This window comes from Episyrphus balteatus, chromosome 2 (assembly GCF_945859705.1).
Source record: "Episyrphus balteatus chromosome 2, idEpiBalt1.1, whole genome shotgun sequence".
Taxonomy (NCBI): Eukaryota; Metazoa; Arthropoda; class Insecta; order Diptera; family Syrphidae; genus Episyrphus; species Episyrphus balteatus.
In genome coordinates, this window is record NC_079135.1 from 129,501,944 (window position 1) to 129,574,032 (window position 72,089).

Consider the following 72,089-nt stretch of genomic DNA (forward strand, 5'->3'; position numbering starts at 1 on the left):
ATTTCCGAAAGGCAGAATTGTACGTTTAATTCTAATTTTTAAATCAATATATTTCAACCGATTGTTTTTGAAATAATCGATTTCAAAGTTGAAAATAGGCGAGAAAAAATGTAAAAAAAACTCATTAGTTACTATTTATGTACAAACTGCGAATTTTAATATAAAATTGAAATAAATACCGTTTCGTTATCAGTGTGACTAGCTCTACAAAACGTGATAAGTATCCGCTCGCGTATATTTTGAGTATAACACAGTGTTATTAGAAAACGATAGGGACATATGCCGTAATTCGACCCTTGATTTAACACATGAAAAGCTTAAAATTTTTGTGATGCCAAAACTTAATTAGACTGCATTACAATTTAAAGCTTTATTATTTTATGGGTTGGGCTTATAATTGTCATGCTAAAATTCAGTTTTCATGTTCTCTGTATTTTACAGAAAACTTAATGATTCGGGATGATAATTTAATCTATTAGAATTTAGAACATACTATTCATAAATAAAGGTAACCGAATACACACAGCTAAGGTAATAGAATGTTACTCAAACTATCGATTTTATAAAAGACCACTGCAATTTCATTACCTCTCCCTATAGTAAAAGTTCATTCATGCACAAACAATATTTCATTCATTCAGACATAATAAAAAGCCAAAACATAAATTAATTTATACGCAAGTCAGCTATTTGATTATCTAAGCTGCAAGCCTGCAAACCAGCACAATGAATGAACATGGACCAAAAATTCCATGATTATCATCATATCCATTATATTTACCACATTAAATTTAAATAATTGGCTACTAACAAAGTGTATAGACTTTAAAACAAAGAATATGTACAAAATGCATACTAGATAAAAAAGGGTTATTTCTTTCAATGGAAGTTAGCAATATGGAATGAATTTAAACAAAGCAACACATAATAGACCAGTGCCAATAATTTTTGAAAATAAAAAAATTATTAGCAGCATATGGGTGGTGGGAAAATTTGGGATAAATGGTATATGAAAGGGGAAAAATAAATTGGCCACAAAAAAATTGGGGGAAAGGGGGTGGGTGGGCGAAAAAGTGGGGTGGGTGTCAAAAATCAAATTAAGAAGGTCAAAGGCCATTAGAAAAGTATAATTTGGTTTCTATGGAAAATTATTTCTCCCCAATATTACTGCCATTTACGGAAAAATCAATCTTAAAAATTGTTTTTTTTTTGTTTTTTTTTTCAATTTTTCTTAATATTTTCTGAAACAAAAGTATAGTTTTTCCACACAATCTTAAAAAAACGGTTTTAAGCTAAATAATTGCATTCCAATTTTTTCGGTAACTTTTTTGATTGAAAAATAGGTTATTTTTTCAAATTAAATTCGTCAAAAATCCAAAAATTAACTTTTTGCTCAAAAAACATTTTTTATAGATAGAAAACATAACAAAGTAATTTTTAACCAATTTTTGTTAAGGGGGGAAATCCCTCTGGAAAACAGCTTTTTCAATAATTTTTTTTGGAAAAGCAAAGCATTTATTGAAATTTGGTAAAGTATATGATATTATTGACAATATGAAGTATTGATACAATTTTTTTGAATTAAAATAAAAACAAAATGGGCACTCTACAGCTCTTTAAAGTTGGTGTCTACAGTTTGCGCCGTGCAATGCCCAAGTCCAGAAAATTATTTATAATCACAAAAGAAATTTTTTTCCAATAAAATATATTTATACGCATTACATGAACCTAAATTTAGTAAAAAAAAGTGTAAAATGAAAATTAGAGACAAAAAAAAAACGAAAAAACAATGTTTTTTTATAAAAAATATTTATTGTAAAAATTATATTGAACTTTTAGGTTCATGCTATGGCCAATAAGTTAACGAGTAATTTGCATTTTATTTCAAGTCGATAGCTTCATTAGTTTTTGAGTTACGTTACACGGCGGCGCGGAAAAAACGCGTTTCGAGAAAAATGCGTTTAAAGTTGTCGTTTTCGTACTGTGGTAGGTTTGGAGCGCGTAGGTTTCGGGACTATCTAGGGACTTTTGAGGCTTCATTTAAAGCTAAGACCACTGAAAATAGTTCTTCGGTTGATAAATGAATTTATTACGCAAAAAAAAAATAATGCAAAAATAAAAAATTCCAGAGGGATTTCCCCCCTTAAAATCCAACTATTTTTGTAAAAATCAAAAAATCGTATTTTTGCATTTTTTTCAATGTTTTTGAGGTTATAGACAAAAATTGTTTGAGTAAATGTTGTAGACATTTATACTACCTACACTTTTTGCATTTGATTTTTTTCGATAGGACGTCTAATTTTGACAGGAATCCTAAAAAACCATGATTTTTGACACCCACCCCACTTTTTCTTTCCCCCAATTTTTTTGTGGGCAATTTATTTTTCCCCTTTCATATACCATTTATTCTAAATTTTCCCACCACCCTTATGCTGCTAATAATTTGTTCAACTTTTGCCTTCTGAAAACCGGATTGGCACTGGTCTATAAATGTATTGAATTGAAACTATAGTAACGAAGGTTAAAATATTATGTTGATGCATTCATTGATTTTGTCATACACCGAAAAAAAAAACCAATATCAATTTAACATTTTTTAATTATCAAATTAACATTTTTTAAATATCAGCCAAAAATGCTATATAAAATGTGTTTTATGATATTTAAAATGTTAAAACAACATTTTTATTATCAGGATGATATTTAAATGTCACATTTTGGAATTTTTTTTTGATATTTTATTATCATTTTTTCATATCAATTTCTCATTTCAAATTATTGAAAAATATTAAATAAAAAATTTTTAATGTGTACTAATTTAAAGGCGCTTTGTGTTTTTTCGAAGTAAAATGTATGATTTACTGAGAAAATTTGATCGGCACTAAGATTTTACTTCACATAGTTTGGGAGAAAATAACAAAACAATTATATCACCTATAAGAGAAAAAATAATATCACCATTATTTTGTAAAAAATATTCCATTTCAGTAATGTGTTGAAAAAAGAAAGAAAATTCTTAAAATAATAAAAATAATAAAAATGAAAAGGAAAGAAATAGGTTTCATTATAATAAACTAAAACGTAAAATCTAGTCAACATTGATATTTTAATTGTCAAAGTGAAATTTTCACTATCCACTTAAACTTAAAAAAATGTCAAAATGATATTTTAATTGTCAAAGTGAAATTTTCACTATCCCACCTGAAATTAAAAAATGTCAAAATGATATGATAAAATATCAAAATTGATATTTTAATTGTTGGACGACTTTTGTCACTGAAAAATGTTAATTTGATAGCTGTTATTATCAAATTTTTTTTTTCGGTGTACAGAAATAGATTTGGAGTTTTACAATTTATTTTAATAAAATTATGATAGATAGATGCATAGAGTACCTAATAGTAAAAGTTATATTAAAAGAAAATACTTTTGAAAAATCAAATAGATATGAGCTATATTTTCATGTTAAAGTACATCACAACAAAAACATTACTGTTAAAAAAAGAGCCAACTTCTCCTATGTTGAATTTATGCTGGCACAAAAAGTATTGAGATGTAAAAGTGTATCAAATTCTAAAGTTTGGGTTCAAATTCGTATCAATAAAATTTTGATTGTTCTCTTGACAATTTTTCTTAATTATCGATTTTTAAAGTTATTTCAAAAATTGCCAAGTAAACAATCAAAATTTTATTGATACGAATTTGAACCCAAACTTTAGAACTTGGTACACTTTTACATCTCAGTACTTTTTGTGCCAGCATAATTTCAACATAGGAGAACTTGGCTCTTTTTTTAACAGTAATGTTTTTGTTGTGATTTCACTTCTTTTTGCAAGGTATGGCTGTAGAATTGAAAATCTCTATATTTGATGAAAATTCAGTGAAAATGGGCGGTTGCCACGCCCCCTGGCTAAAATTCTCTCACTTTAATTTTTTTTCTATGTATTTACTACCTGCTCTACCATTCTACCAAATTTCAAGATTCTACGATAATCAGAAGAGCTGTAAAATAAATTATGTAAATTCAGCGGAAATGGGCGGTTGCCACGCCCCCCTGGCTAAAATTCTCAAATTTTAAATTTTTTTCTTTGTATAAACTACCAGCTCTACCATTCTACCAAATTTCAGGATTCTACGATAATCAGAAGTGCTCTATAATATTTAATGAAAATTCAGCGGAAATGGGCGGATGCCACGCCCCCTGAATTGAAAATCTCAAATTTTCGATTTTTTCCTTTGTATACACCACAAGTCCTATCACCGTGTAAAATTTCAAGTTTCTACGATATCGGGAAGTTCTATATAATTTTGATGATCTGTCAGTGAGTCAGTTACGGATTTTGCTATTTTTGAAGCCCTATATCTCAGAAACTACTCATCGTAAGAGGCTGAAATTTTGTGAGGAGTTTGGTTTTGACAAGCTCAACAAATGTAGCGAGTTTGAAATTTCTAGCATCTTTGGTGTGGAAGTTAGAGGGGGGTCGAAAATGGCCTGAGTTGTTTCCTGTAAATAAGGGTGTAGTGCCAAAGTTGCTAGAGAACTTGGCTGGGCACTACCGTGCCCCTTGATAGGAACGTCTGTTCTCAAGACTAGGTAAGTCAATTAATCTAAGTCTGTTCTCGTAAGGTGGGAGATCATAAGGATTGTTCCAACCTAGTCCTCTGAGTGCAAATCTAAGAAATCGCCTTTGTACCTGTTTAAGGCTATTTTTATGGCATTCATAGTGTGGTGACCAAACTTGACAGGCATATTCTAAAATGGGACGAACAAAAGCTATAAACAGCTGTTTTGTAACATAAGGGTCGGAAAATTGTTTTGACTCTCTCTTTATCCAACCGAGAATAGAATTGACTTTATTGGTAATGGAGTTGATATGCTGAATAAACTCGAGTTTACGATCAAATGTCACACCGAGAACAGATATATCATTTTTACGAGATATGAATGTATCGTTAAACATATCATTAAACGAAGTAAAAGACAACTTTCTTGTAAAACACATAGTTTTACATTTATCGACGTTAAGAAACAAACAATTACGTGTGCACCAGACAAAAAACGAATTAAGGTCGCATTGAAGTTCTTCACAATCACGAGAATTCGAAATAGTCACATCATCAGCGTAAATTAGACACTTGGAGTATTTTAAAACATTTGGTAGGTCGTTTATAAATAAAATGAAAAGAATGGGACCCAAATGACTACCCTGTGGAATTCCGGAATTGATCTTGAATTTGTTTGATTCGCAGCCATTAAACAATATAGAGTAGGATCTATCAAACAAATAAGATTGTATCCATCTCACAAAGCATTCACTAAATCCCAATTTTTTACTTGCTCTATAGGGCAAGTATTAGTTTCGTGTCGAAAAAAAAATTGAGGTTTTAATCAAAACCAACATTACGATGATGGAAAATTCCGAAAATGTTGGTCTCGCAATTCCGTCCGTCCGTCTGTGCGTCTGTGCGTCCATCTGTACACATTTCCACAGCCTAAACGGGTGGACGGGTTGTCTTCAAATTTGGTACAGATGATTTTTATGGAATTCTGAAAGTTGGTTTTTTTTTTGTTTTTTTTATATCTCGTATATACGTTCTAAGTATACCTCCCATACAAAAAAATACGATATTGCGAATTTCTCGAAAACGGCTCTAACGATTTTGATTAAACTTTGTATACAAAATATTTAAAGCAGTGGCAATAAAACTGCATTTTTATTTTTTCTCAAAAAAGTCAAACAACTAAAAAAAATTTTTTCATTTAACAAAATTTTGCCCTAAATGTCGGCTCTTCCCCACTATCAATTTTTTTTTTTTAAATTTAGAGCCAGCTTTTAAAATCTACAAGTAGACTAACATAAAAGTGTTTTGAACTGAAAGAGCAAGTACGTGCGACCCCAGTCGTGCATTTTATTTAATTTGAAAAGAAGAACACGGTGTGATTGCTTATCAAAAGCTTTACTGAAATCAGTAAACACACAATCTATTTGGTTTTTATTTTTAAAAGAGTCAATACAATTTTCAGCCAATTCTAATAAAAAAGTTACTGTTGAGCGACCTTTTGTAAAACCATGTTGCTGAGAAACAATAAAAGATTTAACATAAAAACATAATGATTCACAAATAATTGCCTCAAAAAGCTTAGGTATCACTGATAGTCTGGCAATAGGCCTATAATTTTTAACTTCATTTTTGTTACCTTTTTTATAAAGAGGGATAATAAAAGAATTTTTCCAAATACATGGAAATACACACGAAGACATTGAACAGTTAAAAAGAATAGATAAAGGCAATGACAATTGACGTACATAGTTTTTTAAAATAGTAGACGGTATACCATCAGGACCAGGTATACATCTAACGTCAAGGTTAGATATAAACTTTTCAATGTTGTCAATGTCAATATTGAATTTTATATCAGTCAAGTATGTAAAAGATTTTAAATGGTCAAAATTTTGAGCCATTTCGTCAAATATATCCCAGGTTGAGGAATCACAGTTTAAGGTATCACAGCTTAAAATATCACAGTTTAAAGTATCACAGTTGAAGGCGCTTTGAAAAAAGTTAGAAAACAGTTGTGTTACTACCCGGGGGTCATGACTTGAAATGTCATTTAACTTAAGAACAGACGGGTAAGGACAAGATTTCCTTTTGCTATTAAATTCCAAAAAAACTTTGGATTCATTTTAAGATCTCTTTGCACCTTCTGAATATAATTAAGATACTTTAAACTTGATATTCTATTGAAAATATCCCTTGACTCACAGTAAGTTTTGAAATTGATATCTGTTGGAGTTTGTTTAAAAATTGACCATAACTTGTTTCTTCGATTTTTTAAACTTTTGATTTTGCTGTCGTACCAATCTGGAACATAAGATCGTGTACAAATTTCAAGCCGATCGGTTCAGCCGTTTAGGAGAAATTTTGCTCACCGACTTTGAAAACAGCGTTTCGAGAAAAACGCTTTTAAAAATTGTGAGAACCATGTAAACTAAGTTAAAACGTATTCACAAATACGCTAATTTCTTCGTAACTAGTTGCCGTATCAATGTGAAATTTTTGGAAAATATTCTTAAATATATGTACATTCAAAATATGCAAAAAAAAAATATTTGATTTTTTTCAAAATTACAACTAGATATAACCCCTTAATAAGAAAATGAGTGATGCAAGCTGTTAATAGCCTGTTTTTACCAGAGCCCAAATGAGATAATATCACAAATTATCTCATTACGAATGTGAATTCGTATTGGAAATTATTTAATTTGAAATTCAAACTGACCTAAATTACGAAATCATTTCATTTAGGCTGTAGTGGAAACAGTCTATATCTAACTATAAAAAATTAGCAAATTTGAAAAATAACCAAAAAATTTAATTGATGTTTTAAATAATTTTAAAGCAAAACTAATGTTGAAAAACTGTCCCTTTATGTACAACAACTTCATCTTCTCGCTTATTATAGTAGATGATTTATACGAAAAAGCTTAATTCCGTTGAAAAAATCTACTCAAATAAGAGGAATTTCGCCATTTAAGCTAATAATGGTTTTTCGTCAACCACAAACATTTCCATTTTAAATTCACCCCTATTTTTAGAATTCTAGCAAACATTTTTGCGGCCAAAGTGCAACACTTAAATTACTGATGTAGATACTCGACTCTTACATATTTGCTATCCATTTCATAGCGTAAAAGGCTCCCCCTTTGGGTTTTTAGATTGTCCTCTTAAAAACCATAGAGACCGGAAGAGAGTACATCTTTTAATAGTACTAGGATGGTATAGGAAACATTGTAGCAACTTGTGACTAAATATTTTATGAACGTGTACAATGCCTTGAAAAGTCCTCCAAGCTCTAGAACAAAAAAATGGCAGCAACTTGTAGTAGGCACCGTCGACATGTTGCAAAAAAGTTGTTATTTTGTGTTGTTTTTTTTGTACCTATTTTTTTGCATACAAAACTGTCATTTGAGCCTTGGTATGGAATGCCTGCAATGTCATCATAGCTCACACCTTAATTAGTTTTTGTGATATACTTTCTGCGTTCCATCCTGGAAAAAAAAAAAACTATGCACAATGAACCATCGACACCAACGAGTCAACCCAGCTGCTACTGAGTACATAAATAAACCAACAAAATGATTCTATTCTTGCACTCCCGACCATTGTGTGCTATGGTGTCCTTTCACAGAGTAGATTCAAAGTAATTTTTTTTTAGGTATTTACATATCGAATAAGGCAATGGTGGATTGTGTCAAGTTTGTTTGACTTTTTTAACAATTCCCTTTGTGTTAACATATTTATCAGTTACAACAGGGTTGGCTGGAGGTGAATTGTATTTGTTGAGTTACCAGTAAGTTACTATTACAAAGAAGACTTTTCAAGCGAAAAAGGGTACAGACCCGTTTTTGATTAATTGAAACCCTTTGAGGAAACATATAATGCACCTTTGAGTTCAAGAGATTTTGTAAAGCTAGAAAGATTTTAATATTTTTTTGTTTATTTGTTTTATGACATCAATGCAAATGGGTTACGGTTTCCCTGTAGATAGGACAAAAATTTTTGAAAAAAATAACGAGCAAGATAAGGATAAATATGAATTTACGAAGAAGATTATCCTGATTTCCATAGAAATAACTATACAGCTCCTCGATAAAACCTAATTTCTAAGAACAATTACTCTACGATAGGAGAAAGCAAATAGGACAAGGAAGTTATTGCAGTGTAGGTAAAAGAAAAACAAATAAAAAACTTGAACAGCTTGAAATCGAAGAACTATAGAGATGCACTTTCATAAGAGTGAACAAATCAACAACAGGACTCATTACGATCCCTGGAATCTATAAGCAGAAAAAGAAAGGAATGAGCATCAAATTCATGTTAAACATCTGTTGAAACAATTTTAACGAGCTGAATAAGGCAGATATGCAGATACAGAAGATGCCTTCCGTTCAGCGAGTGGTTATTAATTTAGTGAATAATCTAGAATTTCAACTAACAAAGACTAATTAAATTTCAGCTTAAGTATGCTAAAAAAAATATTAAAGGCACGACTACCTGAGTTTTAAAAAGAAATTATGGTGAGCAAGATAGTTACCAGTACGGTTTCAGTTCTGGAAAGGCAATGAGTAAAAAGTTGGCTCAGATTGCTTCGTATTTATTCCTGAATTATTTTTATTTTAACAAAATAAAAGTAATACTTTTTCTAAAATAATAGAGTAATTTAGGTCAATGTGGTACACTTGGGTAATGTGGTATAGGCAGGTTTTGTTTTTTTTTTTTTTTTTCAGTTGAAAGGAAAGTGCTTTTCGGCGGGATTTTATTTTTTCAAATCAAAGTAGGTATTAAGTTATTTAAGTACAATAATTGTTAGATTTTTTTATAACTAAATAAGTTTATTTTTTATAAAATTTTTTGTTCAACTTTTAAGTTTTGGCTAATGAGGTATACTACTTGTCATGGGCTATTGTGATATAGTATACCACATTACCCTTATAGCAATTTTCTCCATTATTTATTATTCCATTTATATTTTATCTACTTTACTTATTTCAAATCAAAATTAATTTGAATATTTAATTTTTTTTCATTCAAAATAATTTAAAAACTATTTTATGGGTTAATTGGTATAGTATACCAAATTAGACGACAGGGTGTAAAACATAACGTACTAGTTTTCAATAACGCCAATTTGGGCGTCAATGTTTTTAATTTTTTGCTAATTAATTGTTAGGGTTAGCCGAGAGCCGAAAACAGAGATACACAGAAGGACGTCTGACGTCACTCTGGTTTGCCTACAAGCTCCGTCGGACATTTTAGGCTAAGTATGCGTGAAAAAACGGACGCTTTTGGCTAAGTATGCGTGAAAAATCGTATATTTTTGGCTAGGTGTGCGTAAAAACACCGTGGCTACACTATGTGTGTTTTTCACATTTATTCATGAATACAAAAGAGATTACAATAACACGAAATAAACAAATGGGTTTTGGGGGGTAAAATGTACGAAAGTTTCCCATCTCCTTTGGGTATCTCTGGCCGAAAAGTGGAAATTGATCACTTATACATCAACAAAATTCAGGAGCAAATTGTTCAATAAATTTCAAATGAGGTCAGCAAAACAAACATGTAGGTATACCACAATACCCCAACTTTCTCTACGGGTCGAATTCGTATTCGATCAAAATAAAAAATACAGGACGAGTTCGCTCGTCCATATAGTGAGTTCAAGTTGCTTAAATAAAAAAAAAAAAAATAAAAGTAAAAAGAAAAAGAAAAAGAAAACATTTCTGAGAGGGTAATATTTTTAAGGTTATGTGTTTAATTAATTTTTATATTAATTTTTTTTGTTTGATTTTTTTGTTTACGAGATATATTCTTCTTCTTCTTCCTTTTTTCTCGGCGCTGTTATGATCTCGATGTCGAGGGGATCATAACCTTCCCACGTTACTGCTTCACACCAGTGCTGCCATTTCGAAATTTAAAAAAACATGATAAAAAACATGATTTCACTTCAAAAAACATGATTTATAAAAAAAAACAAAATTTGAAAGAAAATGAACAACCTCTAGGTTGTTTTATTCCCACTAGGGGGGAATAAAACAAATTATTTCGAGTTCATTTTAAAAAATAGTATAAATAAAGTATCAAAGGTATAACTACACAGTGTACTTTTTGCAAAAATTCTTAAAGTGAAAATTTTCAAACTCATTTTTTAATGCAGAATTCATAAATCTTGACTTCAAAACGTTTATAGTTTTTTTTTCGGGAAAAATTGCCCTTTGCAGGAAAAAATAATTATTTGCTTTTGTAATTTTCCCACTTTTTTCAAAAGGTGGCCATTGTAGTTACAACTTAAATTACAAAAATGGCGGGAATAAAACTTGAAAACATAAATAAGTTTATAATTTTTGTACTCATTTAAGGTTAATTTCATATATACATACTTCATGTAGGTATTGAATAACTTTTTTAAAATAACAGTTCACCTAGTGAAAAAAATTGTTGGTTTACAAAAAGATTATAAAGATTTTTCTCTTTTATTGAAAAAAAAACATGATTTTGGGTACGAAAACATTAAAACATGATTTTAGTTCAAAAAACATGAAAATCATGCTAAATCATGATTTCTGGCAGCCCTGCTTCACACTAGTGATCCGCCTGTGGGGTTTACGAGATATATTGAAAAAAAAAAAAAAAAAAAACAGGGGTTTTGCACCCCAATCTTAAATATCCATTTTGAAGTGTTCAAAGAAGACCCAAACCAAATCAAATTGATGAGAAAAACATTTAAAAAAATTAAAAAAATTAAAAAATATTACACATACGCCCGAGTAACCAAAGTGTATTTTTTGGTTTAATTATTCTGAAATTAGCTAATTATTCTCGAACAATGATAAGGTTAACATAAACTTTAAACCTGTTTTTTTTGTATAATATTAAAACATGCTCTTAATTTAAAATTAATTAATTTATAAGCCTATGAGATTATAAAGAAATTACATTTTTAATAAACCAATACATTTTTTTAAACAACTGTACCTACCTAAATTTCAGGTTAAATAACAGTCTTTACTGTATTGGGTATAAAATATCTCGCAAAATGTATATAATGTATATATGGATGGACCAAATGATAACGTATCACGGCCTTGTATCTATATTTCGCATGTTAACGGCCCTGGGTGTTATCCTTAAAACTTTAGTTTGATTACATGATATGGTTATTTTTTTGTTGCTTTAAAAGCTTATAACTTCATGGTGTATCCCTATGGACTATAAAGTAGGTTGAAAAAATGGGTAGGTATCCATTCTTTTTTGTTGGATGAACAAATTAAATTTTCACACCGCCTATGGATGTATATAAAATTTAAATAAGTTCAAGCTTATGGCCTCCCACAGCAGAAATGTATTTTAGTTAAGATTAAAATAATTCAAAATTCTGACTTCATAAATATTTCTTTTTGAAAATATGACACTCAGGTGGAAGTTTTTAAATAAATTTGTTTCAAGAGTATTAAAGAACAACTTGTTTATATTATATTGAAATAATCAAGTACTGAACTTTAAATGTCAATTCATTCATGAACTTTAAATGTATGTACACTTGCAGGATTAATTATTATTATAGGCAAGAAGCACATTCAGATGATTTCACCGATTTCACTTTAGTTTAAAAAAAAAATATATATATAAAATTAAATAAAATCTTAATAAATTGAATTTTTTTTTCTTCATAAAGAAAATAAATTTAACTTCTCGAATTTCATCGCCTATTTTACATACAACTTAACACTTGTGTGCCATATAAATTGACATTAATTCAATGCAATTAAAATTTTCTCTCAGGTGACGGATAATATACACCAGATAATTCAATAAATTAAACGTATTATTAAATTGTATTGCCATACTCCTACTCATTCACTATACTCATACTCATGCTGGCGTAATTATTTTGCATTCAACATTTCATGCATTAAAATTTAATTCCTGTATATTTAATAAATTAAAATGGTATCTTCCAAAGGAGCACCTTTTTTGGGCAATATGTAATTAACATGAACTGAACTGGAGCAATTATTGTAAGCGTTATTGATTGTATGTTTGCAAAATTGAATGCGAACTTAAAAAAATATAAAACGGCTTATTTCAATTAAATATATTCATTATTCACTGCAAGTTTTTTTTTTTGTGTTAATTTTGAACTTAACTCAGCGAAAGAAGATAAAGTTGATTTATTTATTGAAGTAAAATTGAATGTTAAATCAAAATAAGAGCAATCCTCTTTATTAGTGTGTCCCGTATTTGGAATGTGTTGTTTAATTTTAATATGACCGCAAGTCCAAATAATGCGTTTAGCTCAGGCAAAACAGTTGGGCTATTCAGTAAAATACTTTTGTAGCCTTAAATTTTTTTTTGTAGGTATTAAGAACCAAAATATATAATATATTTATTTTTTAAAGTTTCTGAAATCGAATACGAAATCAGAAAAAATAAATTGCACGACTGGGGTCGCACGTACTTGCTCTTATGCTTAAAGTAACTATAATGTTAAAGCTTTTTATTCAAGAAATTTAAAATTCGATATTTTGAAGAAATTTCATAAGTAGTATAAAAAAATTAAATCTGTTTTTATAATTAATAAAACTCCGTTTTAAAATATCTTAAAAAAAAAAAAACAAATATGCCATTTTATTTCTTGTATAAAAAGGTATTTTTAGAAAAAAAATTTTGAAAATTGTAGGAGCCGTTTTTTAAAAAAATAATTTTTTATATATAAAATTTTTTTAACATTTTTCAAAAAAAAAGTTGGTATGCCATTTTGAAGAAATAATTAATTTACACATAAAAACTAAATTTCAAAATTTTTCATTGATCCGTTTTCAAAAAATTGATTTTTCAAAAAAAAATTTTGAAATATTTTTTAAAAAACCAAAAATGCGTTTTTTGAAAATTTTCTAAAATTTTAATATTATCTTTACTTACACACTTTTGTATAAAAATTTTCATTTAAATCGGGTTAATTTTGTACTAGATATTCAGAAACGAAAAAAACCGTTCTATGACAGGTACCGTTAATAACGGTACAAAAAATATTTTTTTTATTTAAAAAGTTGGCCCTTATGTGTAGTATTACACACAAAAATTTTAATCAAAATCGTTAGAGCCGTTTTTGAAAAAAATTAACTTTTCTATTTCCGTTATATGGCAGGTACCGTTAGTTTTGGTCATAAAAAAAAAATTTCAATTTCCCCTCTAGGGAATCACCAAAAACTGCTAACTACCAAGTTTGAAGAAAATCACTTCACTCGTTTAGGCTGCAGCTCCAGATAGAGACAGACAGACAGACAGACAGAATTGCCGGACCCACTTTTTTGGCATTCTCCATCATCGTAATGTCATGTAAAATTGTTATCTCGAGTTCGATTTTTTTTACGAATCCTAAACTTGCCCTATAGTACCTATATCGCAAGTAAAAATGTAGGTACCTATTATTTTTTTTTTTTTTTTTTGTAATATTACCGTTATAATCCAAAGTTAGAAATATTCTAGTAGCCTCCGTATTTTGAAATATTCCCCTTAGAAAATGCAAAAAATATATTTGACGTTCTCATTCAAGTTTTGCACCCAAACCTTTAGAAAAGTGTATTTTGGTTCTTAGTGCAAAAATCTTGTTGGCCAGTAACTTTAACTTTAGATTAAAGTAAGGCTTAAGCATATTACCTTTAACTTAAGATATCTTAGACAATAAAAGAGAGAGATTTCTTAAGGAAATAAATTCTTCTTTTTTTCGTGACCTTTCTTTATTAAAATAATTTGATCTATAGCCGACGAAGATCAAATGATTTTGAAAAGATTTAAACAGTTTTTGAAAGAAGAAAAACAGTTCTTATAGACAAATTATTTGGAAATAAATTATCGCACATTAAAGCTCAAAAACAGTCAAAATATCCTTTTTTTTGCATTTTCTAACAGGTAAAATTTCAAAAACGGAAACAATTAAGTTTTCTAACTTCAGATTCATGCGCAGCACCCTAAAAACCTTCTGAAAAGTATATTTTGGCTCTTGGTTAAAAAATCTTGAAGGCCAGTGAAACACAAGAAGTAGGTAGTTTAAATCTTATATGACCGTAAAAAATCACTAAAAGTGTAGGGGAGAGGTGCGGACAGTGAGACACCCTTTTTTAAATTGGTATATCTTAGAATGTTTTCAAGATAGCTTAACAAAACTTTGAAGACAGTTTAAGACACATTTTATCTTAATGTTGCAAAAAAAACTTGTAGTTAAAGAATGAATGAGAGCATCACATTGGACTTAAATGTAGAAAAAGTCAAAACGTCTCACTGTTTGCAAGGGGTGCGATCAGTGAGACATTCTTAGGTGAAACAAAAAATTTACGAAAACGTCAAATAATTAGGTAATTGACAAGTATATAAATAATTAATTTATGTTACTTTAACCCATTTTTTCAAATAAAAATAACAAAAAGCCCAAAAAAAAAAAAACGAAAGAAAAAACACTTCAAAATCATATTGAACATTCTAAAATAATAGATTTTTTTAAAAACTATACATATGTCTCACTGTTTGCTTTTTAAAAATCTTATGTCTCACTGTTTGCTTTTACATAATGTCTCACTGTTTACTTTTTGTCATTTTTCGGAAAAATATAAAATCATAAAAAACGAGAAGGAATTCTAATTACATGATATTTTTTTATGAAAGAACATATAAATATAATACATATGTAAAAAAAGATCTCTCCACTAACCAGATTTTTTTGTGTTATACACTCTTTTTATAACACTCCAAAAACTACTTCCACCTGATTTTGTGTGATATTTTACGGTGTAGTTAAATGGACAGCTTTAATTAAGTCGGGACAAAATTAAAAGACGCAGACGGGGAAATAAACGTTTTGACCCAAACTAGCGTTACTGTGCTTATTTTCAGAAAAGAGAAAAATGGATTGTCTCACTGTTTGCACTGCCTCACTGTCCGCACCTTTCCCCTATTTTTTTTTTTTTTTTTTTGCTAAGCAAACCTACGATATTGTTTGTACCTATATTTATTTTATATCTACATATTTACAAAAAAAAAAAATGATTTCAATACTTAAAATTTTAGTGCAAATGGATAATTTAAAAATACCCATATTTTTATCAGTTTTTACTATCTATATTTCAACTTTGAACAAAAATCTCCAGGCCTACAATTTTTTTTTTTTTTTTGTTTAATTAGAGTTCTTTTCCGGCTTCTACAACTAATTATATGTTAGAAACACGTCCAAAAAAATATTTGTTTCGATATTTAGGCGGGCCACCTGCTAAATTTGTTCCACTTATCTATAACATTATCTATAACATTAACGTTGCGGAATTTCAAGTCGCTACCTTAAGCGCCGGAGGATGCAGATAATAGTTCAATGTTTAGGTTTTGTACGCAATCTTGATTTTTTTTCAAGCAGTTTTTTTACTTTGAAAAAAAAACTAATTTTACGTTTCCAAAAAACAAAATACAAAGTTTCAATATCGACCCTCTTCTATATGAAGTAAAAGGATGAAAATTCAACAGTATGATACCGAACCATATGGAACCAAACTCGGGGGTGGCCCGACCACTTTTTGAAAATTTTATTTTTCCCATACAAGCGTGGACCACCTTAGACTGATGATCCACTTTGGTGGAAATTGAAATTTTTAATAAATTTTACAGTTTAACCGAGTTTTTTTTTTAGCAAAATACTTCAAAACTGCCTGTAATTTTTTAATTTTAAACTTTCAAACTCACGGTTTTATATCATTTTAAATGTTCTTAACTATTACTTAACTACTCTATGGATCTCATGCACTTTCGAGCTTAACTAGAGTTTTGTTTGCAGTAACGTTCACTTTAAACAGATAGGTACACCTTGGGTTTTGGGAAAAACAGGCTTGGCAAATTTCACGGATAGATACCCTAGATCTATGAAACTTAACAAACATCAGTACCATATTATAGTTCCATCCATAATTAATCATTTTTAATTAAAAAGTGATGGATTCTATAATGCCACCTAGCCGGAAAGAGGAAATAATTTATGAATGCCATCAATGTACGTCAATGCATGTCAATATTACTTCCCTGTCGAATGTACAAAATATTTTACTTTGTGATATTAATTTGCATGCATATCACAAGCTTTGATACCTTCACCATATAAAGGGCTTCTAATTTTCAGTTGGAATCCTTTGTGAGCTAAAATATCGCATAACAGGTAGAATAGATACTGGTCGAAATGTTTCCTAATAGCAACAACAAACTTCTTTGTCCATCAGATACACGTGTACTGTACAATGTACCTTACCTACATTCAATAAACGAATTTTTTTTTACGACTTCATAACAATATTTCTCTCTACTACAACAGCAGCACGTGCACATAAAAATGTTAGTTCCTACAAGAAAACTGACACCACAAAATGTGGGTGTAGACCCTTCTCCATAATAATAATATTATCTTCTTCCAGTAAATTACACAAGGATCGAAAGGGAGAGCTTAACAAAACAATCCCCATAAATACCATATTGATTTGGAGTGCTTATCGTCAAAAGCCGTGGGTGAAATTGAGGGATTATGTTGGAGCCTTTTAATGACTTTCAATCATAATTGAGAAAAAAAAAATCTAAGAATTTTTTTTTATATATGTTGTATCTATCTTCTTGCTTCGGAATGGAACTTGTCGAAGCACTTCAAGAAGATAATAGCGGAAAGGTATTGGTACCTACATGAAAACGCAACGAAAGCAGAATTCCAAGTGAAAGAATTTACAAGGTGAAGGATAAGAGATGGAGGAATTCTTTTCTAGTTATGTGGTGGGTTTTGGTTTGAGGGTAAGTACTTGGGATAAATGAAAACAAATTAATTTATATTTCCATGGTTACTTTGGTCGATGCCTTTTATCAATAGAAGGAAGCCGTTAAAAGGATTTCTCCTAGTCTGGTCTTCATACTTTTTCTTCTCTTTCCTTATACATGCCTTTCTCGGGTTATAGGTATTCTTGCGCATAGCAAAAAAAAAATAACAAAAAGGTTACTTGATGAGATATTGTAATGGACTATGTCTGACAAGTGAATAAGGCAATAACAGTTTATTAAAGGTTTAATAGGACTATGGGTTGAAGGAGGTAACAATTGCATAAACCTTACCCTCTTTGTATCCAATAACATCAACTGTTGCTCCATAATATTTAAAACTTTAGCTGTTTCTTGTTTGTTTCATGGAATTGAATAAAATATACAAGGTATACAAATTTATAAGTTTCCAAGGAGGTAAGTGTAATAATCCAATGCTTTTAAGTAGGTATTAGCCTTTTTAAAAGGTTATACCTAAAATCTTAAGCCCATGAAGACTTAAAAATTGTAATTTTAGAAACTTATTCACAGGAAATAAAAGTATCTTCAATAAATATTTCAATTAAAAATCTGTAAGACCTTGCGACCTGCGCAATTATTTAAAAATAATAGCAAAATGAACATAATTTTGTGCCTCACTGTATAAATTTATCGACAAGATTTCATTCGAAGAAAGCCTTAAACCAATCCCCATCAGCTACACATGGAAAACTTATTTGCGTGGAGCGGGACATTCATCGCTTTAAAAAAAAAGAAATAATTACGATAACAATTATATCCTTTTAGGAAACAAGCTAAATATATTCTATCCATTTAAATAAATAAGAGTACTTTGACTACCAAATTAATCATTTCCCACTTTGCCTTCAAATTTGAATGAAATGTACAACTGGGTTCTCTAGTTGTTAAGGTTTCTTAATATGTCTTTGCATTAAAAACCATTAAGTTAAGTATTTTGTTTGTTTGCCTAATAATAGCTAAGTTAAGAACTTTTAGATCATTAGTGTTGTTAAAAATAAATGGTTTTTACCTTAAAATGACAATTTGTTTTTAAGAATTTGTCAATTTTGCATACCTTATAGGTATCAATAAATCCTTTTTCAACCGTGTGGCAAGTTCTTCGATTCAGTTGCTTTAAGCTGGGGAATTTTGTATCTGCATTCAGAAAATGGTAGTAAACATTCAACAAATTTTTCGGCTACCCCCGTTTTTCTTCACTTTAGTTGGTACATATATTTAATTTACCTACTTTTTTTTAACATTTGATGTCCAGGCAAAATCAGCTTTAAGAGAGCCTCTAACCACATTCTACGCCTTCAACAAAAAAGACATTCAAAGACACCTACTTAAGACATGGTAATACAAGAGAAAAACAAACTGGATAAGCTATCAACACATTTACACCAAATTTAACCCTAATGCTGAAAAAGTCACCTACCCTAGAGATATATCACATAAGAAAATAAAAATTTATATAAGACTCCAAATGGGACACACCAACATTACCCAAAACACCTCTTTACCAACGATACGCCCCCGCTTTGCCACCTTTGCGACGAAAACCATACGCTTACCATAAGTCATCTTATATCTTGCAAACAAGTCAATTTAATAAGCGAATCCATTGCTCATACAAACTTATCTAACCTTTTAACCAATGTAACATTCGATAATGTAAATAATGTATATATATGATTATGTCAGCACTAAGTTTAGAAAACCTTTTATAAAACTTATCTTTTGTCTAACTAGCTGAAAGCCCAAGCAGCTCCAGCTAAATATAAATTATTGACAATGTAATTTATTTAATTGTTAATAAAGTTTTAATTTAATACATCCTACAAACAAAATTAAATAACATCATTATTTATAGGTACATACATTTTAATAATAGCCCTGTTCCTTTGGGAGGTGGCAAAGTAGTACTAGTAGTATATTAGCGATTTTCAACGAATTCAATACAAATCTTATCTACTCGGGAAGAAGAGCATGAGTAGATGATAGTACTAGATCAACCAAAACATCTACAATTAGTAAATGGAACAGGGCTAATTTTAATCATCTTATATAAAAATGTTGCTGCAAGCAGTAGGTACGGACATCACGATTTCATCAATTCAAATCAATTATGGTAAAATCGTCATTTCCGGGAACGCCTTAGGCCTCGTTATAAAAAATGTAGTTATTTCTAGTTTAACCCATATATATCTATTTGTTTTTGGTATTCTTAATCAGAATCCTTTACCTGCCAAACATTTCGAGCATGATTTTTTTTTATCATTAAACAAAATAGATATTTTTTATAATTCGACCTTCGAAATTTTCCACATATGTACATGATTTTGACTAGAGATGCCACGAATATTTGACTACTTTTTGGTAACGATGCTTGTCACGTCTTCTTAACTTTCGACCCACATGCAATGCAATAGAATAAGGCATGTCATATCGGTATTCGGCCGAACTACTATTCGCGTCATCTCTAATTTTGATTTACATAGATTATTTAAATACTCCTTGAAGTGTTAGTTATTTTTTTGTTAATTACAAGCACAATTTAGTAAAACAGATGTATTATATTTTTTTTGGAAATTCTGTTAAAAGTCAATAAAACATACAAACTTATTTGATCTGACTTGAAGCCTTCAATCAAAAAAACTACATATCGTACTATTATTACAAGACTGTTGTAATTCCAAATTTTTTTTTTGCTTGGGTTGACATCATATTTTACACAATAATCTAATATTTATATATCTAATATTTTAGATAATTGCTGAATAGTTAATGGCATTATTTTTATAAAATAACTTGATAAAAACAGTTTGTAAATAAACATTTTTTCGCTGATTCAGCGATTAATTTTTTTTTAAGTTACTCCAGTCTTGTAATACTAGTGCGATATGTTAAAAAGCGAAGTGTAAATTCATCCTTGGACCTACTAAACGGTTTAAACTTCCTTAAAATTAAAACCCAAACAATTCTAATACACACACACAATGTAAATTTTTTATTTCTTGAATTGTAAATACCATAATATATATAATGATAAAATCTTAATCCTCAATCGCTTATACTTAAATACAATAAAATGTTTTGTTTTTGTTTTTCCGTAAATGTAGTACGTATAAATTACTTTCTAACAAAATATCTCTATATTTCTAATTATAATAATATATGTAAAAATTTTCTGCCCATAACTTTAAAAGTTATTTAAGAACAAAGAACAAAAAAAGAAAAATATTTAAAAAAAAAACTTTAAACAAAGCTCTTACTCTAGCAAACACTTGCAAATTAAGAATTAATTTTAATTGCTGCCTGATGCAATTGCATTTGTTTCTTTTCACGTTCCCTTCGTCGCATTTTTTTACGTCGACGATCAATGCTAGCCAAATCGCCTTTAATCATGTTATAAGTCTTTCGGAGATCTTGGATTTGTTTAAGAAGAATTGATATTCTTTGATCGGGATTCATTGCGGGATCTATCAAAACAAAATCAATAAGAAATATTTTCTTGGGAAAAAGAGGATCAACAAACTTACCCAATTGCACGAGGAAATTATACTGACAAGGTCTGTTATGGCGAGAAGATGACGATCGCTGAGAAATGGTATCCGAATTGTCCTCACTATCAGAACCTAAACGAAAAAAAAATATCCCCCTTAATAAAGTTTTTTCAAGAAACTCTCCCAATTCAAACTTACCATTATTCTTTTTAACCGATGTAAGTGGTCTTCTTCTCTTTGCTTGTGATTCCATCATCATCTCCGATTGCTTCCTAGTTCGTCGCCTCTTCTTCGGAGACACTTCATTCTCAATATCTGCTTGTTTCTTCAACTCTTCGCCACTCTCGTCTTGACTGGCAGAGTCATTTGGCGAACTGCTCGGAGTTGGACCTGGCTTCATTGTTGGAGCTTCCATTGGTGGTGGGGGCTTACTCATTGGCGCCGAACACTCAATATCCATTGGAACTGGTTTAATATCCGACTCAGTCGGATGAGAGTTACCTCTACATATGGCCAACGGATCTAATACATCCTTGCCAACCATCGAACATGGACTTCCGGGAATAGTTTCTTCGCATAAAAGAAGATTAATTGATTCACTGTGTAAATTCAAACTCTCAGCTGCTTGGTCGTCTTTTTTAACTTCAACTTGTTGCGGTGGAACGGGTACAACCTGTTCGATTATCGCGACAGGTTCGAGCTGTGGTCTTTCGGGTGGTTGCAAAGCACAAACTTCAACTGGTCTTATATCAAATATTGGCTTAACACCATCTTCTGGTTGAAGATTTGGATCCGAATAAAAGGTTTGTGGGAGGTTAAAGATGCTCGGCACGACAAGTGGCTTAACAATAACTGGGGACGGGAGTTTAGGCTGAGGAAGTACTTGCACCGGCTGTATAGTTACAGGCGAAGCTAGTTTCACAATTGATGCAGGAAGAACAGCAACAGGAGGAGGAGGAGGAGCTTCAATTGGTTTTATTTCAACTTGTGGAGGTTGTTCTTCTTTCTTCTCGACTTCATCGACCTTCATTTCGACTTCCTCAACTACAGCAACCACACAAGGTTTAGGTGGTTCCTCGACGACCTTTTTCACTTCCACTGGTTGTGGTTTAACTTCTACCGGAGTGATTGTTCTTGAAGTTTCTGGAGGATCCTCTTCATCTTCTATAATCAATCGTTGTTCCGAATCATTACTATCCGATGATTCTTCGACAAAATGATCCACACTGGGCGCCGCAGTTGTCTTTTGAATTGCACATTCCAGCTTTTGTATGGTTTCATTGAGAACATTATTTTTCACTGGGATTGACTCGAGAATTCCAATTTTGGGTTCAGGACTTGCAAGCAACGATCGTTTGGTTGGTATTTCAAAATCACTCTTAACCAAAGTGCAAGTGACATCTTCAATCTTTGGCGGTTCGGTGATGAATGGCGAAGTACTAATGGCACTGCTGCTGCTATTGCTACTGCTACTATTGCTGGTGCTGGGGAGATTATCCTCTTCGATCTTGATCTCTTCCTCTTCTTTAACAAGCTCCTTTGGCTTGACTTCTTCAAGCTTCGTAGTGACCTCACATTTATTCTTCTCCTCTTCTTCCTTTTTCTGAGAGATGGCTCTCAACACTTTGTCAGCAATTGATGAAGGTTTCTCCACTTTGATGGGTTCCAAATCGAATGATGAATCACAGAGAAGGATTTTAACATTTTCAAGCTCAAATTTATTATCCTTTGCCTCGTCACTGCTGGTTAAGCCTTCAGCATCTTGATTAAGCTCAAAGACATTCGATAGATCACAAGTAGTCTCAATAAATGGACTTCCAACAACCCGAGCAGTACTATCAGCTGGTTCCTCGCCACACTTTGTGGGTGTTAGTTGCTCTGGAGGAGGAACATCAGTTAGAGCTCGTGTAGTTTCTTGCACTGTGGTTGCAAGTTCTTCATGGAGTGCATTGAAGTTCAAATTAAAGCTCGGTGACTTCCTCAATGCATCAAACAAGGTAGTTTCATTTTTCTGGGGAGTGAGCAAGTTACTCATAGCTGCTGAAAGGCTAGATACAGAGATCTTTTCTTCTGTCTTAAGTTGCTTCGGTTTTTCAGGTGATTCCTTGATTGGGGAAGCCTTCTTCTTTTTACCAAATGAAGAAGTCATTGGAGAGACTGTCGGCTGTTCTGGTTGTATCTTCGAAACTGCAACAACCACTGATTTCTTCTTGGAATCCGATGTTCCTGCAGAAGGTGTTGGTGCTTTTCTAACTTCGAACTCAAATGGTTCTGGTTCTTTAAACTCATAGATATCAGAAGTTGGTTGAGGTGGTGGAGGAGCTTGGATAACCTCTTTGATATCAGTTGGTTCTTCAAGTTTAAGAGGATCAGAAACAGGTTCTGGTGGTGGTTCCTTAATTGTTAAGGGTTTATCAATGATAACTGGATATTTTCCAATTCTGGTAAGATTAACAGTTGGTTTAGTTGCAGATTCTAAAATCATAGGGAAAGGTTTCTTCTCAGCTGGAGGTGACACCGACTCAATTGGTTCCAGCTTAACTTCGGATTTCGGCATTTTGAGGGTTTCCTCAGCAATAAATGGTTTTGCCTTCAAACTCTCCTGTCGCTTCTCAGCCAGAGATTCCTTTATGATCTTTTCAATTCTAGATGGAGCTGCTTTTTCTGGAACTTTTCCCATTGGGAATTTCTCTAACAAAGCCTTCTTGTCGGCATTTATCTTTAATTGCAACTTCTCTGTCATATTTTCAAGAGTTGTTGTTTTATCTGAGGACTGAGAATCATCATCAGCAAATGAATCAGTGCCATCAGAAGATGAATCCGAATCGGAGGACTTTGTTGTCTCATCGTGTTTTTGGTCAGAAGATTCCTCTTCTTTAGGCTTGAAATCGAATAAAGACTCGGATTTCGAGTCTTGTTGATCAGGATTATCAGTTTCCGGATCAGAAGTTGGGGACTTTAGCTCTTGGAAACCCTTCAACTCGGATCTAATTTGATTGAGATCATAATCCCGACCCTTGGCGCTGGAATTTGAAGTTTCAGGCATTTCCTCGTCATCGGCTTCTTCCTCATCTTCACTCTCACTAGCGCTGTTGGATTTTGCCGAAGTAGCTGTCACGGAAGCTGGTGATTTTCCTCGAGATGCCTGCGTTACTTTGCCTTTGGAGTCGCGTGTGGCACGTGTTGGCCTTCGAACTGGCTCATCAGAGTCGCTATCAGATGAAGTTTGCATTGAAACATCCGAGACATTGTTCGAGGTGCGTCTCATTGCGCTGGGAATTTGTCTGGGAGTTCTCTTCTGTGCGTTAGAGGCTGCTGGAGATTTGGTGCGACTTGAATTAGATGCCACTGAACAGGGTGTTGTGGAACGAGGAGGTTGTGAGTCACTACGACCACGACCTCGCTTAACAGACGAAGTGGGAGTTTTCCCTGCTGCCGGGGAATTAACTGATGGTGGTTTGGGTGGGTTTTCAGATTTTTCAACTTTACCCTTGTCCAATGCCCCGCCAACTCGAGTCTTTTTGAGTTTGTTGTTGGTAAGGTTCTCGGCGATCCTCTCTCGTGGGACCCATTCATCATAACGATTATTCCAGCCAGTATAGTGGACTAAATAAAGAGGCGATCCACGGGTCACAGAGATCTCAATGACCTTAGCTTCGTAGGTGACCTTTTTCTCGTGATAATAAACCTTCAATTTGTCACCAACTTCAACGGGGAAGTCACCAGTATCTGTCTTTTCTGGATTTTCATCCTTTTTCTTAGGTTTTGGACCTCGTTTCTCTTCGACTGGTATTTTCTTTTGTTTTTCTTTTTTATTTGTTGCTCCTGAAAGGAAAATAAAGATAAAATGTAAACAAATAAAAGCAAATGTAGCCCCAATTTTAAACTTACCAACAGATCCTGTGGGTGAATTCTCTCTGGTTGTATTGGGAGTCTCTGAACTCTTTCGTTCAGTTGAACGTTGATTGCTTTTTTGAATCTTTGCCAAAGGAATGTCACATTCCTCCTTGGCTTTCTCTTCGAATTTCTCGACTAAACTCTTGACTTTGCCAGCACCAACGGATGATTTCCTTTTGGTAGCTGCCTTGGCAACTGTTACCACTTCTACACTCGACTCACTTGTATTCTCAGATTCATCGTTAGTTGGCGGAGGATTTACAGCAACAGCAGCTGAAGTCGATGGTCCTGGAATCGAAGAACTTGTTGGTTTCTTTTCCTCTTTGTTTGTGTCAGCTGGCTTTGGAGAGGCCACCGAATTGGCACGCACTAAGCTTCGGCCTTTTGTACGATTGGCATTGCGTGGTGTCATTAGCATTGAACAACCGAGTTTTCTATGAAAATCTTCATATGGTTGCAAGAACTTTTTATAAGCTTGTTTTACTAGATTAGTTACACTAACTGTAATTGGGGTGAATCCTAGACGTATGGTTATAGACTTCCATTGATTTTGACTGGTAACACGGTTATAGCCACCGAGTTTTTGAACTGCCCGGAAGAGACGGTAAAAATCAACATCTCGATTTTGAATTGATGGCACCTTGTTCAAAGGCGTTCCACGGTCATCCATGTACTTGTATAGTTGCGCTATGAAAAGATCCTTTTCTTCGCTTGGTTCATCATCGGAACTGTCAGAATCGACTTCTTCATATTCACTCGAGGAGTTGGCTAGTCCAAAGAGTGAATCTCGATCCCAATGGGTGGGTAGAACACCGCTGTCCAAGTACTCCAGAGCAGCTTGCACAGCCCCATTATCTTGTTTATGAGCCTGTTTAATAGAAGGAAAGATTTGTATAAAATAGAGAAAAATATAGTATGTATACTGTTCCCCCCTTTCATTGTTGCCAAAGAAACAACGTAAAAAAATAAGGGGAAAGTATGAAAATAGCATATCCTAGCAGCAACAAAAATTAGAGAAAGCAATTTTTATTACTAAGGAATTTTCGTTCTGCTGGACATTTTGAGGTACGAAACTTATAGATTAGACTGGACAAATTAACATGTGACAAAAAAAAAAACATACAAATACGAACTGGTTTATCTGCGGCAGATATATTTTTCAGAACAATATCTGTAGTATTATTAACTAAACTATTTAACTAGACTATTTCCTGGTTGTGCAGAATATAAAACGGATTATATTGACATCTTTTTTACACAAGGTTTTGTGAAGAAATTAAATTCGTAAATTTCGTTCGAGCAAACTGAAAAAAGCTATTTTTCATCGTAATTTTTCTTGTCTGTTTTTTTTTTTTTTTTCAATTATCCGTGCGGTTCTTAAATTTGGGTGTATTGCATTTTTAATGCGGAGGCAGTATCCAATTTTCGTTTATTTTGAGGAAAAAAGAATCTTAAACTGGTTTGCATTTTAATAGACCCCGAGTCAATATCATTGAAATAGAATAGAAACTTTAGCTGCTGATAAACAGGGATGGAGTTTTAGCCCTCAAATCTATGGCGGTGATTAAAATGTTGATGTCTGCACAAATTGTATTGATTGGTGTAGTTTGTTGACTTGCCAAATCACCTACAGGAAAGGATCAATCAGCTTCAGAATTACTGCCAGCAGTGGTGGAAAAAAGTGGAAATCAATAAATCCAAAACGATGGTTTTTAGAAAGAGTGGAGCGTTTTTAGACTTTTCTTTCAGATCACTACGTCCAACTCATAGTTTATGTGTTATGGTCTTCTCAACTTATTCTGATACTGTTTTTTTATTCGACAATGGAAAAATAACAAATCGGGAAGCCTCTGAAGAATGATCGTTTTTCACTTAAACTGACATTTAGTAAGTTTTTAGAACCCATCGCATTTGTATTAATCTTTTTCAATTCACTTCGTACTGTTTATAACTTATGCTTAGTGGTCTCTGGGACCAAATCTGATGCTCTATTTTGAGTTGTCAATGGAAAAAAACGAAAAGACTCCGAAAAATGTTAATTTAAGCAAAAATTGAGATTTTTTTAATTGTATAAAATCTCACCTAGAACAACTTTCTTTTACAACCTTTTAGTATTTGCTATGTTATTTATCTATTGAACCTTAAGAGCTATAAGGGACCCTAACTGAGAAGTTTTCTGTTATAATGACATCGTTTATGGGGGATTTAAGAAAACGTAACTTTGACATACCCTGATTATTTCAACAGAAATTGTAATTTTATTACTATGTACACTTAAAAACTTTATTTATAACTTAATTTTTAGATGAAATACAAGATATGGACATAAATTAAATGCAGTTGTTAACTGCATTTAATTTATGTCGATATCTTATTCAATCATCAGATATCTGAAATCTAGGTGTTTTCATTATTCTTGCCCATCTATTGATTTCCCCGAACTTATGTTTTAATTTTGGTAACATTTATAACAATAAATCGTTAAATGATTTGTTTATTACGCACGAGATGTAAAATACAGTGCACTACAGGGTCGCATGTACTTGCTCTTATAGAAAAATGTACACAAATTTAAGCTTGCCAATGGGATTTTAACGATTAAGTTAGAAATCAGAAAAAAAATCATGAACAAACATTCAAAAAATTTTTCTAATTTTTTTTATTTTAAAAATTTGAATAAACACAATCCTTTTAAGTGATAAGAAATATTTGTGTGTATGTTTTGAATAAAATCGGTCCATCCTTTAACAAGATATGCGTAAAAAACCAAAATGTCAGTTTTCTCAAAAAATGGCAAAGACATATTTCCATTATGCAATATTTTTGTGTACCTAAAAAAGCAGTTTAATTAGAACAGCTTAGATCATTATGTACCCCTAGTTTAATCTAAATCGTTTGAGCCGCTTCTGAGAAAATAGTATGTAATAACTTAAAAATTTCACTTTTTAAGTGAGATATTAAAAAACAAAAAAAGACTAAATCAAATCAAATTTCAAGAAAATCCGGAAGCAGCTTCATTTACAGATGGACGCAAAGACGCACAGACCGACGAACAGCATGACGAAACCCACTTTTTTGATTTTCTCTATAATCTTAATGTTAGTTTTGATTAAAACAAAACCAATATGTACTTGCCCTATAGAGTGAGCAAGTAAAAATGGGTTTCGTAATGAGGAGAAGTGCATACATGCTGCAGTCAACGAAAATTGATTTCCATTATACACCAAACGTGTCTTGAGACATAAATCATTTACGGCCAATTTCTTCACAGAGTCCTAACGCTAATACCGGTTCTAGTCCTAAAGTAAGTACTCAAATCGGTATCAACTCATTTCTTCACCCAAGTACTAAGTCCTAAAACTGTCAGTTTAGGACCGAGTACTAGTTAGGACCTGGTCCTAGCTAGATCCTCAAAATCGACTAGTACCTGGTTATTATACCAATTGTTAGTACTCAAATCGGTACCAAGTTATTTCTTCACAAAAGTACTAAGCCCTAGTACTGTCAAATTGGTACCGAGTATTAGTTAGGACTCCTAATTTGTTAGGACCTCAAAATCGGTAGTCTAGCGGTTAGTACTTGAAAAAAAGCAATGAATTTTATTCTTTTTAAGAGAAATCGGCCAGATTTATTAATTTCTTGGGTATTGTTTCGTTTGAAAAGTGTTTCTTGTTAATTTTAATGATTGGAACGATTTTTTAAAATTTACCCAAAACACTTGAAATGACGAATGCAATGCCGGAACGGGAAGAATGGGCAAGAGAACACTTCTTGATGAAGAAGTACCAAAAAAAGTTCGATCTTCCTAAAAGTGACAGCCAAGTCAGGAAAATGATCTTTAAATTTCTCGACCTGGAAATCATTTACACTCTTGCTAATACCTCGGACTTTCCTATAAGTCATGATAAAATATTGCGAGTTGCATTTTAGTAAAAAAAGACAATATAAGGACTGCGTTCTTTTAAATTATTCTTTTTATTGAAATAAATTTTTTATGTAGATTGGTACATTATAATCATTATGTAGGTACAAATGTGTATTCGAAAGTGTCGTTAACTTAATATGGGCCTGCGTTCCGTTTAAATCTCGAGTACTTGTATGAAACCTTCCTCGTTTTTCGTGACCTGTATTTCAGAATTTTTTACATTACCCAGATCACACAATTCAGCACTCAGGAATTAATTCTTGACTTTGAAATTTCTTGATAAATGAATCGAATTTGTTTTGCTTGTTGGCCCTTGTTACATTTGACCACATTTGTTTTTAGATTTTTTTTGATAGTCCTTTTATTATTTTCTACATTTTATCTTTCTTTATTTTGTTAAATTCCCTCAAATGTGAAAATAAATTATTTCAAATATCAAAATTAATTATTTTAAACATCAAAATATTGTCAGAATGACAGTTAGACCAGTTTTATACGTATTAAATCTTAGGACTGCGTTGTAAATTTAGATCAGGTCCTATATATGTGAAGAAATGCTCGGGTGCTAACTTTTCCTTAGGACCGAGTACTAGTGCTAGGACCTGGTCTAGCTAGACCGGGTACTAAGCTGACTTAGGACTTTTGTGAAGAAATTAGCCGTTAGATATTGATATTTATCTTTCTATGAGTTTTAAGGTTTTCGCGGTTGTTAAGACATGACATTATTAGGATTTTTCGGATTATCCGCGTTATATATAAGTAAATATAAAGTGAGTTCACTACTGTACTCACCCCGAACGTTTCGCTTCAAATTACGCGGATAATCCGAAAAACCCTAATAATGTCATTTATCTGTCTGTACATGAAGCAAAACAATTTGTAAATATAATAGCCCTATCGCTAAGGAAACAGGAGTACATTTTTTTTTTTTTAATAATAAGCGCGCACTAAAAGGATTAACGTACTTTTAATATGGTGAACACAGTACGAGCATGAAGATGAAGATGAAGATGCTTCGCATGACAGCAGGAGTAACAAAGCTTGATAAAATTAGAAGTACAAAGATCCGAGGAAGCCTTCATGTTAAAAATACCATCTCCCAAAAAATTGAACACGACCGACTCAGTTGGTATTGCCATGTTCAAAGGAGAGATCCTGAGAACCCCGTCAAAAAAGCAATATCATATAACGTTCCAACACGAAATAAAAAGAAAGGTAGGCCTAAAAACTCCTGGTACAAGCAAATGCAAAAACACCAGCATTCAGTTGGCCTCAGAAACGGAACAATACAAAACCGGGAGACTTGCCGCCGATTTCTGAGGTCAACCCGGCGAACCCCACAGGCGGATCACTAGTGTGAAGCAGTAACGTGGGAAGGTTATGATCCCCACGACATCGAGATCATAACAGCGCCGAGAAAAAGGAAGAAGAAGAAGAAGAAGAACACAGTACGAGCATTAGGAAAATAGGGAGGGGTTTGATAGGAGGTACCGATGGGCATTACTTTTGAAGTTCTGAGTTTTGAAATGGGATGGGAAAACAGAGGCGGGTAACGCGTTCCACATTCGTGTAGTGCGGCTGAAGAAAGAATCTCTGTATTTGACGGTACGTCCGAAGTTGGACTCTAGGGTAAACTGATGAGCATTCCTTGAAGCGCGAGTATCACGGTTGAATTGTTTCAGGGGAGGAATGCAACTAGCTATTTCGTCGGAGCACTGCTTATAAAAATAACGATAGAACAACGTGAGACATGATACGTTACGACGGTGCTCAAGAGACGTAATTGTATCAGTTATTGATCTATCACCTATCATTTTTATAGCTCTATTTTGTATTCTATCCAAGAAACTCAACGAGGTTATTGGAGCACCTGCTCAGATGTGGGAGTTATACTCTAGCTTTGGACGAATATACGCCTTATAAATAATTGCTAGATCAGACGTGGAGAAAAATTTCTTGCATCTTCGGAGGAAACCTAAACATTTCTCAGCGGATTTAGCGGTGTCAAATATGTGTTCATTTCACAGGAGGTGGTTTGTAATGAACATTTTATTAAACAATCATCTAGCTAGCTGCATGGCTAAAAAGCATAAAATTTCCCTCAGAAAAATGATACAACAAAGATAGACCTACAATCTTATCTAATCGACCTCCATGAACTAAATGGAGTCGTATATAAGTTTCAGCCTAAGAAAACTGAGAAAATGAGGAATCGATCAAGATTTAAAAAAAAAAACAAAAAGTTTGAGAATAGAGCTATACAACAGGCCAAAGTAAAAGAATTAATTGTTGATTGACACTTCAAATAATAAAAGTGGGAACAAGTTTTGAACAGTTTACTACTTAAGATTCAACGTTTGTTTCGGTGATATGCTAGTTACAGGCTTAGAAAACTTAATGGTATTTTATCTATCTTAAAATCTTCTCGGAAAAGAAATTGGATGGATAGAGAGAATTTGGATTAAAGACGCAAATGGCAAGTAAATGATCTAATGTTATCTATTGTGTTTATAGCAATTATCTTATATTAGTTGATAAATAAAGTAGAAGAGATACGAGTTAAAAAATATAAGAAAACTTAAAAATGTATAAAATCTTATCTTACCTGTTCCCTAGTAAACTCCATGGCCTCCTTCTTCGGGACAGTATAATAACGTCCATCTTTAAACGAACGTACCAAATATTCATCCTTAACTCGAATTCGAACTGTTACTTGTGCCGTTGGCGACACAACCAATCCCGGGAACCACTTTTCCTTATCCTTCTTCTTACTATCCGTCGATTCGACGCAAACAACTTTCCCAATGTTTTCTTCTTTTTCATTAATAACTTCCTTAGCATCACTTTCATCATCATCATCCGAACTATCGTCATGCAAATGACGCGATCTCCTTCCCCTCCTCCCGCCAACAACTGGATTCCCAAAATGCTCCGGATGGGTCAGTGGCAACTGATCCAAAGTCTCACTTTCATTAAAATGACGACCACTTTTAAGACAAAGCGCTGTCCGTCTTAAAGTCGTTATATCTCCATCATCAAAAACAACAGTATACTGAGAACAGTCTTGAATCTTCATGACTGTTCCCTCGACATTCTCCCGCCGATCGGGATGCTTAACTTCGACAGTCGCACCGACTCGAAGCTGCCCCGACTTAATAGCGTCATCGGAGACAACACCCGAACCAAGGCCATGCTTGAAGGCGACCTTCACTTTTATATTACGAACTACTTTGCGAACTTTAGCCTCGCAAAAGGCTCCTTTATATTTTGCGCTAACCTCCGTTCCAACGGGTAACGATGGTGGATCATCCACTTGCTGGATGAATAGAGAAAGTTTTTTAGTAGTTTTCAATGGAATAAAGTGAAAAAAACTTACCTGCATTTTTTGGAGGAAATAACGCTCAAAACTCAAATTATCGCTTACAAACGCCACTTTTGCGGAATGCTTTTGTACATTTCCCCAGAAAATTATTTATTTTAGAGAAGAAAATTTTGATAAAAAAAAACGCAAAAAAAAAAAAACTTTTCGTGTGAATTTTTGTGTGGAAAATAATAAAATACAATTGAAGTTTTTTTTTTATATATACGCGGGCGATGAAGTTTGAGTTGTGGTTTTTTTATTGATTTATTATTATTGTACTAAGTACTTTTATAGTTTAATATGTTTTTTTTTAAACTATATTTTAAAATTATTTTTTTTTTATATAAATTTGCAAGACGATGGAAAAACTAAAGCCATGAAAAAGAAAATTCTTTTTTTTTTTTTTGTACACAAAATCCAATTTGCTGCTTGACGTTTTGATTTTTTCATCACACACAGAGCAGGAAAAGATAGTGTGACGGTGGCGCTCTCTGTGATGTGGAGGGTGTAACTAGTTTTTTTTGTTATTAATGGTGGATGATGTAAGGCAGAGGTTACACTGGAAAGAAAATTCTTAATAAATCGCAATGAGGTAGAGCGAAATTGTGGCGAGTTAAGCTTAGTTATTATAGTCAGCTATTACATGAAGCCTCAAGAGGCTTGACTCTTTTTTCGAATTTTCTTTTGATAATCATTCTGTGAGGCGCGTACTATTACACGATGCCTCTTGAGTCAAAGACTCAAATTTGACATTTCTCTTTTGATTTAAGTATTGTTGTTGTTGTATTCCACCAAGAAGCAAAAAGAATGAAAGGGAATGTTGAAAAAAGAAAGAGTGGAAAAAGAAACGTCAAAAAAGAGTCTCAGAATTTTGGCCCACGACTCTCCGGTCGGATAATTTTTTGTTTGATCTTCTATCTCTTTTGCACTCATTAGTTTTGAAAAGAGGCGCGCCTCTTGAGGCTTCATTTAATAGCTGACATACAAATTTTTTCGCGGGACAAATTTGTCTTGAATATTTTTCCAAGTAGTACGCGTATTTGGAGCCGCTGTAAAGAAAAAGTATCCACTTAATTTTGCACGAAAAAATAATGTTCAAAGCAACACCTCACAAAATTTCAGCCTCCTACGATGAGCAGTTTCTGAGATATAGGGCTTCAAAAATAGCAAAATCCGTAACTGACTCACTGACAGATCATCAAAATTATATAGAACTTCCCGATATCGTAGAAACTTGAAATTTTACACGGTGATAGGACTTGTGGTGTATACAAAGGAAAAAATCGAAAATTTGAGATTTTCAATTCAGGGGGCGTGGCTTCCGCCCATTTCCGCTGAATTTTCATCAAATATTATAGAACACTTCTGATTATCGTAGAATCTTGAAATTTGGTAGAACGGTAGAGCTGGTAGTTTATACAAAGGAAAAAATTTAAAATTTGAGAATTTCAGCCAGGGGGCGTGGCAACCGCCCCCATTTTCACTGAATTTTTATCAAATATAGAGATTTTTAATTCTACAGCCATACCTTGCAAAAAGTAGTGAAATCACAACAAAAACATACTGTTAAAAAAAGAGCCAAGTTCTCCTATGTTGAAATTATGCTGGCACAGAAAGTACTGAGATGTAAAAGTGTACCAAGTTCTAAAGTTTGGGTTCAAATTCGTATCAATAAAATTTTGATTGTTTACTTGGCAATTTTTGAAATAACTTTAAAAATCGATGGTTCAAAAAAATTGTCAAGAGAACAACCCAACTAGCACAACAGCTTCTATAAATTTAGATCTCACAGGTACTACTTTTTATACAGCTTGTATTGAGCTTGCTTCAGAATTTAATTGCTTATAGAAGTTCGAACTTGTTTAACAACTTCTAATAAGTTGTTTAAATTCTGTTAAAGAAACTTAAACGAAAAAAGTTTGTTTTCGGAAAAGCCTGCTTAGTGAGTTTATAGGAGCTTTACAGAAATTACCAAGTTTAGTATGTATTTGATTTTTGGTTTTGATATTGAATAATCTAGCTCGGACAATTTTTGGTTTTGACATTGAATAATTTAGCTCAGACATTTTTTTGACATTTCTGCTATTTGAACTGATTAAGTTTTTGATTTCTAGGATGGCCGAGTGGGTTGAGTGGCGGACTGCCACCAAGTAGGTACGAAGTTCGATTCCTGGGTGTGGTAAAAAAAATTATATTCTTTTAAAATTATTATCAATAGATATACTTAAAACTAATGGAATAATATAATAATTTCAGGTCAAAAGATAAAACTCATGATTTAAAATAAAATAAAAACCAGTTAAAAAAGAATTCTTTTTGGTTTTTGTAGTTTTTTTTTTAAATTTCGATAAGACATGTATTAAAGAGCTATACAAGCTCTTCCGATGCTATCTGTCAAATCTCAAATTCGGTAGAGCTTCGGTAAAGCTTCGTTTAAGATCCTTATGGAGGGTAAAATTTGTATAACGTTCTCCTTTTTCCATGCCCAACAACCTTACTAAAGTTTAAAAGAAGCTGAAATGTAGCTTTTGTAATACCTTAACCGAAGCTGAAATGTTAGTTGGGAATCAAAATTTTATTGATACGAATTTGAACCCAAACTTTAGAACTTGGTACACTTTTACATCTCAGTACTTTCTGTGCCAGCATAATTTCAACATAGGAGAACTTGGCTCTTTTTTTAACAGTATGTTTTTGTTGTGATATTCATTAATCAAATCAAAAACTAAATCAGTTCAAATAGCAAACAAATTTCCGAGCTAAATTATTCAATGTCAAAACCAAAAAGTGTCCGAGCTAGATTATTTAATATCAAAACCAAAAATCAAATACAAAACTTGGTAATTTCCGTAAAGATTCTATAAATTCATTAAACAGGCTTATCCGAAAAACAAGCTTTTTTCGTTTAAGTTTCTTTAACAGTATTTAAACAACTTATTAGAAGTTGTTAAACAAGTCCGAATTTCTATACGCAGTTAAATTCTGAAGCAAGCTCAATTCAAGCTGTATAAAAAGTAGAACCTGTGAGATTTCAATTTACAGAAGCTATTGTGGGTAAGAAAAGAACAAATAGATAAAGCTCAGAAAAAGTCATAGTTCATTTAAATTAATTTTGTGTTTAAATATTATTTTTTTTTTAAATTCACTCAGTTTGTTTATTTATTTAAATTACTTTTAGTAAAAAAAAGTTATTTTTTTTAAGAAAATAAACTGGGCTTCAATACAAACTGAACAAAATTAATACTCATTTACGTGTTTTTTTGAATCAAATGATATGGAAGTGAAAAAAAAAACAACTTAAAAAACAAAGAAAATTGGGTTTGATGCAAAATTGCGGAAAAACGGTTGTTCGCAGAAAAAAAAGTTTTGAGACAAACTTAAACCGTAATTAATTCTTGATTGGTTTTTAAAAAAATCTTTCAAATCAGACGTATTTTGGTAAAGATAAAGCCATTTAAAGGAAAAGGGAGCACAAATTATAAAAACCGTCATAACTCGAAAACGGGACGAAAACGAGAAAATTACCTCTTAAGTTTTTCGACTTAAAATGACCTCAGGAATCCATGGTTTTCGTTTGGGGCGGTGACTGTGGGACACCCTGTATTATATCAGATCAATAGATAAACTTCATTATTTAAAACCAGTTTAAAAGAATTCTTTTTTTTTTGTAGTTTTTTTTTTAAATTTCGATAAGACATGTATTAAAGAGCTATACAAGCTCTTTCGAAGCTATCTGTCAAATCTCAAAGCTTCGGTAGAGCTTCGGTAAAGCTTCGCTTAAGATCCTTATAGAAGCTGAAATGTTAGTTGGGTTGGTATGCAGAGGTACGTGGGATCGATTCCTGGCCGGGCAATGTGATGAAAATAAAAAAATGTGTTCTTTTTCAATTAAAATAATATTCTCATCATTTCAGAACAACAGAAAAAGCAGAAGGAAAAGGAAAAGAAACAAAATAGGGTAAAATTAAAATAAATAAAATAAAATGTAGAAAATGCAAAATAGAAAACATCAAAAGAAAACAAAAATAATGAAATAAAATTCAATAAATTCTTTTTTTTACGCATTTTTCTTGACTCCAAAAGAAATGTTGACGGTTTTTTCAGTTCTTATTCATTTATTTCTTGTGTTGAAAATTATTTTCTGTTGATATTTCTTGATTTTAAATTACTTTTGAATTTTTTTATTTTGACTTTGACAGAATACTCGATGATATTTTTTTGTTAGCATTTTCGTTGTCGGCTTTAGAGACTTGAAAATTGTTCGTTTTGCTTCAGCTGCGTACTAGGCTTAAGCCTAGTAGCTCAACACTGCTCTTGAAGTCAAGAAAAATGCACAGGACAGTAAAAAGTAGTGGCAAATGAGTGAAAACTCTCCAATTTTTCACTAGAGCTGGGTACTAAAAAACGAAAAGCTAAACGAAATTTTTCGTTCAGGATTTCGTTAACGAAATTTTGTACTAGGCTTTAATGATAAAAAACATTGGGAAAAAGCGAATTTTTTCATAGAAAAACGCTGTCGGCGGTCGCCGCGGCGCGCCGTTAATGTGTGGGACAGCCTTTAGGGTGTCTTGTGTTGTCAGCCAAAAAAAGTTGTAGTTTTGAACGCGCTCCCACGTGTCAAAATGACATTCCATGCAGCTGTCATTTCGTCTTTTCTTTTTTGTTTTCAAACAAATTTTAAATTTTGTTTAAAGAAAAATTTATGGATAAATAAACTTAATTATAAAAATAAATAATGTCTGGTAAAAATAAAGGCTTCCAAGGAAAAGACTCCTTTAGTCGAATGAATTTCCTCTATCAGGCTTCAATGCTTATGGCTGGAAAAAGTGATACACTCTCCGCTTATTATGGAAACTTGTGCAAATCTATTGGCAAAAAATCAGTCCTACGAATGTAAATAATATTTCACATTTCTTTAAAAAACCTGTACAACACATTCATATTTTATATTTTTTCAGAGACCCAAATATAAAGAGATCTCTTTGCAAAAAGTGCCACATGGCTCTGAAGCCTGGAGTTACAGCTGATGTTTCAGCTGTTGACTGCAAAAAAGAAATCTTTTCTATTAAATGCAAAAAATGCAATCACTCCAAGAACTTTCCCATCAACTTGGATTATAAATTTTGGTTAGAAAATCCCGATTCTATAGCTGAAGTGTGTTCGTTGGAAAAGGAAAAATTAACAAAAAAACGAAAAAAAGCGACAGTCTCAAAAGATGCACCATGAGCATCTGTTAGATAAAGTTGTTCTGGGAATAATTTGCGTTAAGTTATTTAAGTAATTAAGTTAAGTAAGGTAATTAAGGAAACATTTTAAATATATTATGTATTTGTAAACAAAAAAGCAACTCTTGAAATTTTTACAAAGGAATGAGAAAACGATTAGCTTTTAGCGATTAGACTGATCATTAAAATTTGAAAATATTTGTTTTTCAACTAGATGCTTTTTGGGTCTAGTGAAAACAGTATATTAGATGATTACTTGTTTATCTGTGGCGTCAAACAACAAACAAAAAGAACAAAATATCTGAAAGAAAAATTTCCAAAGCATTATCGTTGTGTTTCTTTCTCAACCTCGTATCTCTCTTCCAATAGGTTTTCAGTAGGAAGAAAAACTTATTATTTCGTACTATAATTTTTTTAAGCCAAATGTTTAAATGCCATTTCATTTGAACTTACAACAAGCATGATTTTCATGTGTTTCAGTCCTGTATTAAATTACGCTCTCCAGGTGAGAGACGCATTTTTAGATGCGAGATTACAGCATTAAGAGTATCAGTGCCAGTGGCGTAGATAGGGGGGGATCAGGGGGATATATCCCCCCCATTGATTGGGATCGATAATTGTACAACATAACCAGTCATGAACAAGTTAAGTTAAAGAAACACACTCTGAAAAAAAACGCTATGGATTTCGAGTTTTTGATTAGCTTAAAGGTTATAAATATGGTTTACCAACTCTCGTTGCCATTAAGTCGGAGTTTCAAAGAGTGAATTTAGACTTGGTCCAAGCTTTGGATCTCGCCAAAGATTTAAGAGGGCAGAAGGCGACTCATTTTCGAAAGTGTTTGTAGGTTCCAAAAAAAAAAGAGAATAGTGAAGCGACAAAAGAATCGTTCGAACCCTTCGGTTCAAAGTACAGAAAAGAATATTTTCGTGTTACTGTTTTCAACCTTTTCTCGATTTCTAAATAATGGGCCTTGAAGAAAAATTTAGAAACCATGAAAACATACTAGAAAGGATTTTGGTTCTTTCCAAGAATTCTTCGTCTGAAATAGACAAAGCAGCTAAAGAATTTAATGAAACTGTTGAGTTTTACCAAACATTTGGCTGCAGGACAATCTTCTATTCTTCCACCTCCACCGAGAAAACAAGACCACGTAAAATAGAACAAAAACAATAAGATTTCCTTATGGTTTTCATCCAAGAAGGAAATATTATTTTAAAGCCTGAACTACATCAAAACACAAAGTCAAAAAAGTACAAAAAAGTAAAAAAAGCTCAAAATATAAAAAACACATGTATATTTACCTGACATCTATTGGAAAAAAATGAACTAAAAAAGCTCTTTTGTTTTTGAAGTTTTGAAATTTCAAAAAAAAAATAAAATTGAAAAATAAACAAATTACAGTCAACTCCATATACATAAGTCGAATTGTCACACTACACGAAAATTAGTTCGAATTAGAGGGAAATTCGACTAAGAGGAATCTATTTAATCTTTTTGCTGCAGGCGGTTTCATTAAACACGTTAAAAAATTTGAGTTAGAGGAAATTTAACCTAAAGGAAGTACGACTTATAGGGAATCGACTGTATTTGAAATTTCAATTGTTTGTCAAAAGAGCTTTTTTTTCGCAAAATGACAGGAACTATGTGATCGAAGAGCTACCTTACGGAAAGGATAAAAAATATTGTTTGAATGTATTTGTTTTTAAAACTTTGTGAAAATTGAAAGCTTGCTCTTGTTCAAGCTTTTTGAATCGAATACTTTTTTAAAATGAAAAAGAGATATACAAACAAGCTTCTAGGGGGAAGAAGAAAAAACATGGTGTTTACTTTTTTGTACTTTTTTGACTTGTGTTTTGATGTAGTTCAGGCTTAACAATCGGGTTTTCCTTATTGAAAAATTTGAAATAATGAAATTTTTACTAAATTTCAAAAAGATTTTCTCCATGAAAATAATATTTAATAATTAATTGCTGATTTTAATAAGGTTTCTTCATATAACAGTTCAATAAGAAAATCATCCAGCCAATTTCAAGGGCTGCTCGGCTTACAAACAATACGAAAGCCTTAGAAAATTAAAACTTAGGACAGCTAACGAAAAAATCAATAATGCCAAAGCCTTTACAAAAGCAATTGCCAATGGCAACCTTGTTGCCCCTGGTGTCTCTTTCGCCAGTCACCTTCAGGATGCGCAGATTCCTGGTTTCAACCTCTCTAGCGGCTCCAAACCACCGAAAGCTAATCACAACTCATCGGGAGCTGGTCTGATAAGCGATTTTATGAACCTTTCCAAAGACCTCTTTGGTATTGAAATGAGCAAACTCATTGCGAAAATCGAGCACTTTATGTCTAATCTTGGGAATTTCGACTCAATAGTCAGCAAACGTTTAGCTTACCTTGAGCTGGTAAACCAGCTCCTTATTAGTTCGAAATAATGTTTTTACACCTCATAACTTTTAACATTTCGTCCCTAATAAATCAAGCTAGGAGAATAGAATTATTGAAAATTCTCTTAGCCAGCAACTGTTCAGTGGCGTTTATCCAGGAAACCCACTTAAACAATAGGCATAAAGTTTTCATCGACAATTATAATGTTCTCAGAAATGATGAGCTTCAGGGGGTCGCCCTTCTCATCAAAAAAGACATCATTTATGAAACAATTAACTTCCAATCTACGCTCATACCGGCCGTTTTCATCTCTATTAAATTTAAAGTCAACAACACCTTCAAAAAGTATCTCTTGGGCTCCGTATACTTTCCCACCAATAGTCCACCTTCACTCTTGACAGCCGAACTTATTAAAATAGAATCGCTAGCATCCACTTTCGAAGGCGCAATCATCGGCGGAGACTTAAACGCCAAAAGCCCCATGTGGGGGGACTCTTGGCAAAACTCCAACGGAAATACCCTAATTAATTGGTCACAATCACATCTTCCTTCGTTAACTCATATCACCTCTGACACACCGACCTTTCCTCGAAGCTCATCATTTCTGGATCATTTTCTAATTTCAAGCCACCTACTTAACTTCATCGATTCTAACTTCACGATCAAAACTCTGTCGACCTTTTCAGATCACTGTCCGCTTTTGCTTTCAATCAGCCTTAACGAAGCCAACATTTGTATTAAAGAGCCTCATTATAACAGGTCTTTCAAAGGCACTAACTGGGACACCTTCAAAGAGGAGCTGGATGATTCCCTCCAGGATATCTTCCTCCCTCACCACTCCTGTCTATCCAACTCTGATATTGATAGTTACATCTCTAGCTTCACCACCTCGCTCGAGGCTTGTATTGAGAGCAATTCGTCCAGAAATGTTTTTTCCTTCAAAAAATACCGAAATCTTCCGAATGACATTGAGAATTTGTACAAGATCAAACATCAATGGCAAAAACGCCTCAAAATTATATACCATCAATCATTTAACAGAGTTAATACTCAGTATAGAGAACTCTCATCTCAAATTGCTCTTCTCAATATCATTATAAAAGACAAAGTTAACATATGGCTTAATAAACAGCTCGGTGATAGACTCGCCAACATCGTCCCAGGCCCTCAAGCCTTTAAAGAAATTTTCAAGCTAGTTGGTAACAAGAAAAAATTCTCGTGCAACAAAGTTTCAGTGAACAATAACTTGTTCACTAATGAAGCAGACATTGTCTCAGCCTTCGAGAACCATTTTAAGAATGTTTATCGCGAAAGAGTACCCGATTTCAACTCCAGAGTCACTGAATCTGCTAAACTATCAGCTGCGAGGGTTAGAAATTCCAAACCTGAGCACATTTTCATTTTTGACGCCGACAACTCGGCCTTAAATCCACTAGCCTCTGAAATTTTCACCAACCCGGACAGCGTGAAAAATATCATTTCGCAATTCAGACCTAAAAAATCCTCTGGTCCAGATGACATCACCAACTTTGCCTTAAAAAAACTATCCAACTTAGCCATCAACTTTCTTACAGTTTTATTCAATAACTGTATCAATAATGGATACTTTCCTGACAAATGGAAGGAGGCAAGAATCCTTCCCATTAGCAAAAAACAAAACAATGTCGATATTAACAACTTTAGGCCGATTTCCCTCCTCTCCAACGTAGGGAAGATCCTAGAACGTATTATTCTGAATAAAATGCAATCTCCCTCAGAAAATCCTGTTGACCCAATCTCAGATTACCAATTTGGCTTCCGCAGAGGACACTCGACCCTTCACGCGCTTCTCAAATTACATAACGATGTGGTACTGAACCTTAGAAACAAGTGCTGTACTGTGGCTTGTTCTCTCGACGTCGAAAAAGCCTTCGACAGCGTGTGGAGGGACGGTCTCCTCTCCAAAATTGTGGCTCTCAATATCCCCCGTCACATAATCAACATTCTGGAAAGTTTTCTCACAAACAGGCGCTTCTTTGTGCAAATCCAAGGCACTAAATCCCAAATCTGTGAGTGCAACAGTGGTGTGCCGCAAGGCTCCATCCTTGGGCCCCATCTCTTTAACATCTTCTTGCATGATTTCCCCCATTACATATCAGATAATAATCAAGTTTCAACGGGTCTTCTATACGCGGATGACACCATTGCGTATTCCAGTCATGAGTATCCCATTATTGCCTCTCGCCAACTTGAAAAGCATCTTAAAACAATTAACGATTATTACAATACCTGGGGTATTAAACTAAATATCCCAAAAACTGAATTTATCTGTTTCAGAAACGCTAGTGGCAAGGGGCCAGAAGGGGTTGTCCGAGAAAGTAAAAATATCTCCATCAGACTTGATGGAAATACCATTCAACCCAAAAACAGCTTAAAGTATCTCGGTGTCAACTTTAACAAACTTTTCAAATTCAATACTCATGCTCGGATCATCCTAGGAAAATCCAGAAAAGCTTCCAATATGCTTATGCCATACCTAAAACATAAAGATTTGAATAAAAAATCCAAGTTGCTCTTCTATAAAACCTTGATCAGGCCAATCATGACTTACGCGTTTCCCATCTGGTTCTCCATCTCGCCTACGGCAGCGTCGGAGTTGGAGCTGCTGGAGAGAAAGATTCTGAGACTCTGCGCGGGTATAAATTATGAAAATCAAACGAAGAGATTTTCCAACGTACACCTACATAATGAAACTAACACCATTCCGTTTCTAAGATATGCTCTCCTTCAAATGAAGAAGACCATTTCTAGACTCGAGCTTTCGGATAATGATCTGGTGGAACACATCATTTCGTCTCAGACTGGGTTCTCTTGGGACAGCGTGAACTATCTATCGCCACTCGGTATCTTCTCAACGGATTTTGATCCCACCGAGATCTCCCCTCCACAATTTTACTTAACTGCCATGCCAAATCAAAATCGTGGCTAATCCAAATTAGAAATTGACTTTTTTAACACCCTACTATAACTGCCACCACATGATAATTTTAGAATTTTAAAACAAATGTTATCAAATCGTTAAAAAAAAAAAAAAAAAAAAAAAAAAAAAAACAAAAAACAAAACAAAAAATAATAAACAATACAAATCAAAAAAAAAAAACAAATCAAAACCAAACAGCAAAAGGAAAAAAAAAAAAAAAAAAAAAAAACATTCACATCAAAATACTTTACATTTCCATAAATGGGAGGGCAGTACTTACACCCTTAGGTTAAGTTATTCCCTAGTAAACCGAAAATACTTTAAAACATATTCGCCAGTTAATTGATTTAATTTCATCTAAATTGAATGTTTTATTGTTTGCTACAATGTTATTGTTCTCATCCTAGTATTTATGTAATTAAAATTCTGTGATCTATTTTGTATTAGTGTTGAGCACATTCATACTTCTTTACTGACTATTTCATTTTGTATCTCCTACTAAATGTATCTATTTTATTCTATAACTTAAGAAGAGCTATCGCTCGTAAAGATAGAGAAACAACATCAATGTATACCAAAATGTATCTTCCTCTCTACACCATTAATCGAATCTTTCACTCAGTCACCTTAAATGTATATCTCAATATTAAAATGTTGCTCATACACTCTCGTATACTGTGATTTTACTTGTATTTTTAATGTATATATGACGCTCTCGCTTCATAAACTCAAAAGAAAAAAATTTAAAAAGAAAAAGAAACGAAAAAAAAAAAAAAAAAAAAGAAATCTAAAGCAATATGTTAGATATTAAGCATATCACTGCACTGGCCAGTATTCGTATGTATGTAGTTTTAAGATAGGTTAAGTTTATTGTATATTTGTATACGTGACTCCCGTCACAAACAAATTCAATTTAATGCTTATGAGCAAGAGCAGACCAACCATATATTTAGCTTTATATAAATATAGACTGCCACGAGGCTTTACAAAAAAAATACTCGAAAAAGAAGGCAATACTTTATAGCCACTTCAGTACAATCTAAGCTATTGTTAGAATAAGATATAAAATGTAACCTAACTTTGAAGACTCAATAAAATTCAATTCAATTCAAATTTTGTTTTCAAACAAATTTTAAATTTTGTTTAAAGAAAAATTTATGGATAAATAAACTTAATTATAAAAATAAATAATGTCTGGTAAAAATAAAGGCTTCCAAGGAAAAGACTCCTTTAGTCGAATGAATTTCCTCTATCAGGCTTCAATGCTTATGGCTGGAAAAAGTGATACACTCTCCGCTTATTATGGAAACTTGTGCAAATCTATTGGCAAAAAATCAGTCCTACGAATGTAAATAATATTTCACATTTCTTTAAAAAACCTGTACAACACATTCATATTTTATATTTTTTCAGAGACCCAAATATAAAGAGATCTCTTTGCAAAAAGTGCCACATGGCTCTGAAGCCTGGAGTTACAGCTGATGTTTCAGCTGTTGACTGCAAAAAAGAAATCTTTTCTATTAAATGCAAAAAATGCAATCACTCCAAGAACTTTCCCATCAACTTGGATTATAAATTTTGGTTAGAAAATCCCGATTCTATAGCTGAAGTGTGTTCGTTGGAAAAGGAAAAATTAACAAAAAAACGAAAAAAAGCGACAGTCTCAAAAGATGCACCATGAGCATCTGTTAGATAAAGTTGTTCTGGGAATAATTTGCGTTAAGTTATTTAAGTAATTAAGTTAAGTAAGGTAATTAAGGAAACATTTTAAATATATTATGTATTTGTAAACAAAAAAGCAACTCTTGAAATTTTTACAAAGGAATGAGAAAACGATTAGCTTTTAGCGATTAGACTGATCATTAAAATTTGAAAATATTTGTTTTTCAACTAGATGCTTTTTGGGTCTAGTGAAAACAGTATATTAGATGATTACTTGTTTATCTGTGGCGTCAAACAACAAACAAAAAGAACAAAATATCTGAAAGAAAAATTTCCAAAGCATTATCGTTGTGTTTCTTTCTCAACCTCGTATCTCTCTTCCAATAGGTTTTCAGTAGGAAGAAAAACTTATTATTTCGTACTATAATTTTTTTAAGCCAAATGTTTAAATGCCATTTCATTTGAACTTACAACAAGCATGATTTTCATGTGTTTCAGTCCTGTATTAAATTACGCTCTCCAGGTGAGAGACGCATTTTTAGATGCGAGATTACAGCATTAAGAGTATCAGTGCCAGTGGCGTAGATAGGGGGGGATCAGGGGGATATATCCCCCCCATTGATTGGGATCGATAATTGTACAACATAACCAGTCATGAACAAGTTAAGTTAAAGAAACACACTCTGAAAAAAAACGCTATGGATTTCGAGTTTTTGATTAGCTTAAAGGTTATAAATATGGTTTACCAACTCTCGTTGCCATTAAGTCGGAGTTTCAAAGAGTGAATTTAGACTTGGTCCAAGCTTTGGATCTCGCCAAAGATTTAAGAGGGCAGAAGGCGACTCATTTTCGAAAGTGTTTGTAGGTTCCAAAAAAAAAAGAGAATAGTGAAGCGACAAAAGAATCGTTCGAACCCTTCGGTTCAAAGTACAGAAAAGAATATTTTCGTGTTACTGTTTTCAACCTTTTCTCGATTTCTAAATAATGGGCCTTGAAGAAAAATTTAGAAACCATGAAAACATACTAGAAAGGATTTTGGTTCTTTCCAAGAATTCTTCGTCTGAAATAGACAAAGCAGCTAAAGAATTTAATGAAACTGTTGAGTTTTACCAAACATTTGGCTGCAGGACAATCTTCTATTCTTCCACCTCCACCGAGAAAACAAGACCACGTAAAATAGAACAAAAACAATAAGATTTCCTTATGGTTTTCATCCAAGAAGGAAATATTATTTTAAAGCCTGAACTACATCAAAACACAAAGTCAAAAAAGTACAAAAAAGTAAAAAAAGCTCAAAATATAAAAAACACATGTATATTTACCTGACATCTATTGGAAAAAAATGAACTAAAAAAGCTCTTTTGTTTTTGAAGTTTTGAAATTTCAAAAAAAAAATAAAATTGAAAAATAAACAAATTACAGTCAACTCCATATACATAAGTCGAATTGTCACACTACACGAAAATTAGTTCGAATTAGAGGGAAATTCGACTAAGAGGAATCTATTTAATCTTTTTGCTGCAGGCGGTTTCATTAAACACGTTAAAAAATTTGAGTTAGAGGAAATTTAACCTAAAGGAAGTACGACTTATAGGGAATCGACTGTATTTGAAATTTCAATTGTTTGTCAAAAGAGCTTTTTTTTCGCAAAATGACAGGAACTATGTGATCGAAGAGCTACCTTACGGAAAGGATAAAAAATATTGTTTGAATGTATTTGTTTTTAAAACTTTGTGAAAATTGAAAGCTTGCTCTTGTTCAAGCTTTTTGAATCGAATACTTTTTTAAAATGAAAAAGAGATATACAAACAAGCTTCTAGGGGGAAGAAGAAAAAACATGGTGTTTACTTTTTTGTACTTTTTTGACTTGTGTTTTGATGTAGTTCAGGCTTAACAATCGGGTTTTCCTTATTGAAAAATTTGAAATAATGAAATTTTTACTAAATTTCAAAAAGATTTTCTCCATGAAAATAATATTTAATAATTAATTGCTGATTTTAATAAGGTTTCTTCATATAACAGTTCAATAAGAAAATCTGTTAGTTTTTAGGTGGTCCTGGTCATATTTTTCTCTGTGTGAAGAATTAAAAACTCAGAAAAGATATTTTATCAGAAGGAATAATACTTCCTCTATGAACTCATTAAAAGCCCTCGATAGCAGCCCCGAAGAAAGTTTTCCTAGTACCCATATATATTTTATTAAAGATATAAGTTACACTGCTGGTTTCAACGTCAACCACCGAAAGAACTTTCTCCAATTTAAAGAAAATAAAAACAATACGAAGAAACATTATTAAAACTTTAAAAAAATTTGCGAACTAAATCCATCCCCCCCCCCCCCCCCCCCCCCTTAGCGAAAAGCTATCTACGCCACTGATCAGTGCAATCGATTTACCGAAAATTTTAGATACGAGGTTGCTGTATTAAAACTAATCATTAAAGAACCAAGAACTTTTGTAGTTTTTAACGAATGCACTGACGATAACAAAACTCTATAGGCACAACATATTATATGCCATTAGTAAAATATATACCATGGCTATATTGCACCAACCACTTTGCACTTTGCATTTTGCAACTTTACAAAATAATACTTTTCACCAAAAATTAAAAGTTCCCCACTTTGCACTTTTGCATAGTTTCTTTACAAAACAAAAAGTGCGGGTTTGAAAATTTGCAAAGTAAAGCAGTAAATAGTTTCAACTTCTTTTCGTTGTTAAAAAAGTTTAAAATCTTCGTTTTTTACTTAACCAACGATATCTTTTGAAATTTTGTTGTACTTTACTTTTTCATTTGTTATTTTTTTTGGTTATAGTTACTTAGACTGTTGCATTGCTGCAATTTGGTTAGAGAAAAAAATAACAGAATTTTTAATATCATTATTTTAACTTTAAATTGCAATCATTCTTTGAATGATGCAAAATTTTGAATTCTAGAGGAGGCTTCTTTATTTTACCTTCTTTATTTTACCATAGTTTACTTATGTTTATAATATCCAACTATAATCTTTTGTTTTGTTACAATTTTTAACTATTAGACAGCTGAACATCGTTACTAGATTCTATTTGAAATGTCAAATAGCCACGATTCGTAACTATTTCCAACTCTCTTCCATGATATGAGTTTAGTGTGTTGATCTGTGAAATTAGATGTTTGGTTTTCAAGACAATTCAAACATTTTTATTTCTTTTATTAATCATCGGAAAATTAAATTCAAATGCAGTTTTTGAAATTTTATTATGGGAGAAAATTTATTTATAAAAACATGATTTTCGGTTATAATAATGAAATTGGCATTATTGTAAAAAAAAAATATTCGTTTAACAGTTTAACATTATCTAACAACAAATCATTCATAAATGATTTGTAAAAAGAACAGAACAAATTCTAACAATGTTACTTCAACTTGTTTTCATATACTAACCATAGTTAAATATTCCCAATAGTTTATTATTTCAAAATTTATTCTTAATTTTACATCACTCACGTAACTATTACTATACTCTTCATCTTCAAAAAGTCGTTCAAAGCGAATCATTTTAAATTATCATATTTAAAATGAACTTTACACGAGAAATGGCCATCCGCAAATGAAATTTTATCTTTGCATATTATTGCAAAACTTTGCAGAATTTGAAATGGAAAGTGCAAAGGTTTTTTGTTTGGTGCAACGAAATCAAAGAATTCTTACCAAATTGGCAAAACTTTGCGCTTTTCAGAAATTTGAGGTTTGCAAATTTGAGGTTGGTGCAAAACAAATTTGCAAAGAAAGAATTTTTGTTTTTACTTTTACGAGTTACGAGCTTCTTGCAGTAAACAAGTACAAAGGAAGTAAGATGAAAGGAATTTGCACGGTCATTTCTGGATAACTTGAGCTAGCTATTTAGATATAGGTTTGTTACACTTATGAGACGGAAAGAAACGATGCCAAATCCGGAAAAAACGAAAAATCAAAATTTTGCAGATACGAGGTTGAGAAAGATAACCGACGATTTAGTTTAATAATTAGTAGCGAGCGAATTGAAAAAGGTTTCGCATTTTGAACAAAGAGAAAAACTCCCGGGGAAATGTGTTCGGGAAAAGGGTTCCCAATCGAAAAATTCTTTGAATATCGTTCCAATTCCGTTTTAATTTTGTTGCCTTCTCGTTAAAAGTGATGAAAAGGCGGAAAGGGAGCCACTTTTATGGAAACTTTTGACTAACCTTTTACACCAAGACATTTCCCAGAGAGTTTTCATTCAGAATGGTTTTGCGGTATTGATATCCAAATACATGAGGACCTTATTTACGATGCTTGAACCTGAAAGTGTTTATTCTGTGATTCGCTCACTTTTCACTCAATTGCTCTACCTTAAAAGTAGGAGCAGAAAAATTTTAACCTAATTGTGCTGGAAAACTTCATGGAATACAGAATGACAGTTTGTAGAACAGTTTGAGGAAGGTTTTGTTAGACATGTGGTGACACATGTAAGGTAGGGTAGAGTTGCTAGCAGCCAGCCCCTTAAGGATTTTGTCTCAAAAAATAAAGCACAGAAACGTCAAATATCAACATTTTTGAAAAATTCTTGAAATAAAATGTACTTTATTTATTAATTTTTCGGTATGGTTAAAAAAAAAGTTAATATAGGTGTGTTTTTTTGTTTATCTATATAGATTTTGTGCAAAAAAACGACATCGAGATTTTTGAAATCGAAACAATTTACGTGTTAAATACAACAAAAACTTTATCTGTATAGATTTTTCAAAAATCCAGATAATAGGTGTGTTTTTTTGTTTATCTATATAGATTTTGTGCAAAAAAACGACATCGAGATTTTTTAAATCCGTGTAATTATTTGGCAGCACTGAACATTAACTTTGACAGATGTCTGTCAAAAAGTTTGCTTTTGCTTTTTTTATTTTAAAAATTAAAATTTAATAAAACATAGAGAAAGAAACAAACAAAAAAATTCGTAGAATTTTTCCTGTTTTGTCGATTATCATGTTCCTCTCGCTGTGTTTGGTTCCATTCCAAACTACCACCAGGAATTCTACCACATGGTTTGCCCACTGTGAAGGAAGTTGCATCAGCCATAACACCACTTGAACACAAAAAAGAAGGGCTCTATCTGAGAATGTCGACGTCTACACAGACTTCATTGGAGGTGGTAATATTTACCACCCAAAACTTGTTGATTTTTTCCAGAACCAAGCCACTCGTTATTTAAGCCCACTTCATCCCACAACAGTTCCCTGCCCCTGTATAAACAAAAACATTTTCCAGTCACCAAGACGTTTATTGAAGATAGGATGGAGGTTTATGTCTATTAATACATCTACTTCTGCTTTGCTGCATTATGTTTAATTTGAAATTAAACATTGAAATCGACAATCTGGAGAATGAAAGTCAATCAAATTAGGTATCTAAGTCGCGAACTTTTTGTATTTTCGAATGGTTTAAAATGTGCTTTTTCTTATTTAAACTTTCAGGAATGCTGTGAATAACAACCAAATAACATGCAAATCCTTATTTGCATAATGAAGAACTCTTGTCTAGAGAAGCTATACGCATGTGGCACAATGAATTGAATGAGATAAAATTTATTAATTTTGTTTTGTTTATATTGAACCAATATTGTTTTAACTTTTTGATTGTATATTTAATATGAAAAGTGAAACGAATTTGTTTAACAACAGTTGGAATATTAAGTAAAATTTGTTCAATTGTACTTAATCTATTAAATCATCCCTCATGTAGACTCAATTTACTTATATGTTTTAACAGTAATTTTTTTCAATCAAGCCCTACACCCAAACTTATAATCCTTAATAAAAATAAAAACTTAAATTACTTAGTGATCACATGAAATGATTTTCTGTTTTAATTGTGGCGAATGATAAAAAAAAATTAGCATTAGTATGAACTTCCGCAAGTTCTGGATCCGCTTCTAGTTTAACTTTTGCTTTCATAAACTGGACGGCGGGAGATGATTGGGCAGACTTTGGTAGCAGCAGTGGATGTGGTGGTTGATGTGACTGTGACTGGGATTGTGATGTGGTTACAATTTTATTCTGCTCCGTGTCGCTCTTCTTCTTTCTTGTTGATTTTTCCTCGGCATTAGCTTCATCTAATGGCGTAGAAGGCATATCATCCCCTTTCTGCGTTAACCTCAGCAAAACAGTTTTTTTCATCTCTAAAAATGAACCAAACATATGGAATGAACTAGCGAAACTAGAATTATATTTCAAACATATTAAACAGATATTGATTGAGTTATTTTTAACAAAACACTTTCGTATCTTGTTTTATTGAAAGTTTTCCAGCTCTCTTTAGAAGAACACAAAATATTAAATATACTTTAACCTATTGCAGAAATTCTTAAAATCTTGTATTCACTCGCCAGATTGAATATTTGAGTTCTGCTTCAACTTGGAGTTGGTTATGAGACTTTTCTTGTATAAGTACCTAGCAAGCAACAAAACAAACAAAAAAGAAACAGTTCTGAGATTATGCAGTGAGGCGCGCACACATTTGTTTATTTAACTTTCATATCGGATTGGAAACTGGTCAAATAAATCTTAATGAGAAAACAGATTACGTTTCGGGGAGAAAAGATAAAACAAAATCTCCCGCCTTTGTAAGGACTCCCACAGCTGGATCAAGAATGATAGCTTGCAAATATGTTTTTTTGTTTATCCATGTGTATTGCAATTCAATTTTGGTTTATTGAACTTGCTATTTACAATTGACTTAAAATAACTTATTTCTAAGATACATTGATAGTTACAAAATCTTGTTGGCACAAAGGGGGCCTAACGTTAAATAATGAACAAAGTTATAAAATATAAACAAATATAATACATGGATAAACTTAATTTAAAAAGTCTGCTGTATACGTTGTCCTCGGGGATTGGTTGAGTTGGGTTGGGACTCCATGTGTACTGCCTTAATTCCTTCCCCTGCATAGCTGTTAAGGAGGGGAAAGTAATTGCGAAGAAAATTCATGCAGATATCATTTTCTCGGGATCTCGGCTTTACAGCCATTTGTAGAAGACATTTCCTAAAGAAACAGGACGACATCAATGCAGGCAGATTATATCTGAAGAAGGAATAAGGAATATATCGAACCAATAAAGGAGAATAAATAAAAAAATTACCTGTAACCAATTGGGGACCTAAATGATGCTCTGAAACAATTACCATAACGTTCTTTTAAATATTTCTTATACATCAACTTTCAAGATGCCATTGTTTCAACACTTCACTTTACATGCACATGTCGTCCAAGTTTGGACACCATCATTTGCACAGGCAGTGAAGTGATCTTCTAAGATGGCTTTTAATCAACGGGTCTTGGTTCTGATACCATTTACATAAAGTGAGGGAGATTTTAGGGAGCCGAAGGATTTGGGTATTGAATGAGCTGCAATGCAAGGTTGGGATTGTCTTGCTTGTTGCTGTCTGCTGTTTGGGATGAAAAGTATTTCCTGAAGGAATATTTTTCAGGAGGTATGTTTATACTTGCTTTTTTTTGCAGCGCACAGACATGACGTGTATCTTTTTAAAAAGTTATGAGACTTTTTGTGGTGGGCATAATGAGGCGATTGATAAACAAGAGCTTTGTTGTCATTTAACCATGTTTATCGTCAAAGAATAGACGTTTTCGCTAACGAGCGGGCATTCCAAGTGCATTTTACATTACATTTGGCTGTGAGGTTTGAAGGTATCGACACGATTAAGACACAAGCACACAGTACACAGAATTCTTCTTTTGTGAAATAATTCCTAGTAAAAAGATAAATATGCTATCTCATTGTATTAATAAATTGATTTACTTTCCTTCTGCTTTTCCGGTTTTTTTTCTTTGGTTTTGTGGAAGATATCGCACTCTTGCAATTACGTGAATCCTAAAATAATTAAATTAAATTAAAAAAACAAAGTTTATGGTACAATTTTTATGTTTTTCCAAAAAATATACTTGTACTTACATTGATTTGTGTTGTTTGTTATTCCTAATTTAATTCAATTTTAAATATAATATTTTTTTTGTCATATTATATCTGTCAACTGCAGCTGTCGTTTAATGGAATTTGACATTTAATAAGTGTAATGTACCTTGGCAGTACTGTTTTCTATCGAGAGAAAGTAAAATCTGGATAATTATCTGGATTTTTCAAAAATCTATATAGATAAAGTTTTTGTTGTATTTAACACGTAAATTGTTTTGATTTCAAAAATCTCGATGTCGTTTTTTTTGCACAAAATCTATATAGATAAACAAAAAAACACACCTTTATCCAGATTTTACTTTCTCTCGATAGAAAACAGTACTGCCAAGGTACATTACAGGTATTAAATGTCAGATTCCATTGAACGACAGCTGCAGCTGACAGATATATGACAAAAAAATATAATATTTAAAATTGAATTCAATTAGGAATAGCAAACAACACAAATCAATGTAAGTACAAGCATATTTTTTGAAAAAAGATGAAAATTGTACCATAAAATTTGTTTTATTTTAATTTGATTAATAATTTTAGGATTCACGTTTTTGCAAGAGTGCGATATCTTCCGCAAAATTAAAGAAAAAAACCTGAAACCAGATGGAAAGTAAAACAATTTATTCTTACAATGAGCTAGCATAATTAATCTTTTTTTCTAGGAATTATTTCACAAAAGAAGAATTCTGTGTATTGTGCGCTTGTGTCTTAATCGTGCCGGTACCTTCAACCCCCATGCAAAGCCAAATGTAGTGTAAAATGCTCTTGGAATGCCCGCTCGTTTGCGAAAACGTTTATTCTTTGACGATAAACATGGATAAATTATAACAAAGATCTTGTTGTTAATCATTTGCCTCAATATAATGCCCACCACAAAAACAGTTTCATAACTTTTTAAAAATATACACGTCATGTATGTGCGCTGCGAAGAAAAGCCGAAAAATATTCCTCCAGGAAATACTTTTCATCCCAAACAGCAGACAGCAATAAGCAAGACAATCCTAACATCGCATTATGCAGCTCATTCAACACCCATATTCTTCAGCTCCCTAAAATTGACCTCACTTTATGTAAATGATATCAGAACCAAGACCCGTTGATGAAAAGCCATCTTAGAAGAAGATCACTTCACTGCCTGTGCAAATGATGGTATCGACGTTTATAAACTTGGACGACATGTGATGTGGAAACTATACCATCTTGAAAGTTGATGTGGAAGAAATATTTGAAAGAAAGTTATAGTAAATGTTTCAGAGCATCATTTATGTCCCCAATTTTGATTGCGGGTAATTTTTTTTTATTAATTCTCCTTTTTTGGTTCGATATATTCATTATTCTTTCTTCATCAGATGAACTCTGCCTGCATTGATGTCGTCCTGTTTCTGTAGGACATGTCTTCTACAGATGGCTCTAAAGCCCCCATCGGGATCCCGAGAAAATGATATCTGCATAAATCTTCTTCGCAATTACTTTCCCCTCCTAAACAGCTATGCAGCGGAAGGAATTAAACCCCACTCAACCAACCCTACAACTGGACATCCGGGTCTGAACACCTCGAGGACAACCGCCTAGACAGCAGACTTTTTAAATAAAGTTTATCCATGTATTATATTTGTTTATATTTTATAACTTTGTCATTATTTAACGTTAGGCCCCCTTTGTGCTAACAAAATTTTGTATCTATCAATGTATCTTAGAAATAAGTTATTTTAAGTCAATAGGAAGTTCAATAAATCAAAATTAAAATTAAATTGCAATTAAACAAAAAACTTATTTGCAAGCTAGCATTCTTGGTCCAGCTGTGGGAGTCCTTACAAAGGCGGGATATTAGTGAAATAAGAATCGTGGTTGAGAAGTTTCAATTATTACAACTTAAAATTTTTATTTGAATAGTTTTGAAGTCTCTTTTAATACATTTTTCTTTAATTTAACCACATAAATTCACTGCCCAACACACAAAAATTTTCCCGATCGTTGTTTATCATGTCTTACTAAATGGAGGGTGCTGATTCCGAAAACAACATTTTTAGTTTTTTTTCTAGCAGATCTAGTTTTTAAATTATTCATACATAAAAACTCATACAAATTTTTTTTTGTAAATTTTTATTTTGTATTTTTGTTTAGCTACTGAACCGAAATACATTACAGTCGAAATAAATTTTTCCAGTGAAACTTTAAAAACGCATGTGATAAGAAAAACTAAAAAGATTTTAGAATGAAATTACCCCCAAAATGTGAAAAATGAAAATATCGGAAAAATTACAGCTCATAGAAAAAAAAGTGTGATTTTCAGGCTTAGTGGACCCAAATACATAAGGTTTGATAAAAAATTGTATGGAAAATGTTAACAAACAGTCAAAATATGCATAACTTTAAAAATAGTAGAAAATTGCCACCAAAATGTGAAAAACTAAAAAATAATAAATAAAAATAGAGCTTCTAGAAAGAAAAAAATGTGATTTTTAGGATTACTGACCTTAAATACATTAAATTTATTAATTAATTAATTAAATTAGTATAATTTTTTCTGGAAAATTTCAATAAACGATCAAAATGGGCAAAACTTAAAAATTAGTATGAACGAACATGCCCCTAAATATGAAAAATTAAATATTTCAAAAACTAGAGCTGATAGAATGAAACCATTATGATTTTTGAGCTAATTGAATCCAAATGCATACGATTTGGTATAAATTTTTCTGGAAAATTAAAAAAGTTGAAAATTGCTGGCGAGTGTTACTTGTTCTTCTCGATTTCCTTCAATTAAACTTGATGCTGTTGCAAACCATGCAAAGTGAGTTTGTCTTCATCGTCGATATACACTTCCATGGGCTAGATTAAAGGGGGACAAAAAAAATAAATTAAATATAGCTATGCATAGCATATATAACCACAAAAAAAAAACACTAACCCATATACATCACATACAATTTGTACAGTAATGGAAGTTTTCTAAAGCTAATTCTGCTCATCGACGAAAGAATTTGTGGGAAGCATTGTTACGATAACTTGCGACCGATGCTGAGGGCACTTCGGTATCCTAATTTAAATTCCATATATCAAGGCGACCACTGCCGTCGACAGAAGCGAACAAGGCGGGATGAATTGGAGACCATGCAACATCCATAACATTATCTTAATTATCTTTAAATGAATATAATGGTTTAGTGTCCTACAAGTAAATACAAAAAATGTTATACATATTGGTTGTTATAGTAGATATTAAATTTCACCTTAATGTCGTTTTCCAAAATTCAAGGAGTGACACTCCTAGCTATATAATCACTCCAAAAGGAGTAATTTCAAATTCCAAAATTGAAAAAGGAGTGAATTTTTGGAGTGAATTCTTCACTCCCAAAATTTTGAGGGAGTGACGGAGTGATTACCAATACTTCTACATTTGACTTCATGTACTGCTTGCCAAATTGTTGGGTGGTTGTTTTAACTTTTTTTTGTGAAGGAAATTATATTTATTTACAAAAAAAATCAATAAAGTATTGTAAAAAATCACTAAAAGTGAATTTAAAAGATTGTGTTATTATTTTATTCATTATTTCGTATTACAAACACATGCAAAGCAAACGTCAAATCACTCCACTTGTCAAATTCTTCGTGAACAAATTCCAAAATTGCACGAAAAAGGAGTGATTCACTCCCGTAATTTTGGAAAACGACATAAGACTACATAACTTAATTGTCCAATCATTGGACGATGTAGGGAACAAATCTTCAAAATCTGGTGTAGATTGATTTGGATGAGTTGGTATTCCCGTCACTGGACCCAAATGCTTCTCATAGACTTCAGACACACCCGAACGTATTCCATGTCGATAAGCTTGAGTAAAAATAACGATTTATTTATAAGCAAATGGAAAATCACAACAAACTTTTACCATTCGACGGAAAGGACATGCAACTGATAGCAATTGGCTTCGATTGCCGTTGCTGCAATTTCAGTGTATCTTGCGGCATCGACAACTTATCCAAACTCCATGAGCAAAGCTTGCCATCGGATGAGATGGATATCACATTGTGTGCATTCTGTGTGCCAACCATTTGCAAAACAATACACTGGGTGCGTATGTGCAGTTGCACTTAGAGGTGTCCTCTGGATGGGTGTCCGCTTTTGCACTCGATTATCCCATAATACAATCTGATCGGAATACGTTCCAGCGAGTATAAGATTTTGATTGAATTTAGCAAAGCATGCTGACATATGGACATATCTGACAATGGAATACATCTTCGGGTGTTTGTTTTTTATATTTTGTGTTCCAGACCATTACAACACTATCTGGTTCATTGGGACTCTCCTATAAAAAGTTATTTAGTGGGTTTTAGATAGAATTGTAGAAAAAAATACAAATGCAAACCTCATTATTGTGATATGAATCAACAATCAGTTCAGGAATATGTGTTGACCAATTCATTGAAGTGATGCATCGATTCTTAGACCATCGGTCTTCGTAGAAAGCTCGATTCAATGATAACCTAGCATGTGTCCTCTCATCGTTTGACTCTTCATTATCACCACCTCCAATGTAGTCTGTGTAGATGTCGACATTCTCAGATAGAGACCAGCGCGTAGAACAAACCTCTGAAAGTCCTCCGACAAGATGATCATCTGTTTTTGTTCTTCCGATAGTTCTTTAACTGAAAGCACAAATGTTAAATTGATGTAAAGAGAGGAGAGAAAAAATTCACTTACTCTATTTTTCTCTTCAGGTTCTTTTTTGTGTTCAAGTGGTGTTATGGCTGATGCAACTTCCTTCATAGTGGGCAAACCATGTGGTAGAATTCCTGGTGGTAGTTTGGAATGGTCACCATTGTCGATGTGTGGCAGCGATCTCTGTTCGTCATCTCCTTGGGCTTCATAAGTAAGCATAGGTAAAACAGGAACAATTCTACGATTTTTTTTGTTTGTTTTTTTTTCTCTCATTTTGTTTAGAGCTTTGTTTTATTAAATTTTAATTTTTTAAATAAAAAAGCAAAAGCAAACTTTTTGACAGACAGCTGTCAAAGTTAATGTTCAGTGCTGCCAAACTTTTACACGGATTTCAAAAATCTCGATGTCGTTTTTTTGCACAAAATCTATATAGATAAACAAAAAAACACACCTAATATTTCCCAAAAATATTTTTTGTTTTTGTCTAAAAAAGTTCGATTCTCCTAAATCCGAGTTTCCCATTTTCGGCCATCTAGTGTCCTATTTCCGGCCACTGACTTTATTAGGTCAAGCTTAAATAAATTGAATGTTTTTATTTAAATCTTTGTGTTTTAAGAATTTAGAAACAATTTTGATTGTTAATAAGTTATAAAATTAAATGATTAGAAAATGTATCTATTTTTCCCCATTTTTTAAACTTTTATCAATAAAAGGGGGCCGAATACAGGAAACTCTTGAATTTCAAAGATTTTTTTTGTGTTCTATCTCCGGCCCCCCTTAAAATTACCAAAATTCGCATCTTTTTCCTGTTTAAAACCTATTTTATTTGAAGAATAATATATATTTAGGTCCAATTTATTCACACTCCATTAAATTTAAAGTCGCCATTAAAAAAGGGAAATTTTAAAATTTGTATGCGATTTGACAGTTTTATAATTTTTAATGGAGTCTTTAAAAATAATGGAGAGTGAATAAATTGGGCCTTAATAAGAAAAACAACATTTCAAAGCATTAGCTCGAAAATTGTTTCAACAAAACACTAATTACGATAGCGGGTTTCGGCAGTAAAATTACAAAAAAACCATACCCGATTGGATCACTTTACAAAAAGTTATTTTTTTTAAGAAAACTGAATAACAAGAATAATAATGTCGTTTTCTATTGACTTTTGAGATTTTTGTGTATAATTCTCAGATTTTCAACTGCAAATAGAATATGAAATATTCGTGCGTATAAAAAAAATAAAACAACAACAAATGTTCAGACAAATGTCAAACAGAGGAGTGTCTGTGAAAGTGCGTGTGTTTGTATGCGTGAATCTTGATAAAAATCCAGAATCAGATTCTTGAATCTCAGATTCATTTTTTTGTCATTTTTTTGAATCTCAAGACGCAAATAGATCATGAAATCTGAGATTTGTCCACTATTTCCCCTCTTCACCCCCCCTTTCAGCTGTCAAATTCACAAATCTCATTCTGAGATTCGTCAATAGAAAACGACATAAGAATATTGTTATTTAAGGAGGGACATTTAAAAGAACAGCATAAGAGCAAAAATTTTGAATAAATCCTACAAAATCACTATATAGTTAAAACGATTTTTCTAAAAGGTGGCCGGCTACTGGAGACGGCCGGAATTAGGCAACTCTACCCTATTTATTTGTATACACGAAAATAATATTTTGTTGGTGTATTCCTTACCGTTACTTACTTTCGGTTGCTTTGTAAACTGGTTGCACCCGCGATAGCTTCAAATTTAAATTCCTTTTTGTATTTTTTTCATTGTATTCTTTTTCTTATTTATTTTTTATGTTTTAAGATTATTTATTTAATAGTAGGAGATCCCGCCATAGGACGACCTACCCTCATCGTTATACCAGTTGAGAGTTATATTTTCTGAAAGCTAGTGTCTAAGGAAATAAATTGCACATGGGTTGCCAAGCGATATCCTGTCAAGGCATAGGGTTGCCAGGCCTTAAAGTTCATTTTTGCAAATTTTTGAAAATGCGACCCTGCTTAAATGGCAAGCCTAAGAGTTATAAAAAAAATATAATGTCATAGGAAATTTAATTTAAAAATTTTAATTTTCAGGATTTTTTAAAATTTGAAGTTTGAGTAGGGTAAACAAAGGTAAATTTAGAAAAAAGGCAAAAATCTATTTTCTAAACAAAACGTGATAGAAATAAAATTGAAATTGGAATCGATAGATATTATAAATATATGAAAGCCACACATACAAATAAAAAATGTAAAAAATCTACAACGCGAGATATAGTCTTTTTAGAGTCATGATACTCCAATTCGATATTTGAGAAATAATTCACCAAAAATCAGAATGAAAGATTTTTTAAATAATTTGTATGTGATAAGTTAGGAAAAATAAAATAACTTGACACGTGTCTGTCAAATTTTTAATTTAACTTTCCGTTTTTGCGAGGGGATTTTTTGAAAAGGAGCTTATTTTCGTATTTCAACATATTAAAGGAAAAAATCCCGTCATGGGACGACCTATCCACCTCATTATACCAGTTGAAAGCTATATTTTCCTAAGGGTAGTGTCTAAAGAAACAGTTTGCACATGGGTTGCCTAGCGATATCCTGTCAAGGCATAGGGTTGCCAGGCCTTAAAGTTTATTTTTCATTATTTTTGAATACGCCACCCTGCTTATACCCAAAGCCAAAGAGTTGTAAAAAAAATATTATGTCACAGGAAATTTAATTTGAAAATTTTAATTTTCAGGATTTTTTAAAACTTGAAGTTTGAGTAGGGTAAACAAAGGCGAATTTAGAAAAAGGGCAAAAATCAATTTTCTAAACAAAACGTGATAGAAATAAAATTGAAATTGGATTCGATAGATATTATAAAAATATAAAAGCCACACATACAACAAAAAAATGTAAAAAATCTACAACTCGAGATATAGTCTTTTTAAAGTCATGATACTCCAATTCGATATTTGAGAAAAAATTCACCAAAAATCAGAATGAACGATTTTTTAAATAATTTTTATGTGATAAGTTAGGAAAAATAAAATAACTTGACACGTGTCTGTCAAATTTTTAATTTAACTTACCGTTTTTGCGAGGGGATTTTTTGAAAAGGTGCTTATTTTCATATTTCAACATATTAAAGGGAAAAATCCCGTCATGGGACGACCAATCCACCTCATTATACCAGTTGAAAGCTATATTTTCCGAAGGGTAGTGTCTAAAGAAACAGTTTGCACATGGGTTGCCTAGCGATATCCTGTCAAGGCATAGGGTTGCCAGGCCTTAAAGTTTATTTTTGCAAATTTTTCAAAATGCGACCCTGCTTATATGGCAAGCCTAAGAGTTATGAAAAAAATATAATGTCATAGGAAATTTAATTTAAAAATTTTAATTTTCAGGATTTTTAGAAATTTGACATTTTAGAAGGGGAAACTGAGGTAAATTTAAAAAAAGGTCAAAAAGCTATATCCTTAACAAAGAGTGGTAGAAAAAAGATTGATACTGGAATCGATAGATATTGTTAAATTATATAAGTCACACATATTAAATTATATAAGTCACACATACAAGCAACTGGGCTACAAGCTGTGGCCTAGGAGTTAATCAAAGTAAAACGGAACTGATGCTTTTTACAACTAAAACCAAAATCCCTGTCTTCCCTCTACCTCAGCTCAACGGCCAAATCTTATCACTTTCTTCTAGCGCCAAATATTTAGGTGTAATTTTGGACACTAAACTGAGCTGGAAGCTTAATATAGAAGAGCGGGTTAGAAAAGCGAGCATTGCTTTCTATGCCTGCAGTAAAACCTTTGGGAAAAAATGGGGTCTTAAATCAAAAATGATTCTATGGACTTACACAGCGGTTGTACGACCCATTCTTACCTACGGCGCCATTGTTTGGTGGCCTGCACTCAGTAAAGCTTATAACATCAACAAACTTAAGAAAATCCAGAGAACAGCAAGCGTAGGGACGACTGGAGCCCTCCGGTCGTGCCCCACGGAGGCTCTAAACGTTCTCTTGCACCTCTTACCCATAGACCTTCATATCAAATACCAGGTCTCTTGTAGCGTTTTAAGGCTAAAAGAAACAGGTAGTTGGAAGGCAAAATCTTTTGGTCACAGTGACACAACAAATTTAATACCATCGGATATGCTTCTGACACCCACGGACTACTGCACCCCTATTTTGAATACTGTAATGAATTGCAAGGTCAGCTTCCCGTCGAGATCAGACTGGGAAGAGGGCATTGTGACGAGAGGCTTCGACACCTGCATTTTCACTGATGGCTCAAAAATGGACTGTGGGGTCGGTTCGGGTGTCTACTATGAATCCCTCAATATCTCAAAATCCTTTCGACTACCAAACTTTGCAAGTGTATTCCAAGCGGAATTGCTGGCAATTAAAGAAGCTTGCAAATTACTTAGAGTATATCCAAATCAAAACCAAAATATAGCTATACTAACAGATAGTCAGGCAGCTATAAAAGCAATTGCTTCGGTCACGACATCCTCCAAATTGGTTCAGCAGTGCAGAGAGGAACTCTCATTGCTGAGTGAAAGCCTCACAATCACTCTCATCTGGATCCCAGGTCACAGTGGTTTTGAAGGCAATGAAAAGGCGGATGAACTGGCCAGGCAAGGATCAGCCCTTCATGAGTCACTAGCAGAAATAGTCAACATTCCCATAGGAGTCATGAAGGGCGATATCTTCTTAAAATACCTAACAAAAGCTAACAATAGGTGGCACAACTTGACTAGCTGCGTCATATCCAGAAAAATCTGGCCCACCTATAATAAATCCAAAACATATGACCTAATCTCTAGACCCAGAAAAGATATTAGCAGAATCGTTGCGGTGTGTACAGGACATTGGCCGATAGGGGAACATGCAGCAAAGTTGGGTATACCGCACAATACCTACTGTCGCAGCTGCTTGGACCAGCAAGAAAAAGAAACGGTCTACCATTTCCTATGTCAATGTCCCGCCCTTGCTAGGAATAGAGCACTCTCTCTGGGGAGCGAATTCTTTAATGTCATAGATAACATCTCAGAATCAAAGATCAAAGACTTGATCTCGTTCCTAAATGCAACAAAGTGGATTTAGGACTGCCTAACACTTGTTTTTCCCTTTTTTAAAAAACCAATTAAAAAATGTATTTCAAATAAATCCAATTATCACTCACAGGTTTCATAAGTTTTGGTATCAAAACGGCGCATACTGCGCTAATTGGGTCAATCAAACATGGTTTGCCTTGACCGCCATCTCTACCTACCTACCTACCACACATACAAACCAAAAATGTAAAAAATCTGCTACTCGAGATATTGACGTTTAAAAGTCAAAACCGTGAAATTCGATGTTTGAGAAATAATTCACCAAAAATCAGCGCGAAAGGTATTTGAAATAATGTTTATGTTATTAGAGAGCATAAATAAAATAACTTGACACGTATCTGCCAAATTTTTGATTTGACTTAGTTTTTGGTTCCTGTGTATTTTTGAAGAATAACACCGAAACAGTGAATTGAATTTTAAAAATCTGTAATTCTTCAAAAATACACAGGAACCAAAAACTAAGTCAAATCAAAAATTTGGCAGATACGTGTCAAGTTATTTTATTTATGCTCTCTAATAACATAAACATTATTTCAAATACCTTTCGCGCTGATTTTTGGTGAATTATTTCTCAAACATCGAATTTCACGGTTTTGACTTTTAAACGTCAATATCTCGAGTAGCAGATTTTTTACATTTTTGGTTTGTATGTGTGACTTATATAATTTAACAATATCTATCGATTCCAGTATCAATCTTTTTTCTACCACTCTTTGTTAAGGATATAGCTTTTTGACCTTTTTTTAAATTTACCTCAGTTTCCCCTTCTAAAATGTCAAATTTCTAAAAATCCTGAAAATTAAAATTTTTAAATTAAATTTCCTATGACATTATATTTTTTTCATAACTCTTAGGCTTGCCATATAAGCAGGGTCGCATTTTGAAAAATTTGCAAAAATAAACTTTAAGGCCTGGCAACCCTATGCCTTGACAGGATATCGCTAGGCAACCCATGTGCAAACTGTTTCTTTAGACACTACCCTTCGGAAAATATAGCTTTCAACTGGTATAATGAGGTGGATTGGTCGTCCCATGACGGGATTTTTCCCTTTAATATGTTGAAATATGAAAATAAGCACCTTTTCAAAAAATCCCCTCGCAAAAACGGTAAGTTAAATTAAAAATTTGACAGACACGTGTCAAGTTATTTTATTTTTCCTAACTTATCACATAAAAATTATTTAAAAAATCGTTCATTCTGATTTTTGGTGAATTTTTTCTCAAATATCGAATTGGAGTATCATGACTTTAAAAAGACTATATCTCGAGTTGTAGATTTTTTACATTTTTTTGTTGTATGTGTGGCTTTTATATTTTTATAATATCTATCGAATCCAATTTCAATTTTATTTCTATCACGTTTTGTTTAGAAAATTGATTTTTGCCCTTTTTCTAAATTCGCCTTTGTTTACCCTACTCAAACTTCAAGTTTTAAAAAATCCTGAAAATTAAAATTTTCAAATTAAATTTCCTGTGACATAATATTTTTTTTACAACTCTTTGGCTTTGGGTATAAGCAGGGTGGCGTATTCAAAAATAATGAAAAATAAACTTTAAGGCCTGGCAACCCTATGCCTTGACAGGATATCGCTAGGCAACCCATGTGCAAACTGTTTCTTTAGACACTACCCTTAGGAAAATATAGCTTTCAACTGGTATAATGAGGTGGATAGGTCGTCCCATGACGGGATTTTTTCCTTTAATATGTTGAAATACGAAAATAAGCTCCTTTTCAAAAAATCCCCTCGCAAAAACGGAAAGTTAAATTAAAAATTTGACAGACACGTGTCAAGTTATTTTATTTTTCCTAACTTATCACATACAAATTATTTAAAAAATCTTTCATTCTGATTTTTGGTGAATTATTTCTCAAATATCGAATTGGAGTATCATGACTCTAAAAAGACTATATCTCGCGTTGTAGATTTTTTACATTTTTTATTTGTATGTGTGGCTTTCATATATTTATAATATCTATCGATTCCAATTTCAATTTTATTTCTATCACGTTTTGTTTAGAAAATAGATTTTTGCCCTTTTTCTAAATTCGCCTTTGTTTACCCTACTCAAACTTCAAGTTTTAAAAAATCCTGAAAATTAAAATTTTCAAATTAAATTTCCTGTGACATAATATTTTTTTTACAACTCTTTGGCTTTGGGTATAAGCAGGGTGGCGTATTCAAAAATAATGAAAAATAAACTTTAAGGCCTGGCAACCCTATGCCTTGACAGGATATCGCTAGGCAACCCATGTGCAAACTGTTTCTTTAGACACTACCCTTAGGAAAATATAGCTTTCAACTGGTATAATGAGGTGGATAGGTCGTCCCATGACGGGATTTTTTCCTTTAATATGTTGAAATACGAAAATAAGCTCCTTTTCAAAAAATCCCCTCGCAAAAACGGAAAGTTAAATTAAAAATTTGACAGACACGTGTCAAGTTATTTTATTTTTCCTAACTTATCACATAAAAATTATTTAAAAAATCTTTCATTCTGATTTTTGGTGAATTATTTCTCAAATATCGAATTGGAGTATCATGACTCTAAAAAGACTATATCTCGCGTTGTAGATTTTTTACATTTTTTATTTGTATGTGTGGCTTTCATATATTTATAATATCTATCGATTCCAATTTCAATTTTATTTCTATCACGTTTTGTTTAGAAAATAGATTTTTGCCTTTTTTCTAAATTTACCTTTGTTTACCCTACTCAAACTTCAAATTTTAAAAAATCCTGAAAATTAAAATTTTTAAATTAAATTTCCTATGACATTATATTTTTTTTATAACTCTTAGGCTTGCCATTTAAGCAGGGTCGCATTTTCAAAAATTTGCAAAAATGAACTTTAAGGCCTGGCAACCCTATGCCTTGACAGGATATCGCTTGGCAACCCATGTGCAATTTATTTCCTAAGACACTAGCTTTCAGAAAATATAACTCTCAACTGGTATAACGATGAGGGTAGGTCGTCCTATGGCCGGATCTTAGACTATAACGTCATTCGATATATGTAAGTAAAAAATCAAAAGTGTTTGAAAATTAACAGACTTATGTTTTTGTACTTAGGTCTAAAAAGGAAGGTCCTATTTTGTTGCACCCGCTATAGCACTTTGAACCCTTTCTAGCGACGATTTACTTATTTAATTAAAATTTTATAGCTTAACCCTCTGTAGGCACACCTCTTTTTTGTGACGTGATAGGCACACGGGTGCGAATTTGGTTTATACTTTTTCATGTCGCTAGAACTTTTTTCTGTCACAATATTTTATAGAGAATCAAGTATGAAATTGATGTAGAATATTCCGAGGAATTCGAATAGTGTATTCACAATTCCGAAAAAAATATTTTCACCATTATAAAGAGACTTTTTTGTGACCACTTTTTTGAAAAATCGTAATTTTTTTTATTTTTGTCCTGTCAAATTCGCACCCGTGTGCCGACAGAGGGTTAATCAAAAATAAACAGCTTAAAATGCACCCTTTCAAGTTATAGTTTAATTAAAATATCTTTGTATTTGTTTGTAAATAAGCTTCGAATGCGTATAAATGTTGCACCCGCGATAATGAAAGTGCCCTTAGGGTAAGTGTTACATAACAACTGAATATATCTCGGAAAATAAAAAGGATATCGGAAAGATTTAAACAATTTTTTAAAATCGTTTTAAAGAAGACAAACAGTTTTTATAGAAATTGTTAAAAACTATGTCGACAAAAATTACTTTGCATTTTCTCAAAAAAAAAAAAAAAAAAACCATTAAAAAACGTTTTTTTGCATTTTCTAACGGTATTATTTCAGAAAGGAGTAATTGTTTGAGTTCGGATTCGAGTTCAGTACACCAAAAACTTGTAGAAAAGTATCAGAGTTATGTTATGTAAGCTGTGTACTTGTGTAGCTTTAAGAGTATGTTTATTTTAATAGTTTTGGAATAGAGATAAGAAATACATCTCAACGTTTTGAAAGGTTCTGTAATAACTCTTATTTGCTTTTTTCAATAAAGGTCATAAAGTAACTTTTAATAAAAAAAAAAAATTCAAGGTTTTTTGAAACATTTCAGTTAACTAGCCAGATTTATAGCTGAGAGAAAAAAATAAATCTCATTTGCAAATTTAATCAATTTCAACATCCTTTTTACTTTTTTCGAAATTTTAGGTTTTAAATTTTATATGCAATTATATCCAAATGAAAATTCTAATGGGGCATTCCATTAAAAATGATAACTTTTTATAATTATAAAAAAGAGCAATAGATGGGATTTATTGCAATAAAAAACTTCTTTAGAGATAGATAACTCTTTGTCAAGAGTTAACAAGTGTTTGCGAACTGTTAACTCCCAAATTGATATTCACCCAGCCAAACTTTTCATCAAGTTTTAAGTGAAAATAAACGCCTTAACTTGGTTGATTTAATGTCGTTTACGTTATGCAGCATATGTATCTAATTTATAATAACTTTATTTGTTAAACTGAGACTTGTGAACGCTTCATTACATAGAAGGGACGATCTAAATGTCCAAATCGATCTAAAAACTGTTACGGCTCTAAAAATCTTATTCAAACACCGAAAAACATGCAAAAATTTCATCTACGTTACAATGAAAAGCGCCTAACACATTTTTTTATTTTAATTTAGCTTACAATATAAACTAATTAGTAAGAAAAAAATCAGTTCGAATGCACATTATGGCCACTATTTTGTAATTTTGAATTCGACAGACCATAAAAGAATGTTTTATGATTCAATGTCATTTTTTCAAATGTTTTTTTCAAATTTATCATCATTTTACATTAACTTTAATGCCGAAAATGGCGTTTCAAACTAATTTAAAAAGTTATAGTGCACTAGAAAATACAGATAAAGGATAACAAAAGTTTCAGAATCATTTATTTTCACTTTCGAGCAAAAGTGTTTTATACAAAAACGCACTTAAGCACATCATTTAGGTACTAACAACCAACTTCTATTTGGCATTTGGCATTTACAAGCACAATTTGAGCATCACGTCTCCTACATAATATAATCCTTTTATATGTCTTATTTTCCTAGAAACATTTTTCTTCTTCAAAATGTGTGTTTCAAGTCTAAAACTCATTCAAAAGAATACGAAAGAACCTTCGTTATCCTAAAGCAAATCACAGGAAAGCAAAAATCCAAAATACAACAGATTTGAATGGAAAGGCAATAAACAAGATTAAATGAAAACACTTTATGCAAGAGCAAAAGGGGAGGAATATTCATATTATAAAACAACGTGTTCACATTGGGCGCCAGATTAAAAAAATTTAAAGTAACGAATGCAAGTATGTAAACATAAAATAAATATAATTTATTACTTATTCAAATATAACACCAATAATAATTTCAATAATTACATAATATGGAGGAAAGGGCTCCATTTATGTACATTGTTCAACTGAAAAATGTGTTTTTTCGCCTAATATAACCAAGTTTGTTTAGACGGCCGGTAGTACCATTATGTGAAAGTTTTGTTCAAAATATTCGGAGGAAAACACTTGACGTGTTTATTTTGCTCGAGGAAAAAAACTTTAATCTTAAACAATATTTTCACAGACGCGTCTTAGCTCTTAGGTACTATCAAAATAGATGTATGTAAGTTTTGGAAATGGAAGAAAAACAAAACTCTTTCTTATATTTAGTTTCCATTGAAAACAATTTCATTCTCAGCAAGTTCGTATAAGGGAAAATAGGTTTAAAATTATTTGCATGTCTTTTTAAATTGAATTTTAAATTAAATTTCAGTTTATATGAAGTCAATTTAAAATCAAGTTAAGAAAAATGTTAGATTTTGAATTTTTATTTAAATTATGAACTTTCAATAAAATAAAACAGTAAAATTGAGTCTTTGAAGCTAGGAAAATCAAAAATCTTCTTTAAGAAAGAACTCATTTAGGCTTTGTGTCGATCGTTAACGTTAACACAGCTCAATTCGAAATTACAATTTTGGTGGAAATATTTTTGAAGAAACAAATTATTTTTATTATAGGTCCCATTAATACAACAAATACGTACAACTAAGGCGTCAGACTTAAAATTTCAAATAGAATAGTAAATTTAATTTGGTGAAGAGAAGGAACTTCTGTTGACTTCTGACGAAGACTGAGGTAGATAAAAAACGTAAACAACCCGAACAGGTAAGGGTTAAAAAAGCTAGAAGATTCTGTAGTTGTTTATAGAAAATGTATTACTTAAATGAGATAAAAACACCAATTGTAAGTTTGATGCATCTGTGATTTGTTTTTTTTTTTATATAATTTATAATTTATGCACACTAATGGAAGTGGGAAGGATTTAAAATATATTCGGCGTTATCACGAATTCCATTCGTATCGGAAATTTTTTACGATTCCCGAAAAAACAGTCACGGAATCTGTTCGTAATGGAAAATTTCATACAAATCGTCCGTCGTAGATGCGAATAGAATTCGTGATAAGGGCGATTAAAGTTCTGGGCCTTCAAATATCAGAACATTGCGTGAAGGCGTAAATGGATTCATCCGTGTGTGTGCAAGGCATGAGTGCAAGAATGTTTGAGTCCGTCTATAAGTGACTTTATGCTTGCATAAATGTGAAAAAGTGCGAATTCCTCAATGCCTCAGTGCGTGAATGCTTGCATTCATTAAATTTTTAAATTAAATTTTCTCTGACATAGTATTTTTTTTACACCTCTAAGACGGGAGCGGGTCAAAATTCTGATTTCCAAATTCTGATTTCCAAAATCCTGCTTTTTTCAAGAAAATTCTGTTTTTCAAAATTCTGCTATTTTTCTATTCTGTCTTTCAAAATTCTACTTTTCAAAATTCTGCTTTTCAAAATTCTGCCAGCATTTTTTTAACAAAAAAATTCTGCTAAATCTGCTTTTTTTCATAGCATTATGCGTTTACTATACCAGTATTTTGGTATAATGTATTTTTAGGTTGGTATTTTCTTAGCATCTTGCTGTTTAACAATCAAAAATAATTTTCAAACTGCTTAGATAATGTTCAATTATTATTTTTCAAAGATAATTTATCATTAAAAACCTATTCTCAATATTTTTAAATTTATTGATTTATCAAAAAAATATGAATATTACAACAAAATGACAAAGTACTGTAAGTAAGTAATAATAAATAGACAGAAAATTTTTTCGAAAAGATGATTTACAAAATTCTGACAAAAATTAAAAAAGTGCGCGCTTTTTAACATTTTCCAAACCCTTTTTTAATTTTTTGTCAGAATTTTGAAAAACAGAATAATTATGAAAAGCAGAATTTTGAAAAGCAGAATTTTGAAAAACAGAATTTTAAAAAGCAGAATCTTAAAAGCAGAATTTTGAAAAGCAGAATTTTGAAAGCAGAATTTTGACCCCGGCAGAATTTTTACCCTAACCCATCTAAGACTTACAATATAATCATAACTTCAAAGCGTGGCAATCCTATGCCTTGACAGGATGTGTCGCCAGGCAACCCATGTGCAAACTGTTTCTTTAGACACTACCTTTCAGAAAATATAACTCTCAACTGGTATAACGATGAGGGTAGGTCGTCCTAGGCGGGATCTTAGACTAGAAGATATGGTAAAAGCAGCTCAAATGTATACCCAAGAGATTCAGGTTTAGCTGGGTGGGTTGAGAAGAGTGTCTTTTAATGGGATCAAAGGAGGATAAATTGTTTGCTTTACGTTGCATACGCGTCAAAGATTCATTAAAGCCGTAGTCAGTACGGTCGTAGGATAAAAGGAAAAAAGGCACCGATATTAGCTGGCTGATGTTTATATTACATTTTCCTAATTGGACCAAATTAGGACAATCGATTTATAAATTGGTAAACAGAATTGGTCATAGTGGAGGTTCTGTAAGTTTTAGAGCTCATTAGGAGGGAGGTCGAAAGGATTGTCAAAACCAAGCTCAAGGAAAAACTTTAAAAGCATGGCTGAATGCCCTTTTTTCTTTAAAACACTATTTTTCTTGTATTTCTGAATCCACCATTTCTGTATAGAGTTTGAAAATATAACGTAGGGCAAGGTGGCCTAAAATGGCCCCCCTAAGGAAAATGTCCCATATCTCGAAAAAAAGTAACATTCAAACTTATGTACTTTTCAAAGTTTAATATACAGGGTGTCCCACAGTCACCGCCCCAAATGAAAACCATGGATTCCTGAGGTCATTTTAAGTCGAAAAACTTAAGAGGTAATTTTCTCGTTTTCGTCCCGTATTCGAATTACCACGGTTTTTATGATTTTTTCGCTTTTGTCCTTTAATTGGCCTTATCTTTGCCAAACTACGTTTGATTTGAAAGATTTTTTTTGCAACCAATCAAGAATTTATTGCAGTTTAAGTTTGTCTCAAAACTTTTTTTCTGCGGACAACCGTTTCTCCACAATTTTGCATAAAACACAACTTTCTTCGTTTTTTAAGTTGTTTTTTACACTTTCATATCATTTAAGTCAAAAAAACACGTTAATGAGTATTAATTTTTTTTGCTTTTTGTTAAACCCCAGTTTATTTTCATAAAAAAAATAGGTTTTATTTCATAAAAAAGGCTACTGAAAGTAATTAAAAAAAAAATAAACAAACTGAGTAAATTAAAAAAAAAAATAATTTTTCGATACAAAATTAATTTAAATGAATTAAAACTTTTTCTAAGCTTTATCTATTTGTTCTTTTCTTAACCACAATTGCTCTGAAAACGTTTTTAATTCATTTAAATTATTTTTTTATTTAAAAATTATTTTTTTTTTCATTCACTCAGTTTGTTTATTTTTTTTTAATTACTTTCAGTAGCCTTTTTTATGAAATAAAACTTATTTTTTTTTATGAAAATAAACTGGGCTTTAATAAAAAGCACACAAAATTTTTACTCAATAACGTGTTTTTTTGACTTAAATGATATGAAAGTGTAAAAAACAACTTAAAAAACGAAGAAAATTGTGTTTGATACAAAATTGTGGAAAAACGGTTGTCCGCAAAAAAAAATGTTTTGAGACAAACTTAAACTGCAATAAGTTCTTGATTGGTTGCAAAAAAAATCTTTCAAATCAAACGTAGTTTGGCAAAGATAAGGCCAGTTAAAGGACAAGAGAGCAAAAATCATAAAAACCGTGGTTACTCGAAAACGGGACGAAAACGAGAAAATTACCTCTTAAGTTTTTCGACTTAAAATTACCTCAGGAATTCATGGTTTTCATTTGGGGTGGTGACTGTGGGACACCCTGTATATGACTCTCACATTTTTTTGCTTTGCGAGTTAAAAAAATTCCAAAAACTATTTAATTTTTTTAATTTTCAAGATGTTTACAAATTTCACTAATCAAATTTACCCGGGTAAATTGGCACACTGTCCAAACATACGTTTGGGCTCTTTTTCCATTTTCTTGGAACAAGTGGTGCTTAATCCACCTCCAATCTTTCTGCGAGTCTTTCAAAACCCTGTTCACGTTGGTTTCTCGTCTCCTTACTGTAGTTTTTGGAACACCGAATGTTTTGGATGCTTTTTTCCAGATTTTGGACGGAATCAAGGACTTTCCTCAGTCCAGGACTTCCTATCTGTAAATTTAGCAACCATTTTCACTATCAAAAAATGAAAATGTGAAAGTAAGTATAAAATGGCATGTGAAAGTAAGAATGCCATTTTACCCGAGTGCTAAGTAGGCTATTTGCCCATTTTGGGTTATTTGAATTTAAGTTTTATACCGAAAAATCTAAAATCGTGCTAAGCCAACTTATAACAGCAAATTATTAAGAAATACTTCATGCATATACATATATTAACTTCTTTTTCCAAAATACAATGTTTTTTATACTTTTTTTGCAAAAAAAAAATTCACAAAATCTTAACGAGTGTACTTTTTGAGGTGGTTAGAGACAGTTTGACCTCTCAAATTCCAAATAATGGCTTGAAGTTGCTAAAATTTCATATATGTCGGTTTTGCCAGACTAACAAAAATTCATAAAAATTTCTAATTATGTTCGATTCTGCGATTTCTAGCAAGGGGGCCATTTTACATTGGGGTGCTAT

At 32.3% G+C, this 72,089-nt stretch overlaps 3 protein-coding genes, 2 long non-coding RNA genes and 1 pseudogene across 6 annotated transcripts; 3 read left to right on the top strand and 3 right to left on the bottom strand.

The window, feature by feature from the left end:
- Positions 1-20,375: 20,375 nt before the first annotated feature.
- On the bottom strand, positions 20,376-32,559 carry LOC129912308 (AT-rich interactive domain-containing protein 4B-like). Its single transcript, XM_055990520.1, has 6 exons — positions 32,099-32,559; positions 31,328-32,038; positions 24,792-25,665; positions 21,099-24,725; positions 20,937-21,032; positions 20,376-20,876 (listed from the first exon to the last, which is right to left on the bottom strand). The coding sequence occupies exons 1-6, from the start codon at positions 32,102-32,104 to the stop codon at positions 20,689-20,691; spliced, it is 5,502 nt and encodes a 1,833-aa protein (XP_055846495.1). The 5' UTR covers positions 32,105-32,559; the 3' UTR covers positions 20,376-20,688.
- A 4,157-nt stretch (positions 32,560-36,716) lies between these two features.
- LOC129912310 (uncharacterized) lies at positions 36,717-37,564 on the top strand. The gene is made up of 2 exons (XM_055990522.1): positions 36,717-36,976; positions 37,042-37,564. The coding sequence occupies exons 1-2, from the start codon at positions 36,819-36,821 to the stop codon at positions 37,307-37,309; spliced, it is 426 nt and encodes a 141-aa protein (XP_055846497.1). The 5' UTR covers positions 36,717-36,818; the 3' UTR covers positions 37,310-37,564.
- A 6,221-nt stretch (positions 37,565-43,785) lies between these two features.
- LOC129912311 (uncharacterized) lies at positions 43,786-44,587 on the top strand. The gene is made up of 2 exons (XM_055990523.1): positions 43,786-44,003; positions 44,069-44,587. The coding sequence occupies exons 1-2, from the start codon at positions 43,846-43,848 to the stop codon at positions 44,334-44,336; spliced, it is 426 nt and encodes a 141-aa protein (XP_055846498.1). The 5' UTR covers positions 43,786-43,845; the 3' UTR covers positions 44,337-44,587.
- Positions 44,588-50,998: 6,411 nt separating this feature from the next.
- Positions 50,999-52,500, bottom strand: LOC129912312 (uncharacterized). Of its 2 annotated transcripts, none has more exons than XR_008771799.1 (4): positions 52,286-52,500; positions 51,819-52,204; positions 51,455-51,754; positions 50,999-51,396 (listed from the first exon to the last, which is right to left on the bottom strand). It is a non-coding gene; the product is annotated as an uncharacterized LOC129912312 (long non-coding RNA). The 2 variants fall into 2 exon arrangements; XR_008771798.1 differs by having other exon boundaries at positions 51,455-51,758; positions 52,286-52,499.
- Positions 52,501-52,600: 100 nt separating this feature from the next.
- On the top strand, positions 52,601-54,051 carry LOC129912313 (uncharacterized). Its single transcript, XR_008771800.1, has 4 exons — positions 52,601-52,758; positions 52,841-52,910; positions 52,963-53,586; positions 53,650-54,051. It is a non-coding gene; the product is annotated as an uncharacterized LOC129912313 (long non-coding RNA).
- Positions 54,052-55,741: 1,690 nt separating this feature from the next.
- LOC129909763 (cytoplasmic dynein 1 intermediate chain-like) lies at positions 55,742-57,367 on the bottom strand (annotated as a pseudogene).
- Positions 57,368-72,089: the final 14,722 nt, after the last annotated feature.

Coding starts and splice junctions, on each gene's coding strand:
- LOC129912308 (XM_055990520.1), bottom strand. Junction 24,726..24,791: donor TTCACCCACAGGATCTGTTG/GTAAGTTTAAAA, acceptor TTTTCCTTTCAG/GAGCAACAAATAAAAAAGAA. Junction 21,033..21,098: donor ATCGGTTAAAAAGAATAATG/GTAAGTTTGAAT, acceptor TTTTTCGTTTAG/GTTCTGATAGTGAGGACAAT.
- LOC129912310 (XM_055990522.1), top strand. CDS start 36,819: ATGTCTGGTAAAAATAAAGGCTTCCAAGGAAAAGACTCCTTTAGTCGA. Junction 36,977..37,041: donor AAAAAATCAGTCCTACGAAT/GTAAATAATATT, acceptor ATATTTTTTCAG/AGACCCAAATATAAAGAGAT.
- LOC129912311 (XM_055990523.1), top strand. CDS start 43,846: ATGTCTGGTAAAAATAAAGGCTTCCAAGGAAAAGACTCCTTTAGTCGA. Junction 44,004..44,068: donor AAAAAATCAGTCCTACGAAT/GTAAATAATATT, acceptor ATATTTTTTCAG/AGACCCAAATATAAAGAGAT.